The sequence below is a fragment of the Nuphar pumila genome, chromosome 1 (assembly GCF_984573655.1).
Source record: "Nuphar pumila chromosome 1, dmNupPumi1.hap1.1, whole genome shotgun sequence".
NCBI lineage: Eukaryota > Viridiplantae > Streptophyta > Magnoliopsida > Nymphaeales > Nymphaeaceae > Nuphar > Nuphar pumila.
In genome coordinates, this window is record NC_143249.1 from 171,802,302 (window position 1) to 171,874,390 (window position 72,089).

General features: G+C 37.3%; 2 protein-coding genes across 2 annotated transcripts; one reads left to right on the forward strand and one right to left on the reverse strand.

Annotated features, from left to right (window-relative positions):
- Positions 1-16,419: 16,419 nt before the first annotated feature.
- LOC149851279 (protein VAPYRIN-LIKE-like) lies at positions 16,420-18,574 on the forward strand. Its single transcript, XM_089999671.1, has one exon. It carries the CDS (start codon positions 16,986-16,988, stop codon positions 18,414-18,416), a length of 1,431 nt encoding a protein of 476 aa, XP_089855797.1. The 5' UTR covers positions 16,420-16,985; the 3' UTR covers positions 18,417-18,574.
- Positions 18,575-20,465: 1,891 nt separating this feature from the next.
- LOC149851280 (squamosa promoter-binding-like protein 9) lies at positions 20,466-36,720 on the reverse strand. Its single transcript, XM_090014465.1, has 10 exons — positions 36,126-36,720; positions 34,328-34,518; positions 29,635-29,906; positions 28,360-28,434; positions 28,159-28,266; positions 26,350-26,467; positions 26,100-26,235; positions 22,709-22,889; positions 21,428-22,018; positions 20,466-21,084 (listed from the first exon to the last, which is right to left on the reverse strand). Exons 1-10 carry the CDS (start codon positions 36,623-36,625, stop codon positions 20,743-20,745), a joined length of 2,514 nt encoding a protein of 837 aa, XP_089870591.1. The 5' UTR covers positions 36,626-36,720; the 3' UTR covers positions 20,466-20,742.
- Between the last annotated feature and the right edge of the window lie 35,369 nt (positions 36,721-72,089).

The window sequence follows — 72,089 nt, forward strand, 5'->3', positions numbered from 1 at the left end:
CATTTATTATTAATTTTATAAAAAAATTAACGAGCCAAACAGAGACGAATATTGATTGTTCATGTTTGACCGTGCCAAGCCTATTTCATGGGTTCAAATGAGCTTTTTACGAGCCGAACATGATCCCAGCCAAGCTAAAGTGGTTCAGCTCCTTTTCCAGCCCTAGCCACTTGTACTAAGGACATGTTTGGAAGTGAGAAAGATGTAGGAAAAGTGATGCAAAATGAAAAATCTATACGGATTTTCTGACTCTTCCAAATGAGAGAGACTTTTTTGCTGATAGAGTTTTTCTAAAAAGTACAATTTTTGATAGGAAACATTCCATGAGAAGGTGGAGGAATGTTTCCTACCAAGTGAAAATTTATTTTTATACGCCCCACCACCCATCTCACCACTACGTACCACCACCACCCTCCTTCTCCTCTCTCATTTTTTCACATTTTTCCACTGTTTTTCTCATACTTCAGAAACAAGCAAAAAAAAACTTTCATTTGAAAAACTTCTCATCTCAGAAACTCTCATAGGCAAAACTTTTTTTTCCTATGAGAGTTTTTCTCTCTTCCAAACGTGCCCTAAATCAGAGGCATTTTTCCATTTAGCATTAAGGGTTACTTATTCGCCAAGCTCACATTCTACTACTGCACATGATTTGCTAAACAATTTATGCCCATCAAAATAAGATGGAGGCTGACGTGTATATCTCCCACGAGAGAGATATGCTAACCTGGTCTAAGTATATAATTTTGCATATGATCTAAATACATATTTTTGCATATCTTCTAACCACCCACTAATTCGTAGAATCCCACGCTTATGCTTTGCCTTTTCTTTATTTTTTTGCTTTCTTTAGTTGTTATCATCACCAAGGTGAATATTCAGCATCTTTATCAAAAAGTGAAGTCCTCATTTATTAATTGTATTCGACTTGCAAAATCTTAAATAGTTGATTCATACGTCTTTATTGAATTATCAAAATGCCTTGATAGTGATATAGTAAGCTAAAATATGCAATTTATCGATGATTTTTTCTGGAGGTTTTCAAATTGTGTTTCATATTTAATTTTAAAAATCTCAACAAAGTGGACAAATATTATAATTGAAAATTGAGTAGAAATTTTCAAATTTTCAAATTTGAATTGGATCTTTAAAAAACGCAAACAGGTCTTGTTTGACCACCATAGTCGCTATTGATAAAAAGTTTCAAAATTTTGAATTTTCTTTGGAATATTTCTGAGATAAAGTATATTTGTCATCTTGCCCCCGTAGCTGCCTCCTTTTTCTGAAAGTGGACCGGGGATAAAGGGCATGAAACGGGGATGAAGGTTAAAATCTATCCCCTTGGGGGGATGGACTTATGCTTTCCCCTGTCGCCCCATCCCCGTCCCAATCCCAGCCTTGCCCTACCCCGCCCGCCCCGTCTCGTCCCCAATCCTTCAAGGGATGAATATAGACCGAGGAGAAATGGGGCCCCACCCCCACCTCGCCCCCGTTTGGACCGAGGATAGAAGACTTGAAACGGGGATGAAGGCAGGGGTGGAGGTTAAAATCCATCCTCGTGTGGGGATGTAGGTGGGATGGAGGTTCGGATTTTGAGACGAGGCGGGGGTGGAGACCTTGTCCCTCGCCCCCGCCCCGGTCCACTGCCGTCCCTAAGCTAAGGACGCAAATACAGAATCCCTAAAATTTGTGTTTTTAGCAAATCCACATGGTTGTTTGGGATAACTGGAATGGTTCAGCTGGAGATTCACTTGTGAGAATATTTGGGATGCAATTGAAAAGCTGATATTATAACTGGAAGAGCATCGGGAAAGTCATCGGAGCAGTCACCGGTGTGGAAACTGGTGTAGTACTTGGTAACTACCACCTCATTCAGGTGAGAAGTGAAATGTGGAATTGGAGTCACCAAATATCACTTCAATTATATTATTTCCTATAACTGCATCCATCCCAAACGGCTTTGGTGCCGGGTATTCTCCACTTTCCACTCCGGCTACCTCTGGCAGCTAGTTTCCGAACAAGGCCTAATGGTGTATGGTATTTCTTGTCTTCTTTTTTGACCCTTCCCTTGTGAGCGTGTACGACTCGAACCCAAGTAGAGCGAATTCAATATAAGGTGTTCGGCCCCAACTAGGTGTCACCACCTAGTGGCTGGCCCCATCCATTAAGAGGGGGGTCATACGCCAACCCCCTATTCAGAAGATAAGGTGTTCGGCCCGATCACTCAACCACCTATCGAACCCAAACCCTTGGTTAAGATGATGCAACCCTACCAACTCATCTATCATATAAGAGAGGCTACACTGGTTGGGTACCAGCATCTTGGATGGTTTCTTTTCTTCTCTCTCCTATTGAAGTAACTGAAATTTGAAACCCACTCTTCTAAGCCTTGGAACAATCAAAAGCAATAAGTCAATAGCAAGTTAGTATGAAAAATCATTTAAGCAGCGCTATGTGAAATACTAATATTTTAAAGATTAAAAAACTTAAATATTTTAAAAGCAGAGGTAAGGGTAATAGGTGTCAAAAATTAGATTCTTCATTAATTTTTCCAAATTAACATCCTTACCATATTTTTCTGGCAATGTCATTACAAATTTGTTTAGTCATTCTTCGTATAATTTTCAAAATAAAGTGTTTTGTGACATCTTGTAATGTTTTAAACAACTCTTGAGTTATCGTATATAACTCTTTCTCTGTAATGACCCCAAACTGAGTCTCAAAAATTTTGCAGATTTTTTTTTATTCAGAGCATATTACAAATTTAATATATACAACCCAACCATCATTCTAAATATAGAACAAATCAAAATCATGAATTTATATTGAATTAAATTTAATAAATAATTTCTCATTTAGGCTTCACATATCCCCTCAAAGCAAATCTTTTCAATACAGTCAAAATCTGAGTCACTGTATCATAACTCTCACTCCTTTCAGCCAGTTAATCCCTCCATTACTATGCCTCAGTACATGAAAAAGTTTTTAAAAACAGGGTAAAAACTGAAGTTCTTGTACGAGACCCTCTCAAAATCTAATAGTAAGAGAAATTAACATAGATCAAATCAAATATAAGTTTAAGAAGGCTCAACAAATATCACATATTCAGAACAAACTTTCAGTACAAACATTTCAATCTAAGCAATCACCACTCTCATGCTAAATTAATCATTTACGGATGCATGAATCAATGCAACATGCATGAATGACTTTAAATTTAATTATCAGTATTGCTTTTGGATGCATGTTCTTACTTAATGTACACAATTAACTTTTTATTTATATAAAACCAGCAGATACTCAAAACATGTCAAATTCTCGAGGTTCAAGGCAGTTCTCAATAGTATCTTAACACATAATTTATATTTTATTAACTAGGTTATACAAATATTCGTCAACCAACATCAGAAATCAACACCATCAATCGAAATATTAAAAAACAATACTTAATGTCAGAACTACAAGAAAATCAACATTTATTGATGTCACTTTTTCGATATACCAATAACTGTAGCTGAGTATAACATTACCACCCTCAAGTAAAGTGGCGGGAGTTTCCTACAATAGTGGTCGAGAACACAAACCACACATCAGGTTCTTAGAAAGAATAATGAACATGATATTTAGTATCCTCACGGTCTCACATAATCGCCATTCGAGGTTCTCACCCCTTTCAAAGAGCCACCAAGAAAGAAAAATTATTATACAATTTGGTCTCTTTTATCATTCTTAATCAATTAAGGGTTCTTTGTACAAGAACAATTATGCAAATCAACATGCAATAACAATTTTGAGTCATTGCCATATCAAATTCAAAACTGTGATTAATTCAAAAGCAATACAACAAAATTGTGCAATACATTTACAACTTACTATTTCATGAACAACACATACTCCTGGCCTCTAAAGGCCCATATATGATTCACACATAACCACTATAAAATTTAATAAAATTAAATGACATTGCAAATCTTTAGTGAACAACAATCGCCTATAGATGAACATATATAGTATTCATAGTTTACAAGACATAACACCAAAGCCTATTCATGGCTAGTGAACGAATGTCAACTTTATCAAGCACATCAGATTTAATCATATTGGCATAAAATCCAAACTTTTTGTGTTTGACCAATTTCATCCTTATTAGGTTTGAATTCAATTAAATATCTATGACCGACCAACTTTCATCGTTTCAATAGAAATCATATTTTTGGATAGTATATGATAAATTTCAGTATTCCAAATAAATTTTTAAATCAGATTTTCAAGTCATTTAACAAAACAATTTTAAACTATATGAATGAAAAACCCCAATTCCTACCAATTGAAATATATTTACATAACTAATTTAAAAAAATAGATTTTATCAGGCTTCATGCTTGAACACATTAAAAAGAATATTCAAGTTTAAAGAAGAAGTTCTCATATATAAAATCAATCACATATGCAAGGTCTAAAATACCACAATCAAATTTCTTTAAGGCATGTCAAGCTACATTTTAACATCATATTTAATGCATAATAAGCACATAACTAAATATGTATGAGAACATAAGCTAAATCATTTCATGTATAGGAAAATAGCAAAGTATACATGATCAAATCATTGGATAAAGAACCAAATTTATATAAAAAAAAATTCTAAATGCATTGACGGAAGCACTTGATATATATATGTTGCTTGACCCACCATAACATGATATAGGGTTGGGATAGGTCAGTGGACTTATTCAGGTGCCCCCTTCAGCATACCAGTCAAACCTGAAATCCAAACTCACAGCTCCTTTGGATTTTGATCGAACCCTTGGGCTCGATCATACCCAACAAGATCTTGGTTCAACCAATTCTTGTGCTCGGTTGGACATGTACCATACCGAAGAACACCAAATTATGTACAGGTACATGAACTACATAAATGGTCAATTTAAATCCATGTTCAAACGTTAACCCAAAGAAATCAATACATTCTATACCTAAATATGCTGAAAAGAAAATATACATGTGTAAGTAGGTCGGAGCCTGTTCACAAACCTAAGCATGTTAAAAAAGAAATCTATTTTTGTGATGAATATAAATAGACTGTTAACGTAGAACACATCATCCGTTAAACATGTTGTCCACAATCTTAGCATTTAAATTCACAGAACAACAAACTATACAAGCCATCAAATATGGAATCATGAGGTTATGTTTATACCTCCAACAACATAATTTATCAAATAAAAAAGAAAATCCTAGCTGGGGCACACAAAACTCAGATCTCTTTTTTTTAACATGATTTGGGACTGTGATATATTCACTCAAACACAAATAACAAGATAAAAATCCAAATAAATAGATCTGCCCCGTGATGCACAATCCAACAGAAATCAAACCGGGTAATATACCTGTTTGTAAATACCTATAGACTGATTTAGCAAAACCAACATAAAATAAATTTAGAGTTGTTGTACCTGATAACTACACACACACACACACACACACACACACACACACACACACACATATATATATATATATATATATATATATATATATATATATATATATATATATATATATATGTGTGTGTGTGTGTGTGTGTGTGTGAGAGAGAGAGAGAGAGAGAGAGAACCTTCAAAATACACGTTAAATTAAACCAAGACATGCGACAATTCAAGAAAATTCGCTTCCATTGGCTCTCGGTCTCATCCATAACCCAACGTGAAATCAATTAGAGAAAAACGTAGATTATAATTCAAATCTAACTCAAACCATCACAACTACCATGTTGAATCTTGAAACTACCATAGGTTGACTATTCAGACCCATCAAAGCCCAAATCAAAATCGATGATTGAAACAACCAAAAAAATCTAGATAAAAAATCTGTGTATGGAAGTACAAATTTAATCTTTCTCTAACCTATGCTTGATTCAACCTAAACTAAATGACCGAGTCAGAGCCCACTAGGAGTAGTCCACGATCGAGACAAGCTCTCTCAGTGGCAAAAACAAACAAAATCGATCGTACAACTCTACAGAGTCCTAGAACATACCACCTAGGACACATAGTAGCTCAGACCCTTAACTCTAAGGACTAGGGACTAAGTAAGATGTGTTGCTCTAAAAAACATAATAAGGTCCAACAAAGTTTTGTACCACCTACAATCTCTAATGTAGACCAAAGATCACTAATAACATATATCATTTTCAAGGTATACCCACGTCCAAGATATTTGGTAACATACGCTCAACAAGTGTACCTAGAATCCACAGATTCATCCGGTAACAAATACTCTTACACCAAATAGGGTTATCTTTACTATGGTCATAGGTCAATGCAGCTTATTCACAATTTGGTACACTTTCAACACCTTGCTCACATTTGAACAATCATGTGTGCAAGCATGCTTTTTATGCCTTATAGCACAATAATATCATATACATTTGTGCACACATGGCACCATATTTTTTTCCTAAAATGATAAATTAATTCATCAACATATGCATGCATATCTCTCAATGTCTTAGAAAATATCATATATAAGCATATACAACATATCAAATTCATGTTCTTACAATACTAAAGTAGTTCTTTGAACCATAAGCTCATTCATGAGCATCCACTTCTGCAAGCATGCATAACATGTCTTATAGCATAAAACAATAGCATATATCTTCATGATGTATACCATAACATCATATTGCACATCATAACCTCATGTTGCATGTCATATCATCATGCTACATATCATGTCATCATTCAAGCATAGTGACAAAATATGTAATTCATTTTAGCATTGTAACAAAAATTACAACATATGAATCAACAATGTTCACAATTGAATGCACCAACATATAGCATCATTAGCACCACATATTGTACTCTAACAAGTAGTATGCCCATCTGTTTTAGTTCTGGAATCAACCATATCCAACTGGTTTACTTTATGAATCATGACATGTATACAAACAAGAGTTCCAAATTAGGAAATGTATGAACATAATTTCACAGTTAGTATAAATTTTGCCATACCTTATATATAATTAATTTAAATCTAGGATTTTTACTGTAGATGCACATGTGTGTTAACTATTTGTAGGTAGGTTTAAACTCATTATAGATCAGAGAATAATAATTCTCTAACTAAAACTAGTTTTCTATTCACAGAACAAACCTATTTGGTTCAGCATTTTTAAAGATCCATCAGCCAACGAATTTACCAAATGAAATGAATTCATTAAATTTTATTATAGTGGAGTGTTTGACACAAGCTCCAAAAAAATAGGTATAAACTCTATGTCAGTAGAGAATTAAAATTCATACACCATAATCTGTTCCTGTTCTTGAACAGACTGTGTTTCAGAAATTTTAGGTTTTAGAACAAACTTTCATGATTTTTAATTCTTAAATCGTGATGAATCATTACACAAGATTTTTATCATGTATTTTTTGATATAAAAACTAACACATAAAAATATTGTCCATAAACCTTAAGTAGTTTGGGAGCAGTAAAATCAATAAAGACCCTCACAGAATTTTTGTTAGGATAAAAAATTTATACTGACTTGCAGAAGTTGTATCTCTCAAACTAGAGTCAAACGAACCCAAATTATTTTTTGAGACTACATGTCTGAAACATTCCTCTAAAATTTAAGATTTTTTTAATTCACCATTTTTTAGAACCGTGAATTTCTTTTAGATTGATTGGAATCTAAAATAACAAGACATAATGCATTTTCAAGAAACACATAAATAATTCTATATTTTTCATAAATAAAACACAATAATCATGTATTTCATGATTTTGATTTAATATAAATACAATCATGCATGCTGAAATCATAGAGATCAAATTCATAATACAAATCAAATATAAGATCCAATGTGTTTACATGAGAAAATCTATTTTTCTTCAAAAGAATCAGATCCTATTCTTGGATTTTGAAATAAGTCATGAATCAATTATTATTATATCTAACATAAAACTAACTTAATACATGATGTTCATGAATAAATCTAACACAACATAATTCAAGAATCATACCAAACTATTTTCTTTTCAAAGAAACACTTGAATTAAGCCACACACCAAAAATAATTTTTGCTAAAAATATTTTTAGACATTTTATTGCTCCATGGACTATATAACATCAATTCTTACCTCATTCATGACTGATATATAACTTAATATGCATATGATAATCATATCTCAACATTCTCATGCTCTTTAACATCTTACATACACTAATAGTTAGAGTGCATTGACCTCGAAAGCCAAAAACCAAAAACCAAAACCATAAAACTAATAGACCTTTTTTTATGATCACCTTTCTCCTCTTAGCTATATCACCAATAAAGGAACAATCACTCCAACACCAAACTCCTTCAAGTAGGAAGTGTGATAGGGAGGAAGAAGACAAAATTAGGAAGAGAGAGAGGGAGTGTTTAATGTAAAGAGATAGGGGGTGTGAATGGGTCTTCTCTTTTTAAAATCTCCTTATGCCAATCCCATAAGGTAACTCTCCTCAAGCCTATCACTAAGTTATCATTTGCATATTCCTTAAAATCCTAGGCTAAATTGGATTTCCTAAGCCATTAGAAAACTTTTGAGATCTCTTAACCCATAGACTTGTTTTTTAATTAGGAAACTAACTAGATGTTTGTTTGTTGATAAAGTGGTATTTTCTCGATAATTAGAAGTTAAGAAGTAAAGAACTTTAGATAAGTAGGATGGGCTCACTTGGGGGGGGGGGGGGTCCCACCCTCTTGAATTAGATTTCATAATTGATTTAGTTAATTACCTAATTAATTTCTAATTTAAATCTAAATCTAATTTAGATCCAAGTTTTTATTTAAGTTAAATCCATATCAAATCCAAATTAGCTTCTAAATCAAATCTAAAAACAAAGCAAACATCTAAATCAAATCCAAATCTAAATTCAAATTCACATTTAATTAAAATTAAATTGAAACTCAAATTGAAAATAAATCTCAAATAAAATTCACTTAAAAATTGAAATTAAATTTTAAATGAAATTCAAATCATATTGAGATTCAAACTCAAATAATTATTCAAATTAAATTTTAATTCAAATAAAAAATAAATCTCAAATTTGAAACATAAAATTTTGTATTTATTTATTTAATAATTATAAAAAAATTATGAGTATTATACAAACGTGTCCTTTACCCACGAATCTAATATCTCCTGGCTGACAACTTTGGTGTGAGGTGGATAACTCTTGTGGAAAATTCGTTTCTATGGTGCCACAGTTTTCACATGGCTTACAAAAACAACTCGGATCCACAAAAAGACTCTTGGCAAGCATAGTAGAAACACCAACAATGTATACAACAATTGTACATCACAGGTGGCACACTAACTCCCACATCTGACCAGAGTTCAGTAAAAGGGAGAAAAATTAGAAAAAAGATAGACCATCGGCCATATATATATATATATATATATATATATATATATATATATATAGAGAGAGAGAGAGAGAGAGAGAGGTCCTTTGCTGTGTTTTTTTCTTATTTGATTTTCATTATTGCACCATCCTCTCAACGTGTGAATTTCTATAGTTGTTGTTTGCATGCTTTTCTTTTTGTCCATCCGACAATCTTGTTACTTCCATTACACTTAGTAACATTCGTGTCATATTTAGATCGATATAATTTAATGGATAATAAAGCTGGAAGCACCATCAGATGTGCTAACAAAGGTATGTTGGAGGCACATCTGGTCCCATTGAACGCGTTGCATGTACATATGAAGAGTTGCACGATCAAGTGTGGTGTTCTGTATAAATCACCCGTCATCTGTTACAAGAATGGCCCATAGGAAAGGAACATCATGAAACTGGTATTGGTCGATGGAGAGGTATGTCCTCCCAACTGTCGTTTCACACTGAAATGACCCCAAAAAAATGCATGAAGAAGAAATAGATGTCTCGCAAATAATTTCAAATGACTCGCAAAGTATGCAGAACACACGACAATGTTCAGTAACTGTTAACATCTCACATTTTTGCTTCATTGCTTGCAGGTAAGAAGGATGGAAGCCATAGTATTCGATCATTTGGTCAAAGCATTTGATCGTTTATTACAAGAGTTGAAAACCTACTACATATCAAACTTTTGTGTAAAAAAATCAACTGCAAAGTTTGCCCACCTTCTCTCACTGTGCGAGATTGTCTTACAGAAAACACCGTAGCTATAGAATCCCCCTAGAAGGCATGGACCTGAGCCAGCATAACGATATTGTTCAGTTACATAATATCACAAATCCGGATACGACAAGTCACTTGGTAATATAACTGAATGGTTCTTGCTCGGCGTCAATTGTTATTACAAGATTACTGTCTTGTTGCGTTGGCTGTGTGAGATTATTATTCTCGTTTGAAATTCATATATCATGGTGGTTTCGCTCGATATTCACCCGTCGACCGACTACATAAATCCTACATATGTCAACAAGTTAACCAGGCAACGAGTTGTGCAAATCACTGTTTCCAGGTCTGACATAAATACTCACATAGTAATGTAGGATTACTATCAGATTCTCTATGAAATGCTTCACGTTGTCATGTTTATATGCAACACAGTGGATTGCAACTTTCTTTGTACCTGTGGGGGGGTTGTTGCTGACAATGGAGCATTTTCAGCCTTGCAAGAAGGTGATGGCATGCATGTAATGGCAATCACACAAATCAAAGTCATCAATCATCTGGTAAGGATCCTATCACCTTGACTAAATTTATATGTCTCTTGAGGATTGCATCAAAGATTCTAATGCAAAGTGTGTACGTCCACCCATTCAGCCATCTCATTGAAGACGACTTCGTACTAAAAAATCAATGTGGATCAACCAACAGAAGAGGGTTCTAACTTTTGAAAAAATGGTTACTACAGTAATAACACCAACTCTTAACTATTTTTTGAACTTTCACTATGTCCTACAATGCGCAGGGCATCAGCAAATAACATAGCTACGACATTTGTCGTGCCCGCTACTAACCTGGACTGAATCCTCTGAATCCTACAAGAATTTCTTTTTTGATGCTCCTGGACTGAATCGTCTGAATGAACAGTTAATGATCATGATGCATCAGGCATTATGCTAATGATTACATCGTGTTACAGCCCATTTCTTCTCCACCATATTGTCCCATCCACTGAATAGAGAAGGAATGATGCATCAGCCATTATGCTATACATCTTATCGCTCATTTCCTCTCCAACCTGTACTCCAATGGACACTGCGTAGTAGAAAGCAAGAAATTCCTACTAAATATATAACATGGTACCTTAGAAAACATAAACAACCTTGGCCTCGCCGTGAGTTTCCTTATGTGTCTATTCATCTTATTTGTCATAAAAATTGACATAATCTAGGCCCCTCCATATGGATGGGCCGTTATATTTTAATTTAGATATATATTAAGCCATATAAAGGGGTATTTATTTCTTTTAGTTATTTAGTTTTATATTTTAAAAATAAATTATGCACATACATATTTGTATGTCTTTATTTATTTATCATAAAAATTTAATATAAACATGAATTATGTAGGCACGATTATATGGACGGTCCATTAAATATCTACTAGAAATAAAGATCACAACCATTAAACTACTAGCATTATATTAGAAAATATAGGTCACTTAAGAAAATGTAGGTCACTTAAGAAAATGATATACAAGTACCTTCAACAGAAGTATAAAATATGTAAAAGCAACACCTTAACAAGCTTACTTTAGAAACAAACATTGAAATAACAAAGTTTTTGTGCAGAACTTATGCATACTGTCACTTATATTACAAATCTATGAAACTTCAACTAAACATAACAACATAAGTTAATTATTATGTAATTTTTTAAAAATAAAAAGATATATTAAGAGTAAAAAGTGTTTTAAAAATCTATACTATGAAATGTTTTCCAATGCCAATATAAAGTAGAAAATTCTTGATTTCTTTTGTCAAAAGGACAAACTTATGAAGTAATAACAAAATATATTGATATTATCTCAAAATTTATAAAAGTAATTCTAATATCCAAATAGTATCATGCTTACATCATTATAATTCAATAAAAGAATCTAACATCCAAATAGTGTCACAATTGAAACTTGGGATTCTCATGACTAGGAATCGGGATTTTTTATCACTTCCACTTTTCACTTTTTTTGGAGTAGGAGTTCATACTCAGTCCAAGCTTGTAAGCAACGGGGTTCCTCTTGTATGGTAGGAGCAGCTAGTGCACGTCACCTTGTGTTGGGACGTTGCATGTTCAAAACCCAATGGTATAGTTGTATAACTGGTAGGGGTCAGCCTAACCCCAGCTTGCCTTTAAAAAAAAAAGAACTTGAAAAGTACTCGTTTGCAACTCGCTTCCAAGACACAATCATGCCCACACCTATTTGGACCTTAGTTGATGAACCACCCACCACGACACTGAAGACCTTGTGTGGGTTTACAGGAGAAGAAAAGATCATTAAGGAGATGAAAGACACTGCTTTTTTTCATAATAAATAAATATATATATATATATATATATCCACATAAGCCTTAGCAAAAAATGAGCTAGCAATTTGGCTGGTTGGCAAAGTAAAAAGTGGTCAAGAACGACCATTGATTGGGTTAGTCAAGGTCCAACCCTTAGTCTTGCAAGCTAAAAATGCGGGTTCTTAATAGGAGGTCAAAAGTCGAACGAAATTACATAGAAGCAAGACCAAGGCAAGAAAAGCTGAACCCAACCTAAGCCAATTGGACCAATACTAGGCCGAAGCAAAGTTAAATTCAAGTAAAAAGTCCAAGTCCAAATTTCAAAGTTCAATTAACAAACCTTAAAAAGGCCTTGCACCTCAAAGTAGTAGTTATAGTCAATACAAATCCTTAAAGATTATCTTTCATGATCAGTAGGATAGAATAATTTTAATAAAATTGAATTTTTCCTCTAAAACTGATTTTGAAAAAAATTAGGCGGATTGGTGGTTCATGAGGCCAAGTAATTTTGAAACAAATAACAATACCGGTAACTATGATCATTCTAATACAACTCAAAAGGTTGTCCTATGAAAAGAAAGGTTTGATGGCAATCCAAGTAACAAGACTCAGCCATAAAACTCCCATGAAGTTTTCAAAATTTTTTAAGACTACGTTTGGCCTCACTGAACGGACATTTGTTTCATGCCCTTTTCTATGAAAGAAACTCTCTTTCATAGGAAATAGAGTCTCTTTCTTATAAAGGGTGAAACGAACATCTCTATGAGAAATATGTGATGGGACCTAAATAATATATGCAAAAAACAGTTTTTCTGTCAAAATGAGTTCATACCTCCCTCATGAGGAAGGACTTTCCCTCTAAAGTGACCCTTTCAAATGAAAGAGGCTCCCAAGGGTAACAAACAGGGCCGGGTGGCCTCTTTGTGATTTTAGGCCACCACCTAGGGCCTCCTATTTTAGAATCCAGTGATAAGATGCAAACAGAGAACCTTCAGACGTTATTCAGCCAAAGTCACCAAAACTTGATCAGAACTTGATAATAGCAGGCGTTCACAAATTTCTACACAGTAGTGAGTGGTTTGGACCAACATTTGCACCAAAACAACCAACAATGAAGCACAAAAGAATGTGAAGAAACAAAATAATATATTGTACTAGGAAGAACAACACCATGATCCCTTCCCTAAAGGTTCATTCTTGTTTCCATGTAAGACCACAGTCTTCCCATTTCCCCGCCTGTTATCTAGCTTCTTCAGCTCTTAAAGACGGGAAAACTTTCCTATTCAATATACTATAGATCTCTTTGACAACAGTCCGGATTTGCAGCATCGACTTTGGATGAATCAAGTGCCGATCTTTTCATAAAGAACAGACCTTGAGACTCCGCTACAGCCCTACCTTCCTCTGTACTTTACCTCTCTCATTTCCTTGAGATCAGACTTGTTCCCAACAAGTATGGTAACAACATTCATATCTGAATGAGCTGTTCAAATTATAAAAGAAATAATGAGTGCATTTCTTGCTACAACAGAAGAGAGAGACTCACTTTGAAGTTCGTTGAGTCATCTACCAATGCTGTCGAAAGTCTGCAGTCTACTAATCTCATATACAACTAAAGCACCAACAGCACCCCGATAGGAGGTGACTGCCCTGAAACGTTCTTGGCCTGCAGTGTCCCATATATTAAGAATTTAAGGAAAAAAAGGTGCAATCCTTTAAATAAATAATAGAATTTTTATGTACAATGAAAAAAAAACTAAGGCCTCACAAGGGACTTAAACAGAGGCTTCATGTCTTTGCAAGATGAAATTCATACAGATATCAAACCTTTTCAATCGAACTTCAGTGAGAGAAGTAACTGATGAGCTTCTCCCCGGAGGGCTCCTTTTCAACCAAGCAGCAAAGATGAGGCAGCACCCGCGTCCTCAATGCATCAAGACTCATGGAATTGGCTGGCCACAGTAAATAATTTTTTGAAGACGAGGAACCTTTCTAGAGATGCAGATCACTTAATAAGCCTACCTTTCTATGAAGTAAACCCGGGTAATCAACAAAACCCCATGCCTTACGGGATCTGACCAGCGACAGTACATAATGTCAAAGTTGATTGATCTTAAAAAAGATGATCATCAACAGGGAACTGTAAGTACAGAAGTACCTCTGTTTGGGAGCCGGTGTTGGAGAGGAGATGAGAGGGATGATGGGAGTGGAGAAGAAAATTGGGAGATAGAGTTGTCAATTATATTGTGAAGATGTGGTTGAAAATGACTCATCCCCACCCCGTTCTCCACTGTCAACACTATTAATCTCACCTCTGTGGTGGTATTAATTAAACTCTCATTAAATACCGTCTCCCCTCCCACTCCCAACAAAGCCCAAGTTGCCGGATAAATCAAATACTGACTCTGAACTGGCAACTTTCTTCATTTTCTGCACCATGTTACCACTTACTACCGGTTAGGCAGGAATGTCTAGAACACATTAATTCAGCAAGTTGGGATACAATCTTGAAATTGAAGATTACTGGCAAAATGTTCACGTAAGACATTGGATATGTGTCCCCAAAAAAGTAAGACATGAGAACGCAGAATTTTTTTTATTTTTTAATCAATAAAAATTAATTTTTATTTTTAATTCTAAAAAATGTATGTTACTGAATAATATTTAAAAATAATAAATTATTTTAAAATGCTAAAATTATGGTTGTACATGTCAGTGTCAAGTCACCAAGGACACGCACACACAAGTCCCTTAGGTTCATTATAAGGCCTTTGATCTGAATCTGATACATTTTCCGGATATGTATCCTAAAGTATCAGAATGTGTTTTCAGTTTGGTTTTACTTATATGAACAAAGACTCAGATGGCATTGGGGTCTGCATTGGGATCCAGATCGAATCTGAACCATTTATACTCTTTATATGTAAAATACATGTTTTCAACATAGTATTACCAGACCAAGCTACCACCATAAATAATTCTGATTTTAATTGGTCTTATTTCAGATAAGGATACGGACCAAACTTATTGCATAAAATTAAAATCCATATCCGATCAATCATGGTCCAGCCTCTACTTCGTCCATTTGCGCCAGTAATCGCAAACGCCAAACACCAACAGGTGCACATAGATCTGGTTTGAATGTGTTGTTACAGAGCAGCATATGGATCCAGACTTAGTTACAGAGATCCTTTTCCATACCCAAATCCAATTAGCTTCTCACACTAAGCTTAGATTTTGGGTATAATCACACCCAAATTTTGTTAGTAAACTGATGTTGTTTGTAACTGCATCCTGTGTTTCATGGCTGAGCATATTACACTTAGCTCAAGTACTGAGTCGTAGTTTCGTACAGAGAGTTTGCTGTAGTTCTAAGACCCATGCTCAGGATCTTGCTATATTCAAATTTGATGACAACGTGATTAGGGTAATAACCAGAAAAAACATATACCCATAAAAATAACAAAGAGATTTACTTGGTTCAGCAATACCATGCATACATCCAAATGAAAATTTTGAGAGCTTTTTATTAATTTACAAGTATTAAAAGAGAGAACAAACAGAATATATAGAATAATGTATAAGTTTCAGACCATTTATCTTTTAGACTGTTTCAGACTCCTTTAAAAAACATATTTGCATATATTTTTTACTTAATCTAAACTCATAGATGTGATCTGTATGTCTTTTTTAGAAAAACTTGTAATTTTTTTATGACAAAGAACCCTCGCCAAAGCGAGAACCCCCCCCCCCCCCCCCAATGGGTCTCATGACCACCTTGCCTTACGTAGCCCCACCTTTGAAAACTAAGGACACACGTGCTCCAGCAGGGTTTGGTTCTGCATTGTCAAGTCAAGGCCTTCACAATGTATTTAGCACTATAAAAGAAATCAACGGTTCATATCACAAAAAAAATGATTAAATAAAAATCAAGAATTTTTATTAAATTGGTTCAATCTAAAGCATCATTCTTAATGAACAAGTAATGATAAACACATTTGTAGATTTAAATTAAGCATTCAAGTATGTTTTATTTTTTAAAGATTTAAGTAGAAAGATATCTAAATCGATATCAATCTTTTGTACAGCTCCTTCCTAGATCCCCTCTCAGCTCAAAAAAGGGCTGCAATAATAGAACATCGCTCGTCAAGATACTCACGACCACGATTCTTCTTAAGAGGAAAAAAGCAAAAAAAGGGGAACAAGACCTTTAGATCAGAACAAAAGCTAGGTTTGTTGCTTGGAGACTTCTTTAGGTGGGTGACGAATTTGTTTCTATCCCAATGGGCGGCATGTTCCGGTGGGGTGCGTAGCGTAGAAATTTGTCCTCCCTTTTTGTCACCTTGTTTTTATTGCCAGTCGCGGCACACAGATACTCTGTCACCATCGTTGAACACCTCGTCCTCTAAGCGGAGAAAAAGGAAGAAAGATGGGTGGGTCAATTGTTTAAGGACAGGAGATGAGGAGGTGAGAGGGAGGCGAGAGGGAGCATGGATCGGCTGGTCCGCACGGACGTGAAGGAATTGGAGTTGCTGTTCAAGAGGGGGCAGCAGCGATGCTCCGCGAGATTCAGGGTGGAGAATCTGATGCACACCATGTCGGTAGCCATTAACATATCGACCACCAACCCGTCCGCCTTCACCATCAAGCCCTCCTCCCTCGCCATCATCCCTCCCCTCTCCCCCGCCCACTTTTACATCTCCACCACCACCAACAACCGCTATGACGACCGCCCTCCACTGGCCTTCCCTCAGGACAATCTTTCCATAAGGAGCTCCATGCTCCCCACCGGCAAGGCCGAAGTGGAGCAGCTCCACTCCATCTTCTCAGAGCCTGGCACCCACGTCTACAAAGATGCCACCCTCCCCATCTCCTTCACAGGCGAAGACACCGCCCGTGCCATCATCTCCAGCGGCGCCGGCGCCACCTCCGTCCTACTCGCCAAGGCCGTCTCCGTCTGCACCCCTTCTCAGATGTCCGACCTCCTGCTCTCCACCGCTCGAATCGGGAAGCCGGAATTCGTATCCGCCCTCGTCGACGCCGGCGCCGACGTCAATTGCACGGACGGCCATGGGTTCTCCCCTCTCTACGTAGCCGTGGACTCCGGCAACGCTGCGTCCGTCAGGGCTCTGCTCTCCGCCGGCGCGGCCGTCGATCCTGCCGTCGATCGTTTCCTCCACTCGGAGGTCTCGTTCACCCGGCTGGACGTGCTCGCCGCGTTCGTTGATTCCGGCCGCTTCGACGTCGACGGCTCCGTCGACTCCCTGGGGCGGACGCCGCTTCACCTGTGCGCCGTCCACGGCAACGTCGACGCCCTCCGGTTCTGCATCTCCGCCGGCGGCGACGTTGACCGGGTCGACTTGAACGGGTGGAGCCCCCTCCACTGCGCGGCGGCGGATGGGCAGCTCGGGGCAGTGGAGTTCCTGCTGGGGGTCTGCAGCACCAAGTACGCGGTCACCCGCGACGGGAAGACGCCCCACATGCTGGCGATGGAGTCGGGGCACTACCGCCTGATGGACGCCCTCTGCCTCGGGGACAAGCTGCACAGGGCGGCAGGGCAGGAGGGGAACGTGCACGGGATGAAGGAGTACGTGTTGCAGGGGGCGTCGGTGGACGGGAGGGATCAGAACGGGTGGACGCCCCTGCACAGGGCGGCCTTCAAAGGTAGGGTGGAGAACGTCGAGTTCTTGCTGGATCGGGGAGCTGGGATCGACGCCGTCGACGACGCCGGCTACACGCCGCTGGACCTCGCGGCGGAGGCCGGCCACGACCGCGTCGCGAAACTTCTGATCGGCCGCGGCGCTCGTTGGAACAACAACAAGGGTCTGAAAGGTGCGCGTTGCCCGTTTGGTTTCTCTTGTTCCTTGGATCATGCTCCTCTTGTTTCCCTACTAAGAGAGAAGGAAGAGCAGCAACTGTAACTGTAAGCCCGATCAATTTCCCCTCTTGGGAATGTAATCATCATTTTCCTCCTACTCTCGTGGTAGTTGGAGGAAGAGAAAAAAGAAGGGATTCCCATCTTGGCTCTCCCTTCACCGTGCATTCTCCTAGTAAGATTTTCAAAGAAAGATGAAAAGTACTCGTTTGGGGATGATGATGATTTGTCATTTGATCTGCCGGAGCCACTACCGACTCCCAAATGAACCGATTGCAATGAACCACTACCATCCAAGCGACTCTTGTTTCCGTTGTCATTTTGCTTGGCTTCCAACAGAGCTAACCACAGGATCTCTTACTGTAGAGCTCTTATCGTTGTGATTATTATGACAAGCTATCTGCAAACCTATACATCTTTTAAAGAGAAGGAACAAAAAAGGAAACTAAAGCCAAGTGCTTCTTGTGTCAAATCTTAAATCCCAGGCTTTTTTATCCTCTCTTTGCTGCAATCAGTTTGGGTTTCTCTCAACAGGACAGAGCCTCTCTTTTTTCGATGAGTAATGCTGGGGTAATTAAACAAAACAAATCTGTGTACACAAAAAACAAACCAAAAATAGATGGCCCATAAACAAAAAGGCCCAAAACATGTATAAGGGATTCCTGTCCCACTGCCCAATCTTTAGGCATATCCCCTGGCCAGTGAGAGTAATAACAAAAAACCCACATAATTGGCCGGCCCATCTGTTAACATTGTTAAGGTGTGAATACAGTGTTCTTTTAAATTCTTATAAAAAATTATTAACCTGCTTTCTCCCTTCATCAGCCACAGGCACCAATTTTGATTAGAAGCAACCACCCATACCTCATTGTCAGCTCTATGCAATCCCCTCTAGCAACCCGTCAAAAGTAGTAGGGTCCCTGGAAAGAGTAAAGACGCTCTATGTTTGGAGGTTCCGGCTACCAAGGAGGACCCATCCAACTCTGCGAACTGTATATGCAATGTGTGTGTCACCTCTGCTCTGGACCACTCCAATCAGAATGTGGGTTCGCTTTCTCCCCGCTGGCGCGGTATCTTGATGAAACATGCCAGCAGGGATCGAACGTGGTATCTTGAAGAAACATGCCAAATGAATCTGCCTCAGTTAACAGGAGACAAGGACACCTTGGATATAAGTGAATTTAAGTTAAACCAGGATCTTCTAGCCAGTGTAACCTACCTCAGTTATGTGGAAGGCTGTAACTCCTCACATAGACATCCGCTGTTCTACATCTACATCTGCTTTCTCCATACCTTAAACTATAAAAAAAAAATGAAGGCCTTCACTTTCACAAGGTGAAAACTACGTGGCACACATGATCATGTGCACACAGGCAACTGAATGTGGTGCCGATGTTTCGATCATGTTGGTTTCCCTCAAGTACTTATTTCATATGGATTTTCAGTTCAAGAACAAGCACCTGAGGATGCTGCTGAACCAGCCTTTGGATGAAGCACAGCTTCTGCCCTCCATTCATCATTTAAGGACATCAAAGGATGATAAACGTACCATAACAGACCTGCAATCTTCTAACAAGCAAAATCTTTTGGATTAGAACCCAAGCTGCTTTGAAGTCATCTTAGCAAAGAGAAGGAAGTTCATGATAGCCGTCAGCGCTATCCAACGGCTTGACTTGACCTCCTACGTACGCCAAGCGTAAAAGGCCAGATTGCATGAGTCCAGGATTTTCGGGAATATACGCAGGTGATCACGGTTTCGACTAAAATTTTGCAAGACGAGTTTTCTGTTAATGCTTGGATATGAGTAGCTTTGGTTCTTCATTTCTTTCTTTCCCTTTTTTTCTTTGAAGTTATTGTGCTTAGATAAAACGGTTTCTGCCCCAATGAGTGGCGCCCATGAATTCCTTTTCCTTTCACACATCAACCATCTCATCAGCATCATGAACCAAATTACCACCTTCAAATGACAGTATTTCAACCCACAAGGACGTGGAGCGTAAGGGGGACTTCGAGTTTTTACACCAATGAGTTCGAGTGAGTGAGAATTGGTGTGGAATTCAAAAACCAGGGATACAGGCTCTTCTGGAGTTTGCTGGAAAGCAAATTCCATGACAATTCGGGATTTCTGAATAGGGGCTTGGAATTCAATTCATAAACAGTGTACTTTTAGAAATACCAAGCTAAGAAATGATTGACGAATAACCATTAACAAAAGATAGACAGTGAAAGACACAACACCATAACGTGAAAAGTTACCTACACAACCGTTGCTTCCCATCAGCACAGAACAAAAATGCACCGAAGGCAAGGCACGTTAGTGCTACAATGGCCCTGAACACGCTATATGTGGCAGACTGTCATCAGGTAGCTTGTCAATGCCTTCCGCGCCCATGGATGCCTAACAAACACTTCCGTACTGAATGAGAAAACTCCCAAGCCTTATGTGGATGCTTTAAGAGGATGCACAGCCCACAGCAGAAAACAATTGCACCAACAGCAATAACCAAAAGGCGCCTGCTCATGAAACCGCCTGTAAAGAGCCCATCCCGTGCATGTCTAGGCCATCCAATTCCTCCTGTTTTATGTTCATAACCATTAGCCTTCATGAAACAATCCTTCACAAGCAGTGAGGATTTTTCGTCTCCTGTTTGTACCAATGAGGATGATGTATTTGGTCTTGTGTAGCCGATATCATCCTTGTGCATCTGCATTTTCTGCAATGTACACTGATGTCAGTATGTATTTTCGCTCAAACTTTAATATGAATATTTGTCATAACAATATCACTTCTATCCTTGGTCTCCACATATGGCAAGAGATACAAACTAGTCAGTATCCCTTCCTAAATCATATGAAAAAGATTTATGTATGTACCAGCAACATTAATCGGCCTTTCAGATTTCAAACTACAAAAGTGCAAAGCATGTCTGATGAGGACATTATTGCAAACCTAAATTATTAAATATGCTAAAATGGCTACGGGAACTCAAAATTACATTATCGAGTTGCAATGTTACAATTGGATACACTAAATATTGCTTGAAATTTATAACTTACTTGGTTGATATTCTGCCCTCTATTGTCTATACCATTCCCAAAACCATACTGTGGAAGGGCAAACCCTTGTGTTGCAACGTTTTTATTGTGCAAATCCAGTGGAAGACTGCCCTCGTGAGCATGCCCAGCTCCTTCAGCAATGATTTGCCTTGCCTTTCTAATACAGTCTTGAAACGTAATCAAGTCGACATTGAATTCCCCATCTGACAAGGTATGCAATTCCTCTACAACCATCACAAACTTTGGCAACTGCAGTATCTTCTTCAAAATATTGACAAAGTTATTCTTTATTAGGAAGCTAATCAGGCAATTCAACCTCTGAACATGAATTGTCCTTATGCACATTTCATCTTTATTTGGTTCCTCAATCAACCAAGCTATATCTAGAAGAAGCTCAGAGATCATCTTCCGTTTTTCTTCAGAAAATGTACATGAATCATAAAAGACACCAGCATGTGCAGAATGGGATCCACAACCACAACGGGAAGCAGACCCACCAAGCACCTGTTCAACTATCTCAAATTCAGTACATATCTGCTGATCCCCCAAGAGAACAGGAATGAAGTTGGACAGCCCAGAGTCGTTTTCAACCTACAAAGGAAGAAGTGGTCAGAATACACCACCAAAACCTACATAACATTAAATGAAAGGTTATTCACAGACATGAAAATTAAAATGGCTGCTGCATAAGATACATAATGCAGATGCCACAAAAACAGACAAAAAGTGTCAGTCCCTCTTTCATTGCATGGATATCCTTAAGATTACTTGCATGCATGAATACAGCCACAAAATGTAAATGGTTCCACCGGCATGGACATTAATAATATGAATGCCAGATGATATCTGCCAGTCAAACCATTAAGCAACTAATAATAACCAGAAGGAAACCAGCAAATTTCAGTAAAGTAGGACCAGAAGCATGGAAGGTGACAACCCCAAATAACAACAGCTAGGAAGTCCATATGAAGGAAATTTTATGAAGCAAGAAAATTCACTTGAGAGGAAATACCATTTGTTGAGGAACCAACAATATTCAGAAACATCAATAAATAAAAAGTCACAGGAAGCCAACAAAATAGAAAGCATAAATAGGATATCTTTATTCTGCACAAAAGTTATAGAGGACACAAATAATGCCCTAAGATATAAACTAGTATGCCTGTAAATAGAAGGATTTAAGTTGCATTTTTTCTTTTATTTTCTCAATAGAAAACTAGGAACTGGTGAAAATGTATATGATAGAGTCATGCAGGAGTACAACTCCCCATAAATTCCTACCTCAATGAATGCAGGCCCATATAGCTCTGAATCAGTGTGTGGGATACATATTTTAAATATCTCACAGTTGTGTTCTTGACCATGATCCCCATTGATTTCAGATTCACATGCACCTTTTACAACTGAAACAGCATGACAATATTCATTTTTAAGGTACCTTCCACCGAAAGACACAAGAAGCCTGCAAAGAGAGAAAATAGAACACAGTATAAATGTACGGCATTTGTAATGGATTTAGTTGCACATCTATGCAGCAACCTTGCTTATCAATAATTTATATACACTATGGAAGATCAAACCATATGCAGATATAGACATTGCAGAGCATCACATCAACAAAATTAAAAATCGATATAGGGACCTTTGCATTTGTAAACACAGAATACTTACATTAGCAACAGAGAATACACATAAAGATGTAAAGGATGATCAGGAAGGAACCTGTAAGTAGGGAAGCACAGAAAGCAAAAACTTGGCAAGGAATATAAACAGGAAAGGATGACAAAGTAAAGTCACATCACATTGAACTCAATCAACTAGGATTTAGACGTCCAGCTTGGACAGTTAGAAAATGTCTTCATTGGAAATCAGGATCCATTCATAACATTCTCATACTTGTATAAATAGTTGGAAATCTTGTAGGAGTCTGTAGCCAGAATATCACAAGGAGAACTTCATCAATGAGAACTCAAGGACCTAAGGAAATTAAATTCATCCAGATGTTTGTCAAACATTACTAAAAAATATGATTACCATTCATAAATAATAAAAAAGATAGCCCTTATAAACAAAAAAAAATAGTTTTGGCATTTAGATGACAATATGTTTCAATTTACTTTTAAGTACAAAAATGTTTGGCATAAAACAAAAGGACCAGCGAGGAGAGAGTATCACCAGTCAGGATTGCAATACATGCTATGTCACATGGGTGCAGGTACGGGTACGGGTACGGGTGCAGAGCAATTTCAAAAATTTTGGACACGGGAACACGGCTATATATATGTATATATATATTTTTAAAAATATATATATAACAATAATAAGACTCGGTTAAAGTTGTGCCCATTAGGGGACACGGTTATATATATATATATATATATATATATATATATATATATATATATATATAATTGATTTTTTTTTTGTTTTTATGCGTCTTTTGCCCTAAAATAAACAAAAATAGACTCGGTCAAAGTTAACCGAGTCCAAAATGTGGACGGACTCGGCCCCGGTGCATTGACCGAGTCCGACACTTGGTTGGCCGTGTCTGCCCCGTGTCCGAAGCCACACCCGTGTCAGATACAGGCAACACGGGTGCGTCGACCTTTTAGCTGAGTCTGTGTGACTTAGAATACATGCTATCCATGTTTGATGCATGTCCACATGCCATCATTTTTTTCCTGTAACTCCAAAAGAATGGGATTCTTATTCCTTCTTCCACTCACCTTTGTTTTTCATCAGAACTACAACATCTTTATTGTCAATTTCAAAAGACATGAACCAATCCCTCAATCGTCATCAACTTTATGAACATCAAACCTATTTGATCTGCTACTGGAACCTCATCATCATAAAATTTGACCTCGAGCTAGAGAGAGCATTGCTGCTCAAGTACCTGGAGAAGATTCATGAGGTCATGACTACAGGCTATTCTACTCTTCCTAAGACAAGTGAGCCCAATACACTCTTGTATCCTCCAAGCTTCTCCATGGCCTGCACCCTGGAGATGGCCCCTCATCCATGACAGCCTCTCCTGCATCGCTGACAACCTGCAGTCTTCAGCCTCCAGGGGACAACAAGAGAATGTGCAAGCAGGACCTTGGCAGAAAATAAATAACAAGTAGAAAAATAGTACAAAAAAATAAGGCCTCTTATTTTGAAAACGGAGGCTGCTTCTATTTATTATAAATAGATATAAATATAAATATAAATAAATCACCCAAACAAATTTATAGCTGTTTAAGACCAACATAAATATAAATAATTTATACAAGTGCATCGAAATGCCACCTTAGTTTTTCATATGACTTGCATTTAAGTTAGATTCAATTGGGCCAAATGGGTCCTGCGAATCTAACATGGGTTTGAAGCTTGAACCATTGGGATCCAAGTTGAAACTTGGTGATGTCATGCATTCTCAGTGTAGAGCTCAAATGGATCAGGGCTACATTGGATTCTATTGAACTACTTCAAAATTTCCACATAGGGTCATTTGTGTTGCTTTAGAGCCTTCCCTCACTCCATTAATAAATCTAAATGGCTAGATAATTAGAAATTGTCTCACTCCAAAAACTTAAAAAACCAAAGAAAAGAGAGGGATTTTTTCCTTCAAAGGCTTCAAAAATAGATAAAAGTAGTAAAGCACACCTTCCTTCACCTCAATGGTTGAAAATGAACCCCTTCTCACACAAAATTACTCTCTAGTATGAAAAGCACCAAAAGAGAAACCCAAACTTTTCACTCTTGAAACACCCAAATCTTATACCTAAAGCCTTTGAAACATATTAGGATGTCTTTGGGGGTCAAAACGACCTTATTTGTTTAAAATGCCTGGCAAAAAGTGGTTGAACCTCTCAAAAAAATGCAAAAAAAAGGCGTATAGAAAAAAAAAATCTGACATACACGCCATATCAGACTGTATTGTAAGATACAATATTGTATGGCATAATACTGTTGATACAAGACATACACCCCTGAAACAAGTTTCAAGGGTGTATCAAGTCAGTTTTGGACTCATTAAGTCCTGTATAGTAACCAGCCACCAGAACACTCATATCTCTTAGAGTTGCTCCCATGCCAATATGTTTTTGTGGTCAATCAAAGCTTCAAGATCTATTCAAAGTGCTAACTGGTCAGTACCTGTACACGAATATTCCCATCATAGAAAGCTCAGTAATTTGTTGTGACCTCATGAGTAGGCAATCAAGGATATTCTTAATATGTGTGGCAGCATGTCTTTGAAAAGATGCATTTCTTTTTCTACAAATGCTTTGCTTTTATATGGTTTGATCTTCAAAGTTCACATTTTTTATTGTGGTTTCTAGAGGAAATATAACAAAAATGATTGAAAAAGGAAAGATCAAGGACTCGGACATTAGTTAGCAACCCAACCTGCCAACATGGTTAATGTACAATCAGAGAGTACCATATATTAAGAAACATGAAGAGAAAACCTAAAAACCATTACATGTGAAATAAACAATACATAATAACTTAATAAATCAAAAGACTAGATTACACATGGCATAGATATGACAATAACAGGAAACCATTGCAAAACATATCTAAATACAAGCCCATTAAAGTTCCAAAAAATATTAATTTTTGACAATCGAAAAGTTAGGAAAAAATGAAAAAAATAAACAGGAGAGGTATATGATAAGACGTGTACCCGAACCTAGGTTGGACAAGATTCTCCCCACAAGCAATAAATTCCATTGGCTTTCCAGCCTCAAAGCAAACAGGGTGAACATAATGGAGCCTTGGAGCTTGTACCCTTGCCTTAATGTTGATGAATGAAGTTCCATCTAGAATCAAATCAACAATGTAGGGCATGAGAAAAGTCTTGCAAAGTTTTGGGATGGGATAATATATTTTGATCATCAGAATTGATCAGGCATGATTATATCAAATCAACAAACCTTTTAGTAAGTGAAAAATTGAATCATTCAAATAAATAAGCATGCTTCCTCTTCCTGATAACAAACTTTCAGGTGCATTGACTAGGTCATTCATGAAGGCAGCAGCATCTTCAGATAACTGCTTGACCAAGGAACAAAGATAAAGGGATCAAAATGTGCAAAATGAAAATCATGGGAAAAAATTAACTCAAAGTTATAGAGCTATTACAGGTCACGAACTTTATTCAATTTGCAAGTCATTCCCACAAATTTACAATGCTCGCCTGGAATAATCCATATTCTCAGACATTTGCATTATCACCAAGTGCAAACAACTAGGATATATAAAAAGCAAAAGCAAAAAATTATACACATGATGGCAGAGAAAAAGAGAACAAAACCCAAGAAATATTCAGAACTTTAACCAGTATAGCATATTTATGTTATTAGAAACTTCACATGGAATATAAGAGCTGGTAGATTGTAAAGCTCCCTCTATATCAGGTATAATTGATTTCAATCAGGTGCCTCCTTTGTTCCGCTAGCAAGATTCATTCGTGAAAAGCTTCGGATTGCTCCTTGAATCAATTCGTTATTCTTAGGCTGAATGGAAGACGCAAAAGGAAATGAGATCTTTCACAACATTGTCAAGTGGATTTGGCAAATGGCCTCAAAATCAAAAATTCTGTTCAGATGTGCTGAGATCAATTCTGTAAGATCACCACTGAAGACTCATGTTGTTTCCGAAGGATCTATAACTCATTGAGTTGGTTCTATGAGGTGTTGTATCTGGATTCAGTTTACTCAAGTTCCACATAACTTGTAATTTGGACCTTCAGATCCATCAAATGCCAGAAGGTAGAAAAGAGGTCATGCTCAAGTTGTTTTGCGCAAACAGATGTTCACAACCCATATGAGACAACTTGAATTTAGTTCCACCAGATATATCAAATAACAGTGCATCTTGAAGGGACCTATTACTTGTAAGTTGTTTCTGCCTAACTTCAACATAGCTAGAAGACCAAGGATGAGTAAGTCAAGAACAATCTACATTGTAGACAACAATACAGTACATAAATATATGCACAATATCTCAGCCTTAAAACAGCATGAAAGAAGTGTCGCATGGTAATGATGCCAGAAATATGAAATCAACTATACTGTCCCAGTGACCACTTGCCCACAGAGTGGGGCAAATAAATGACTAGATACCATCATGGCCATGAAAACAAGAATTGGGACTTGTAGAAGGTGGAACATGACTAAACTAGATAATGCAGTCATCATCCAGGATAGCTTTCCTGCCCCATAGTCTATGAATGGCTAATAAGCAAAAGTAATACAGTTATGGGAAGGGGAAGAAAAAAGGATCATGTTATGTAAGAGATATGCATCCAAAGTACAGCTTAGGATGCCTTATTGTCTTGAACCACTACAATTGTAAGCAACAATCTCGTAAAGAACTTTGACTCTATGGATCTATATCAGGACAAAGAGGACAATTTCAATGAAATCATCTAACCATTATTCCAACAAAGAAAGATTCCAAAAGCATCTATCCTATTAAAGTTGAAAGTTCAGGATACTTTTAGGTCATCACATCAGGCAGAAGAAAAGCTAAATTTTAAACCATGTTCTTTCCTTGGACTTGAAGCTTCAAATATTTTTGGCTCAAGTTCAGTGCAGATTAGGAATAGGATCCACTTGCACAAAAATCAGGAGCAAGATCAGACGCAAAACCCTGGTCTGAAATTTCAAATATATGGAAGGAAATACTCAATCACTAAATGTTCTTTGACACATATAAGAGAATAAAAATCACAATCTTACTCTGTTCCACATCAGCTGAGGCATTGCAATGAATGCAGTCAATATGGTACAACCAGGGCGAATATAGCCTTCCAACTCAACCGGCATGCTGGCCAACCACTGTAATATCTGAGATATGCAACAGAGATCCGATAAAGCTACCATTGAACTATTCATTTGAATAAACTAAGGCTTTTCTGAATCAGAAATACAAGGTAGTACTTGATGTCGAAGCCGCCTTGGAAATTCTGCTGGGTTCCAATCATAGAGCTTAAATGATACACGACCTGTTGGACACTACAACCAAACAATGATGGTCAATGTTTCAAGACAGCTTGAAAGATCAATATGGATGCACTAGAATGCAAGATACCAAAATAATAACAAAAGGCACCAGAACAAGAATAAGCAAGAGGAGAACAGTTATTGCTTTGAAAATACCAGTTTGAGGATTATGGTTTACCCTTCAAATTCAGTCTTAAGCTTGACACGAGGCCACCCCTCATTAAATCCCAAATCTTTATTGCTAAAAATTGGCACACTTCTTTTTCTGGTTTTATGAAAAACTGTGGTGATTGGTGTAACTTCACCCATTATCTATGTCACATGGGTGCAGGTGCGGGTGTGGGGGTGCGGCACTTTCAAAAAACTTGGGTGCGGGGTTGCGGCAAAAATATAAAAGATTATATATATATATATATATATATATATATATATATATATATATATATATATATATATATATATATATATATATATATATATATATATATATATATATATAGTCCAAAAGTTGGACATAAATGACCCTGGGTGCATTGACCGCACCGGGTGCCGCACCCATGTCGCGTCAATGCGGGTGCGGCACCTAGTTGGCCGAGTCCCTGTGACATAGCCCATTATCACTGCTCTACTTTAATTGCTAATTCTTCTTTATTTACAATATATATTGTTTCAAAGGTAAGAGTTTTTCATGATTTGATATCTATTTTTATTAGTCTCTTAAATATCTTGTTATCTATTCATGAGCATAGTCACAATTATCGCAGTTGGCTATATCTCGGTGAGGAAAAATCTCGGGATATTATTGTTCTTCTCAGGAATATCTCAGAAAATAAAAAGTTAAAAAAAGAAAAGAAAAATACATGTTAAGCAAAGAACCAACAAAACATGAATATAAATATAAAAAGAAATAAATTATATGTTAACAAACAAGCAATAATCCCAAGATTTTCCTGATATTATCAGGATAAATTGAAATTCCTAGTATTTTCAAAATATTGCGAGATTTTGCCTATAAAATTGTTTTTTTTTACAATGATAATATCGTGATATTTTGAAAATAAGGTTGATATTTGTGACTATGTTCATAAGGCTTATGCCTAAATGTGTATCCCTTCATGGAAACCAAATGCCTCAATTACCTATATACTCTTTTCACAACATTATGTATGATGAATAAGAAAGCAACAAAAAACATGAACAGTGAGCACCTACCATAGACGAGTACCCAGTTTTATTGTCACAAAATGATGAAGAAATAGCAGACCTAGAGTGATCTTTTCCAGCTTCTTTCTGAACACCACCAGAAGTTGTACAAGAAGGCATGCTTTTGCTCAGTACATTCTGAAAACTAGGATTAACCTGTCTAGCAACAGAGCTGAATGGAGAACCAAGTGCATCTTCAGATTCAAGAACGTGGCCTTTATCAATTGACCTCTCATTCGTGTGAAAGCCACCAGCCCCACATGAATCTCCAGAAACCTTTCCTGCAGCCATATTCTAGCACTAGTGGATAAGTAGAACATGAAGAGTTCATCATTCTCTATATACTGCAGCTCCTAAGAACTAAAATTTATTTCCATATTCTTTTTCCTTCATTATTTAATGAAAGGTGAAAAAACATTAATTGGCAAGAAAGTTCAAGAAAAGGTGCTAAAAGTGAAAGTCAAAATGAGACTCAAGAAAGCATACAAGAGAACCAATGAAAAAATCAGTGTTGTAAGTATCGTACAATACATATCCGATGCACATTTGCATTGCGATATGAGTGTATATCGTACTCGTATCGGGTGTATCATATGATATACCTCTGTATTGTGTCATATCTTATAATACAGGATGTATCGTACAATACACCTTCGGCCTACTTTAAAAAGGCCGAAAGTTACTTTTTTCATTTTGGATTTTAAATACCTTTTGAGTGATGACTTCTCCATTTGTCTAGAGGCCATTAGAAATGCATTTTCACTGTTTTTTCACAAAAAGAAATGGGTTGAGGTAAAAAAAGTATTTTCACCATTTTTCCACCCAAAAAAATGGGTTAAGGTAAACAAATCTTTATTATGAATAAAATTATAAAGCTGCCCTCCAACAAAGATTTATATCAAGGTAGAAATTAGGCTCCACACTCCAACAAAGATGGCATAAGATGATCCAGCATGGTAATGGGGCACTCAAGTAATGAGTGAAAACTATTGCCATAATATTTTTGTTTATATAATATGAAAGCATAAGTCTTGCGACATGTTCTTAATTGCATGATATTTTGTAACACCCCAATCTGGGACCTCGAGAGTCCAAGTCCGGTTGGCATTACTTTCGAGAAGGAAACTATACAGAATTCACACAGAAAAAACGTGACTAAATTTTTTTTTACATGGTTCCGTCTAGGTGCGAACCAGACCGCCTGATTCGATTTGGGTTACACCCAGACCGACCCAATCGTTAAATAAAAGGACGGAAGGAGGGCGGCAGCCAGAGCCGGCCCTCTCTCCCCCTCTTTACTGTAGAGGGGCCGACAACCAGAGTCGATCCTCTCTCTCTCCCTCTCTGTTGCATAGGGGTCGGTAGTTGGAGTCGTCTCTCTCTCTCTCTCTCTCTCTCTCTCTCTCTCTCTCTCTCTCTCTCTCTCTCTCTCTCTCTCTCTCCAACAAAGCCAACAGCGATGGTTGTCGGCTTGTTGTCTTGGGATTTTCTGCAATTCGCCGACAGCCATGGTTGTCGGCCCTCTGATCAACCAAAAAAGGAAAAGGAGAAAAAAAAATTGCATACTTGTGTTGTCGTCGACAGCGATTCCGATAAACCTCTCCCCCTCTCTCTGCAACTCTTTCTCGATTTCTTCTCACCCTCTCTTGCTATATATTTGTCGATGGGTGGAGAGCTCACCGTGAGGGCTCTTTATAGGGCCCTTAGGGTGGGTGAGATTGTGGGTGAGGATAAACCTCACCCCACCCATCGATCGTGGGGGTGAGGTTTATCCTCAACTCCATCCCCCCACCCCCCCGAGATAAGGGAGAAGGCGGTTCTTGAAAATGGAGGAATTGTCTTCCCCTGATTTTTCTCTTCTTTTTTTAACTTCCCCCCTCTACCTGACGCTTTTGTCAGGTGATTTTATAATTCTACTCCTCTTAAAAGAAGATTCATCTTAAATCTTACCTGGAAACAAGTGTGAAAATTACGCACGGATGTCTGATTCGCGCTTCATGTGGCTTCATTTTTGTTGTGATGACCCCATCTGACCAATACCAACGATATATCTTTATTTCACAGCTTCTGCACTTTCGCATCTAAGATTTCTATGAGTTTTTCACTCATGCTCAGGTTGTTTTGGATTTTCAATACTGACTCGACTGCATCCAATATGTGGGAGGAATCAAGCACATACGTACGTAACATAGAGACATGAAATACATTATAAATTCTGAACAAGAAATGTGGCAAAGTCAATCGATACGCTATCTGACCAACTCTGGCGAGTATCTTAAAAGATCCAATATATCTTGGACTCAAATTTTTCCTCTGACCAAAGCGCATTACTCTCTTAAAAGGAGATATCTTAAAAAACCTATGTCACACGGACTCGGCTAGGGGGTCGATGCACCCACGTCGACACGCCCCGACACGGGTGCAGCTTCGGACACGGGGCAGACACGGTCAACCAAGTGTCAGACTCGGTCAATGCACTGGGGCTGAGTCCGTCCACATTTTGGACTTGGTTAACTTTGATCGAGACTATTTTTGTCTATTTTTTAGGGCAAAAAACTAAAAAAAATGATTTTTTATATATTTTTTTAAAGAAATATATATATAGTCGGGTCTTATTATTGTTATATATATAGTCGTGTTGTTGTTGTTGTTGTATATATATAGTCGAGTCCCCGTGTCCAAAATTTTTGAAATTGCGCCGCACTGGTGTCGCACCCGTACCCGCACCCATGTGACATAGTAAAAAACACATGATCACCTCGCTCAAATTCTAACTCACAATGTCTTTGGTCGGCATAACTTTTCTGTCAAATTTGTGCTACAAGAAGACGCTCTCGAATAAATCTGTCTTGGTCTGCCATACGCTACACCAATTCAGGCCTCATCCCAACACAAGGATGTTTGGCACCGTCAATCATATAGTGCCTCAAATGGAGTCATGCCTATGCTTGCTTGAAAGCTATTGTTGTAGGCACACTCCATCAGAGGTAGGATGTCATTCCACGAGTCACTGTACTCTAAAGTACATGTTCGCAATATGCCTTTTAGGGTTTGAATGGTTCGCTCTAATTGTCCGTCTGTTTTTTGGTGAAATGTCGTGCTCATTTTTAACTGTGTCTTCATTGCCTCCTAGAAACTCTGCCAGAATCGCGATGTAAACTTGGAGTTTCTATCTAAAACAATTGAATCAGGTACTCTATAAAATCTGACTATCTGTTTGATGAAGAGTTGGGCCAACTGGTCACAAGTATGAGTCGTCTTACAAGCTGATAAGTGAGCTGACTCATTCTTGGTCTTTGAAAGTCCTGAGACAGTCCATAGGAACATCCACCCATTTTCACTCAGGTATGGGAAGTAATTGTAGTAATCCTCCAGGTCTTTGGTGCTCAATCTTCACTTGCTGGCACACCAGATACTTGCTTACAAACTGTGTAATGTCTCTCTTCATTCAGACCCTAGTAATGGGGCACTCAAGTAATCAGTGAAAACTATTGTCATAATATTTTTGTTTATATAATATGAAAGTATAAGTCTTGTGACATGTTCTTAATTGCATGATATTTAATATTTTGCATTGTTCTTGTGAGATAGTTGATATTTAATGATGTCTTATACAACTCATAGAGACATAAATGCTTCACCAACAAAGAACTAAGTGCGACATATTATATTTTTCATATCAGACTTAAATCAATCAGTACCATCAGTGCTCGCCAAGACTCTTCTTGGACTCGCCATAGCCTCTATCTTTTTCATGCCTCTGCAGAAGTTTCTATTGCTTCAAAGGATTCTATTCGCTTAGCTCATTCTAGGACTTGTGGAACAGGCTCCGACAAGAATAGTGTGTGTGTGTGTGTGTGTGTGTGTGTGTGTGTGTGAACCCTGTTCATAAACTGAAAAAGAGCTTAGGGACCTAAGCTACCCAACCATCGTCAGAGAACACCCAAACCAAAGAAAATCTAGGGTCGTGTTGTTTCCTAGAGTGTCCTATAAATTTTTTACACAAAGGAAGATTGGAAGCACACATCCAGTGCACATGTTCCTCTTAGCTTGCAATATCTGAAAGCTGGAGCAAATACATATCTATTACCTCAAAATTTTCCTTTTCTAAGATATTAAAATCCAAGAATCGCCAGCATATATGGAGTCAGCAACCATTACTTCTGCACACAAATGTATTATTGCCTGACATTGCTAAATGGAAATGCACCCAACCTTCACATTATGCAGATGGAGTATTCACCTTTAAATCACAACTTGAAATCCTTGAACTCTTCCCAATCAAGTGCAAATCACAACTTGAAATCCTTGAACTCTTCCCAATCAAGTGCATCCTTTTCCATTTGTTTATTAATTTCCACCATTTGTTTGCAAAGAAAACCCATGACCAATGCCATGATTTTTTTTTTTTTTTTTGGGGGGGGGGGGGGGGGAGCAGAAAACACCATATTACAATCACCATTCTTCTGTTAACCTGTTTGCAGGGTCAAATCAGGTCTAGCAAGAACAACGGCAACTATGAGTAGTGCTTAAAACAGAATGGTATCAAGGGTCGATGTCCTTATAATGAATTAAGCACATCTGATATGAGAACAGCACGATTGTTTTATATGTCAAGATGCAGCAAAGAAAGTAATCATATAGTCAAATATACAGGTCATTGTCAGATGAAACCAAATGACTTGAAATTAAAGAGAGTTACCTTTCCCTGTTTCATCATCACAAGCATTATCAACTGCTAAACTGTTTTGTGTAGTTCCCCTTTCCAAAGGTTGGGAAACTTCAGGTCCACTTCTACAATCAACTGATTTTCCTCTCCTCCTATGATTGTGCCGTTCTAGTTTTCTTCTACAACTACGTTTACCTTCATCAAAATCCGACAATATGTGAAACCTGTAACGAAAAAGTGCATAACAAAATTGCACTCGATTAATAAAATAATGGTAGAAAAATTTGTGTACAGGCATACTTATCCCCTTTAACTTTTTTAAGAGCATTATCGGTTTTGATTCTAAAAACTTTCATGCATTCTAAAAGTTGTAGGCATGAAACAATGCATCTTCACCAAAGTGACCTTATCACAGAAGATAAACATGCCAAAACAACTTCTAATGAGCTTTAACATTTAAGCCAATAAGCCTTTGCATATACTCTCTCTTCTTAAATGCATGTTTTTGGCTTGTCTATTTCTTTCTTCTACATGTATATACTAATGGTGTTTTATGAATTTCATTGTTGTAGCACATTATGGTAATGCTTCCTTTCATTAATAACGAATGTTCATGCTTCTCACTAGAATTTTGCATACAGCTGAGCAAATCCTTGAAGTCGGTATTTTATGCCCATAATTCAGTCACTGTTGATTTACATATTTCATATCTCATCAACATTTACCATGGCCAGTTCTTGATACTGTATGGCATACAATTGTTTCTTAACCATTAGCAATGAGAATAGCAACGAATCAAATGCATTTGAGGCTTTTTAGGGATTTGTTATGAATTTTATATTAGGTTTTAGTTACTAGGGACTACGCAGTTTTGCTCAGTCTAACAGCAATCACTTCTAAGTTCTAACAAATAAAACATATTCGCATCCATTGGAGTCTTAATCAAGACAATGTTTGTAATGGGGCACACGCTATGGCTGTACATCTTAGTTCAAAGGCATGAAACCGATTTGGAACCTAAAGCGGTACTGGTTCTAGTCAAAGTTTTGCTCATAAGAGTCATGTATTGACTCATTGGCTCATAATGATCTTAGATAATCAGTCTACATAGAACTAGATTCAACCCGCATAGAAGACCTGGCCGACTCAACCAACTCCTGAGCAAGCCCATACAGAGCTAACCAGGAGATTCAGATGCCATGGTAAGGTTTCAGATCTTTCTATACTTACAATTCACATGGGGGTTGGTTACCATAGGGGAGGGAATCACAATTAAACCTGTGAAGGGATTAGCGAAAATACAACTAGAAACATGTTTTTCAGTTTTGTTGCCTTTCTTCAGCAGGTTACATCCATAAGACTTACGATTGAGGGGATTCACTTTAACTCCGGCAGGGGGCCGTTGTTGAAGCTAAATTGAAAGGTCTCATCAACAGAAACTTCTTCCCATTGCAGGGTTTGCTTGAGAGAGAAGAATTGGGTAACTGGTGAGATTTCGTTTTTCTCTCATTTATCCTCCTACATATTGTCGATGTTGATGTCCCACTGCGATTCTCCTTCACATATATCACTACTATTCTTGTATGGTTATCACTGCTGCTGATGTCGGTAGAATGATGGAGAAAAAGGGAAAGAAATATCTAATGCCACTTAATTCCTAAAAGCTTCTAGTAGGATTAAGTATCATCCTTCTAATTGATAGAATAAAACCGCGGAATCTAGAGCAATAAACACGCCCCATGAATGTGCACAGATCAGGGTTCTTATACGCGAAAATTGGAAAAAGAAACAGGAGGAGGATGAGGAAAGGCAGGGATGAGGGAGGGCGTACTTGCCACACTGCTGACAGTAGCGATTCATCTGTCCGTCGAGCACGACGGTGGGCGCGTAGGCACACCTCAAGCAAACCCTATGGCGCCGGTGGTACCCTTTGAGCTCCGTGATGTCAGCCTCGCAACCGGGGACCTGGCACTTGACGGTCGTCTTGGCCCGCTTCTTGACCACGGCCTCCTCCTCCTCTCTGCCGTCGATCTCGGGGCAGGCGCAAGGCACCCGCCCCGCCATAAAATTCGGGCAGGTAAGCCGCGGATCCCTCTTCCGGATTCGATTGAACGAAGAAGCCTCGGCGGTCGCCGCCGCCGGAAGATTCTCTAGATCGGAAGCCGAGAGGGAGAGCTCGTTGGGGGAGGGCTGCTCCTGCTCCTGCTCCTGCTGACAGTCCCAGGAGGGAAGGGTGGCATCGTCGTCGATGGGGAAATCCAAGAGGCTGCCCCATTCCCACCCACCCACGTTGCCAGCCGGCGCACCCGCTTCTTCCTGACCGCCATCCATGACAACCAGAAAAATAAGATGAAAAAACAAACAAACCTCCTTTAGTTTCTTTGTACCAGCTTTCAGCCCACAAGTGCAGAAGGAGCTGCCACTCCTGTTGCTCTTCCCTTTCTCTGCTCTCTTTCTATTTGTCCTCCAAGATATTCGCAACAAGAAGACAATCATTATGACAAGAAGTGGGAGAAAATAAATCGGGTCGGGTTGGGGCGTGGGCCCGTGGTTAGTGGCCCGGACGAAGGGGAGCCTCTCTCTCTCTCTCTCTCTCTCTCTCTCCTTCTTGTTTTGCTCGTTGACATAAGCTAAAAAAAACAAATATTATATCTCGAAATCCTTTTTTTTTACTTTTGACACTGCAGCTACCCCTCCTTCAGCTTCTTGCCAAATTACCATAAGAAACAATGGGACTTGCTTGGTGTTTTATCATTTGTAGAGGGTAGTTGGTGACCGAACGAGCTCATCTTGGGAGGTGTGTGGAGGATCATTTATGTCCCTAGAATGCAGGAATCCTACGGTTAAATTGACTTTTAGTGAAGATAGGATTCACTCCAAATATTAAAAAAACAAAACGTACAAAAAATAATAAAAAAAAAAAAGTTTACAAAAGAATAAAAAAGGAAAGATAAAACCAAGTGAGGTGGGCACGAGACTGGGGAAAAAAGATTCCTTGCAATCTACGAGTCGTGAGCCACACGTTAAACGCTGAACCCTGAAATAGGGATGGCAGTGGGGCGGGGCGGGGGACAAGGTCTCCACCCCCGCCCCCGCCTCAAGATTTTATCCTCCACCCCCGCCTCCATCTCCGGCGGGGATGGATTTTATCCTCCACCCCTGCCTTCATCCCCGTTTCATGTCCTCCATCTCCAGTTCAAACAGGGATGAGGCAGGGCGGGGATATTGCGGGGAAAAGTGGTCGGGGTGGGGACGAGGCGGGGAAAAGTGCACGTCCATCCCCGCCTCCACCCCCGGACGGGGATGGATTTTAACCTTCGTCCCCGCCTTCATCCCCGTTTCATACCCTTCATCCCCGGTCCAAACGGGGCGAGGCGGGGCAGGGCCCCGCTTCCCCCGGGTCCACTGCCATACCTACCTGAAAGGGAGAAAAAGAAAAATAATAAATCAAAGTCAGGTAAGTTAGGTGGGGGTTGAGTGGCTTTTTCCGGTTGTGTTTGGTGGAGGGGAGAAAGATGGCGACTGCTTCAACAGTTGGGTGGGTGGACTCAATCTGACCATTTCGGTTCAGGTGTGATAAAGTTTGGGGGTGCTGGATGAAACATTATGTAACGAGATGTTTCGGATGAAGGTTTAGACAATCTAAATGCTCATAAATAAACCAAGTAAATTTGATCCAAAATATATATCTTTTTTCATAATAGATGTCATGCAAGGTTTAGACAATCTAAAGCTTAAGAATATTAATAAGGCCTAGAAGCCCTGGCTCATCGTTCCTAACTTGCACCGTTCAGTAAGTCATTTTTCACATGTGTTTCCATTAAACGATCAAACTCGTGAAATTTTGACAGGTATATATACCAAAAATAAGAGTGGTCAGTGCAACTTAGGAAATCGACTCACTCATCTCAAGAGTTGACCCACACAATCTTAGTGTTGACTCTTGTTCAAAATAATTTATTTATAAAGTACAAGGGTCGACTCTTTCTTTAGAATAGTCTATAATTGATCAAAAAAGTTTATTCACAAACATACAAGGGTCAACTCTCTCCTCAAAAGAGTCAACTAGTGCCATGTCATGGGTTGGCTCTTGATCAAAAGAGTTGACTCATATAAATCCAAGGGTCGGCTCTTTGTTCAAGAGAGTCAACACATATAGTGTTCAATACCGGATCTTTGTTCAGAAGAGTCAACACATGTCTCAAGGTCGGTTCTTTTTTCAAGAGAGTCGACACATGTGTCAGGGGTCGACTCTTTCAGAACATAGGGTCAACCTTGTTTAGAAAAGTCAACTCTTATTTGAGTGGTTTTTTAACATGAAAAATCACAAAACATTGTTCATCAAAAAAATTAGCCAAACATCGAAGAATCCAACATATACTACATAGGAGTTGACACCCCTAGAACCAAGAGTCGACTTACAAAGTTTTGGGATCAACTCTTGCCCAACAAGAGTCGACATACAAAGTTTTGGGATCAACTCTTGCCCAACAAGAGTCGACCCACACTCAAGGATCAACTCTAGACTCAGTAAGAGTCGACCCATACTCAAGAATCAACTCTAGACTCAGAAACAGGCGTCGATCCTCATGTGTCAAGGGTCAATACCTAGCAAGAGATGACTCTCGTAGGTTATAGAAACAATAAAACACAACAAGGGTCAACCCTCATGGGTTTTAAAAAACAATAAAATACAATAGGAATCGACTCTCACTGGTCCAAGTTCACATAGTATAGGGGGTTGACTCTTACTAGTCAAGCTTAAAAGTAGTCAAAATACTCAACATTAATGGTCGATCCTTCAGAAGCAAGGGTCGACCCTTCAGAAGCAGGGGTCAACCCTTATTGGTCAAGGCTTAAAACATAGCCACCCGAGTGTTGACCCTTCAGAATCAAGGATTGACCATCGAGCATGATTAGTGAGTAGACAGGGTCAACTCTTGCTTGCAAGAGTCGGCTCCTATGCTTCACGGAGTTGAGTAACATCTTTCAAATCTAGCCTTCCTGAATTTCTCAAACCGAGATAATTTCACATGATCTATGTGCATAAATATATATTAAAAACATTACAAAGCACCATACAATTCGTGCAATAAAACCTACCTCAAAAATCGGAATATCTCTGCAATGGTAAAGCTAGTGAATCAAGTTATGGCGGAGCAGTACATAGAGGTGCAAGGTACAACAATGAGTAGGGATGGCAGTAGACCGGGGCGGGGACGGGGGATAAGGTCTCCACCCCTGCCCTGTCTTAAAATCTGAACGTCCATCCCCACCTCCATTTTTGCATGGGGATGGATTTTAACCTTTGCCCCTGCCTCCATCCTCGTTTCATGTCCTCCATCCCCGGTCCAAATGGGGGTGGGGCCCTGTTTCTCCTCGGTCTATAATCATCCCTTGAAGGATTGGGGACGGGATGGGGCAGGGCGGGGCAATGCGGGGATTGGGACGGGAACAGGGCCGGGCGGGAGGAAGCATAAGTCCATCCCCGCCTCCATTCCCACACTTAACCTTCATCCCTGCCTCCATCCTCGTTTCATGCCCTTTATCCCCAGTCCAAACGGGGCGAGGCAGAGCAAGGCCCCGTTATCCCCCAGTTCACTGCCATCCCTAGCAGTGAGGAGGAAAAGAATTGAAGGTGGGTAGTGGTTGTGAGGGTGCAGTACCTACAAGGTGGTGGTAGCAAGGGTGAGTGGCCGGGTGGTGAGGGTCTCATCATGACAAGATAGAACGAGAGTGAGAGAGAGGAGGGTGAAGTGGATAACGATAGAGGAAAGAGCGTGTATGAGGGGTATTTATAGGAGAAAATGAGTGAAGTGGGAGTGATAAGTGTTGAGAGACATTCAACACTTGGTTTATTGAAGTCAACCCTTGTAAAGAATGAATTTACAAGTGAAAAGGGGGTAATATGGGTTTGGGGTTTGAAATTTGGGTCTTGGATCTGGGTTGAATCATGACTGGATTCAATCCAAGTCCAACTGGATTTTAGTTTGGTTGGTTTTTTATTGGGGTCTAATTTCACTGACTAGGTTTTAATTTAGTTAATGTAACTAGGTCCAAAACTATCCTTTTATAATTATGAAATTTTCACATAAATCCCTAAAAAAGGAATTTACCAATTGCTATTAAGTCAAAAATTAATGACATGTATATCCTTGAGTCTATTAACACATGTATGGATGATTATGACCCTCAGGTCATAAATGTTCCTAGAACTATTCTTGAAATAACCATTTATTCCAAAATTTATTGAGCACACTTCGAACTCTTTTCAATTCTCTTTTTAAAGAAATAAAAGCTGTTCTTAACATTTTGATATGAATGGAATCACGTGCTCGAAAATCATAAAATAGGCCTCAAAACTTCTATTATCTAGATATTAAGAAAAAAAAACTGAAACATGCCAGATATTACAGTCCATGTCAGTGTAAAACTCCAAGGGCTTACCCCTAGACCCCACTGAGTCGCCAAGCTTTGGCTTGCATAGAGGGTGATGCCCATGAGATTTGAACCTAGACTGCCCGTCAAATGGTCTAGGCCCCATCCCACTATGCCAAATCCCTTGGGTCTTCTCTCTCTAACATTTGGTAATAGTGTCATTGCATACAAACACCTCTGGATTAATATAACATGGGTTGTTTTGATCCAATGTGATCTCATGGATTGTTGCTCTCTCTCTCTCTCTCATCATTGGTAATAGAATTATTACATACAAATGCCTCTGGATTTATATGGCATGGGTTATTTTGATCCAATCCAACCTCATAAACAGTTGTTTTTACTTCATGTCTCTATTACTTAATGTTAGAGAGAAATCGGCAACTGCTTGATCATTACTGGCTTAAACAAAAATGCCCTCCCTGCTACCCGACCCCTTCCCCTACCTCTCTCTGGTCTCTTCCCTTTCCCCTTCCTCTATCTACTTCTTGGGTCCCATAGTCCTGAACGTGTACATTAGTAGTAACTTTTCCCCAACGGGGAGATGGTCTAATATGTTTTTGTAGTTTATATTTCTCTTCTTCTACTATTTCTTGTAACTTCTACCCTTCCTAAGGAAAATGCCAATAGCATGTTGAAATTATTTATGTATGTTTAGTTTCTACAGATTACTGGATACGTGTAAACATTCTGTTATTGTGCAGATAAAGAGGGAGATCCAGATACTCCAAAACCTTTGTAGGGGTCCAATTCATTATGAAGCTACTTGATATTGTTTGAGATCACTACTCAAAAACTCCTAGCCTAAATTTTGAATATGTGAATAGTACAGGTTTCAAGGTCATATATCCAATATTGACATATTATGACATATGTTATTATATATATGAGGTGCTTAAGGTTTATACATATTCATCACTAAGACCATTTTTTTTTCATCTCTTATCTTCCTTTTGTTCTATCTTTCTTGGATGAGTGGACATTTTCTTCCACGGAGACTAAATTTATAAAGAACTAAAAACTATTTTGACTATTAAAAAATTATTTTTTTTAAATCTCTTATAACGACCCACCCAAACCAGGGCCTCTCGAGCCCGAGTTCGTAGACATTAGTTTCCAGAGAGAAAACACCAAAATAACCTAAAAAACCAAGCTAATTTTTTTTATAACAAGGTCCATATAACTACCATTAATGCTAACCATCCATGTTTATCAAGACTACAATATACAGATTACATGTTCAAATATTTGATCCACAAGTCATGTCTTCATCATCGCAATGCTTCTCAGTCCTATAGTTGTAACCAAGCGAGGGTGACTCTAAAACTCAATGAGATTTAATTTCAAATATATGATACAACTGTTACAATTGCAGTGAACGCTAGGCTTCTACTCTAAGTTTAGTTCTCTAACTAAGCACATATGTTCACATATTTTATTTTCCCTTTACCGTCTTCTAACGCTTCCTAAAACTATTTCTCATCTCAAGAGTAGATATTTTTAATGGCGTACTCTATATTATTCGATTATTTTGAAAATAGGCTCTCCGGGCATAGCAACCCATGTAAATAACTATAGAGTCTACGATTGTTGGCCAGACATATGAACCACCCACAAGCAATATAGTCCAAATCGGTTCAGACTATGGACTTTCAATCGTTGCGGCTTTGCTCACCGGTTGTAAGCTAGAGAGCCCAATATGCTCACTGGTTGCAAACTTTAAGTAGGTTATAGGCAAGTTCCTAATTACAATAATTCATTATAAAAAAACCACATCATTCGCAAACCATTCATTCATTTTAAAAAATAAATCATTCAAAATATTCAAAGGGTTTTCAACCCAGCCATAAAATAGACATTGAATATAAAAAAGAGTTATAAACTTCTTAGTCACTATTCTAAGACAATCTTTCAAGACTCAAAAAGAAAAAGATAGAAATTGGTTCATGCTGCTGTCCTATCCATCTATCGCATCCACTGCTACTTATCACCTAAAAATATTAGATATAAGGGATCAGACTACATCTATTATGCTAGGTACAAAAACATCATATATTTCCAAAGAATTATATTATATATGATAGATAAACAACATAACATTCATTTAATAGTGTAATCAAGGTATATCAACTAGGCATTCGTAAACTTGTAGGGTAATACAAACCCATACCCGAATGTTTACCTTTTCGAACCACGGTGTCACAAGTGGTTTACTAGAGATATTATAAAGTTAATGTCATTAAACATAAAAATTTTCAAATCAATGATTTACATTAACATGGCATGTTTTTTCATAACTGTGTGAGCATAAAGTCTTTGTTTCGATATTATCCTACCTACAGGTACTCACATTGAATCTGCTCAAGAGAGGATGGTGTATTGACCAAGAGAGAACTTACTAGAGGCCGAGATAAACAAGGATGCACTATAAACTTATTGCAAAAATAGTGAGATCTACCACCTAGGATAAATATTGGTAGCCTTGTCCCTTAACTCCGATGACTGAGACTTCAAGTTTTTGCAATGGGAAAGGACTAGTGTGTTTTTCCGACCTAGTAAATCATGTAGTTATGAGAAGCAAAAAAATCTCAAAAATACTTGTAGGGATTTTTCCTTCTAAAATGTATGATATAGATCATGTTTCTTACAGTCCAAACATGTGCGAGGACTAGTGTGTGCCTCAGGTTTCATGTCACAAGTATGGAGATATGTGCAGGTGTAGTATTTGCATTGTTATGCGGGTTTGATGACCAAGAAGTGGAGAAGGGTCTTGCCAGCGGCGACGAGGGGATGATGAACTGCACCACCACATAGGGTGCAGCAATCGGAGGTGAACCACGTGGGGTGCTTGGTTGGGCCAAGCGCTAGGTTCCAACAATCTAGAGGGAAGAGGCGGGTGTGACAAGGAGGCATCGACAAGGCTGACCTGCTTGATGTCCGATGGGAAGAGTGGCTAGAGGCAATAGGAAGTGTGGCCCTCCTGTTTATTGGAAATGCAAAGAGAGGAAAGGAGAGGTGGTGCCCTTATGTCTGCCGAAAATGTAGAGAGAGGAGAGGAGGGGTCGTGGAGGCTCAAGGTGGCATCTAGGTCACCAGTCCTGGCGGGTGATGGTGAATGAAGGAAGGAGATGGGGAAACCAGCTAGGTGTTGGTGGCTTTCACAAGGGAGAAGCAAACGAGAGAGGGGGGAGTGATACTCAATGAGAGAGAGAGGTTTACAAGAGATGAGAGAAATGAAGAGAGGGGTGGTATTTATAGTCAATGGGAAGGTACCCATGGAACATTGAGGCAAAGGGGAGAGAAGGTGGCTGAGGTGAGGTGTGTGGGTAATGGGGAGGAGAATGTCAAGAAGCGGGCTAAGGTGAGATGTGGAAGTGAATGGTTTGGGTTGGGTCCATTTGGATCCAATCCCAACCCATGTGTGTTATGGGGACGGTGTTTAGTGATCCATTAGTGGACCCAAACCCAACCCGTACCCATGTTCAAATCCCAAGCCACATTAAATCTCCATATGGATTCAACCGTATCCAAATCTATTTGGGTCAGTCCATTCAAATCAAATCATTTGAAGATCCATACAGAGCGGGTCTGAAGTCTCAATAACCATGATGTATCAATTTAAGTTTGGATCTCCTCCTAGGTCTAAACTCAATAGTTCTAATTTGGATTGGGTCCACAAACTGGATCCAATCCTAATTACATGGGTTGATCAATTTGGATCTCTCCCAAGATTCAAACTGAAATTAAATTCTAATTTGGATTGGATCCACCAAATAGATCCAAATCTCGAACATGTGGGTTTTGAACAATTTGGATCTCCACTGAATCCAAACTTGAATAGTTTTAAGATTCAATGGATCTTGTGTGTTCCAAATAGATATTTGAACAAGTTTGTGAGGGTTAATCCTCTTGGATTCTCCATCGAGATCCAAACCCAAATAATGCCTTTAAACTTTATAAACCAAATTTATTTATTAAATAAACACAAATAACAATAACTTGCTAAATGTTTGAAATTCACCAGTGTAGACCAATTTTTGAACCGATAAATTCCTCAACATTTCATTAAAATACTTAAATTTTTGCAAATATTATATCTAGTCCCATAAGAACCAATCCATTCACCTCTTATCCAAGCCCAAACTCCAACCGTACCCACTTCACCTAAACCAAGCCTGCCCCAGAATTTGAGCCTACTTAGGGTCCAACATCAGCAGCATGTGGAACATGAGATGATGGAGCTAGATATTCAAATTGTTTGTTCATGGACTACTTCAGATTGGATCAAATTAGTTTAAGATCCATTTGATCCAGTTCAAAAAGTTACAGTCCAAGACTATGTATGGTTCATGAAGAATGTTTCAAGTTTTCAGATACATATTTCAGTTTCTACTTGATCTACTTAGTTTGTAGTGTGATATAAGGTTCCAGTTCTGAATTATGGACTCATAACACACAAGGTGGAACGAGATTGGAAAAAGCGTAAGCGGGATAAACACTTGGGGACAAGTCTTCTCTAACCCGGGAAGAATGATGCAGGAGTGGAGCAGAAGACCTAGGTCCATAAAGATCCATTTGGATCTAATTTTATTAGTTTTTTTATTTGAATTTCTTATATAGGATTGAACCTTTATGTAATGGATCCATCTCATATTCAAAGTAGACCTAAGGTTTATCGTGTTTTCCTATAAATACTCAGTATAGGGTTTCTGTAGAGAAGGAGAGAGTTGATGAATAAAATTCTTATTTTAGTTGAGTTTATGCGATTCCTTTCAATATTTTCTGTTTTCTTGGTTTTCATGCATAGGCGTAGGGTAACGTAGTTTAATCGTAAATCGGTCCCTCTCGATAATGATACAGGAGCAGAACAAAAGATATGGGTTTATAAAGATCCATTTGGATCTAATTTCATTAGAGTTTTTTTATTTGGATTTTTTTATGTAGGATTGAATCTTTATGTAATGAATTCATCTCGTATCCAAAGTAGACTTAGGGTTTATAGTGTCTCTCTATAAATACACAGTATAAAGTTTTTGTAGAGGAAGGAGAGTTATAGAAAAGCTCCTTATCGTAAATCAGGCCCTCCCGGTTTACATCAGTACTTCGTGTGCCCTTAACTATTGGCTGACCTACAATATTATGACTATTCTTTGGACATGTGGAGCCTTGGAATGGTTGGTATCATTGTTGTGATGTTCTTCTTGCTGTTTTTATGCTATTTTTTCTTAGTATCGTAACATCTTGTAGCCTCTTGGTTTTAATTAAAGCTTCATCTTTTTTTTTTTTTGTCAAAATGAAGGGCACGGTCTTGTTTCAATAGAGACTCCTACATTCTTGTTGGATAATAATGAGTTTTTCTATAACTTGCAGATCTTCAGCAAGGAGCCTTGTGTGAGTGGTGGGACCCCCCATAATGCATAAACAGTGATACAAACACACCTTCCTATGGGGGCATAAAAAGCATCAAGCTGACTGTGCCTATGAGCTTTGATTTTCAATGTAAACATTGAACTCATATAATAATATAATGTTGGCTAAGGCAGACATTGCATGTGTTCTTTTTCGATTGCAGAAATTTGGTTTGAAGTTATTTTTAAGCAACAACAGAACTTTGTCCAAGCCTGACAGATTATTTAATGTGGGAAAAGTTATTCGCACTTGAAGCTTCTAAAACTGCGCTATTCATCGTGTATATTTGGAACAAGATCGAGTCATCCCCAAAATCATCCCTGTCGTCACGTTTTTGATCAATTTGTAGTGTTTTTTGATGAAACAACATGACCTTTTAAAATATAAAATGAAACAATTAAGAGAACCAGCTCAAACGTTGGATGGACAAAGGTAAACTCCTACTTTCTTTTTATGGAAGATGGTAGTGTTGGACATTTGGGTTTAGGTCCAACCTATAGTGTGACCCGGTTTGACACTAATGAGAGGGTTAGTGGGCTGTTAGTGAGCCCATAAATCAAATGTTGACGTATTCGTAAAATCAAAACTGATGTAAAAATATGCATGTACCGGTAGACGCCATGGTCGATGCGACGTGCAGGTGCTCGGCGTTCTCTTTATCCTATCGATGCCTAATTATCCTGCATTTTAAAATGGAGGCGAGTTATTTTTAAAACTTTTTCAAAATGTCAGTTTGACTTGCAAAAGTAAAATTTTGCTATGATAACACTTGTGTTACAAAACATTCCCGGGTTCGTTCCTACCTCGTGGAGATAACTATAAATCGATCGACTGGTTCGATCATTGGTGGGCATCATAGTGGCATTTGTCGGCCATCTCTTTTTACAGTCTTCTCTTCTTTTTCATTTTCATTAGGCAGTATGGAAAAAAGCAATGACACACAAATATTTCAACAAGTGCCATTAAGGTATCGTGAGTACCTTTTCATGTCATCATGCTATTGTTAAAGAACGTATGTCGTCGTGAGTGTCATTAAGGCATTGTTTTGTTATTATAGGTGGATCTTGTCTTTTTGACGGTTGGAAAATTAAAGATATTTGTAAGACGCTAGGACCTGTTGACAAGAATGCTTGGTTACAGATGCGAGGAAGGGCCTCTACCCCATCCGGTATCGTCCATTCACTGAGTATATGTAATGTATCACAAATCGCAGTTGTAGTAACATACTACCGATTTGTGAGATTTTGTTTGTTTATTAATATCGATTTGTAAGCTATTATGCTGAATTTTCATATCGCTTTGTAATATATTTTGCGATATGTATATCGATTTGTAAGATATTATGTGTTTTGTAGTGTCAATTTGTAAGTTATTATGCTGAATTGCCGTATCGATTTGTAATATATTATGCAATATGTATATCGATTTGTAAGATATATGTTTTCTAGTATCGATTTGTAAGATATTTGTAGAAAGAATTTTAAAACTTATGCATGCGAAAATACATTGTTGCACGCTTGCGGTGGTAATTTTTGTATTCAAAACGCTGCTTATTTAGCGATTTTTATTGAAATCGCTTCACAGCGTCGTAGATATAATTAAATCACAGTCATGTGAATCACTATTCTCAACACACATATACGACAAATCATTTCTTTTATTGGCATGGTAAATAACAACTTGATGCATAGTATAAGCAAATAACAAATCGTTGTTGCTTTTATACTGTGATTCATTCAATCGTTTCTTTGACTTACTTAACCTTATCGGTATCCGTTGTTATATGCATCTTGAATAAATCGTAGTAAACGTATATGCTGGCTAATGCAAATTGATATCTTGCTTATGACAGTGGTGAGTTTATCATCTGGTTGCAGTGAAGATGATCTATCTCAATCATTGAAAAGTTATGGAGAAGTGAACATATGTACTAATGACGCACCTAAAGAAGTGAACATGTGCATTAATGGTGCACATGATAAGAAGGGTGCAGGCATTGGATTCACTCTTGACTTGAATGTTCCAGCAGAAGAAATGCAATTCAATAATGAGGTAGACGATCATGACAGTGCACTTGACAAAGGTGCAGGCACCTCAAGTCTACATGATAATACACTTGACTCTGTTCCCGTAGAGGGAATACAGTTTAATAATGAGGAAGCTGCATACAAATTTAACAATGATTATGCCTTAAAACTTGGCTTCAGTGTTATAAGGTATTCTTGGGCAAAAAATGCACAAGGTGTCATGGTGAGAAAGGCATATGTTTATTCTAAGCAAGGTTGGAAGAAGTTAAGTGGAAATTCAACAAAGAGCAAGCCAGATTCAAGATGTGGTTGTCCAGCGAGAATGGTGTTAAGAAGACTTCCGAATGAGAAATATGTAGTCTATACTTTAATCAATGATCATAATCATGAATTAGCCGCTTTATTTATGACTCCTATGTTAAGGTCGCATCGTAAAGTAACTGAAGTGCATGCTGCAATTGCTGAAATAGCTAATAGCACCAGTATTGCACCAAGAAAGACATACAATTTATGTGCGCACATAGATGGTGGTCGCGAGAATGTACCATTCACACCTATGGATCTAAGAAACCACTTGAGAAGGAAGAGGTCAGACAACATGAAGAATGGAGCAATATGTTCTTTGGTTGATTACCTACAGAAGAATTCAAGCATTGACCCTGGTTTCTTTAGTGCAATGCAACTGGATGAAGATGGGTATGCTGTGAATATGTTTTGGGCAGATTCAAAAACAAGAGTAGATTATGAATGCTTCAATGATGTGCTTGTTTTTTATACAACAATGAAGATTAATACTAAACAGTGGTCATTTGCGCAGTTTGTCGGAGTGAACCATCACTCACAGAGTTGTATATTAGGTGACACTTTTTTGTATGACCAGACCAAGGAAAGCTTTGAGTGGTTATTCAGAGTATTTACACAGGCAATGAATGAGAAGCAACCTGAAGCTATACTTACAGATGGTGATCACGCAATTGCGGCTATAGTGTCTCATGTATGGTCAGATGTACATCATCACCTATGTTTGTGGCATATCTTTCAAAATGCAACAAAGAACATAGGACACATATTTGATCAGAAGACAAGGTTTGACAAAAAGTTTACAAGGTGTATACTTGAGAGTGTAGACGAGGTCACCTTTATGTCTGATTGAGAGAAAATGATTCAGATGTATGACCTTGAAGACTGTGTGTGGTTACAAAATTTATATGCAGAAAAAGAGAAGTGGGCATTGGCATATGAAAGACAATACTTTTGTGCAAGTATGATAAGCACACAAAGAGCTAAATCTATGCATGCCACACTGAAGAAAACTTTGTATTCATGTTTAACAATGTTTTGCTTCATAGAACAATATGAATTATTTTTAGACGATCTTAGACAAAATGAGCTTGAACAAGATATGAAATGCTTCAATACACGCCCTATAACTTGGGCATGAAAAATATTGATGCACCCTGCAGATCTGTATACACTAACTGTATTTGAATGGATTAAGAAAGAGGTTATAAAGGTCATGAATTACAACATAGAAGGATGCACGCAAATCAAGAATATGCACAAATATCATATTGTGTAGGATAGCGAAGAGCATCCAAAAAGGCAAGAAACACATGTTACGTACAATGTTGACAACAAAACAGTTAAATATACATGCAAAATGTATGAATTCAAAGGTATTTTATGTCGTCATGCATTAAAGGCACTTAATCAAGAGAAGATACAAGAAATACTTGAGTCATATTTAATGCGAAGATGGATGGGACAAGGAAAGATTGAACTGCTGGATATAGATAATGTAGTCAATCTGGTGTTGATGAGAAGTGTCACATAGCCTCCCGTTACCAACAACTATGTAGGTCACTTATGCATGTTGCAGATTTGGTATCGAAAAGTGAAGAAGCCTACGTATGCATGAGAAAAGTGTCAAGGGAATAACTTGAAAACGTGCAGTTAATTCACCATCAGTCTGTTACAGCTCATGAAGACCGGTCCAAGAAAATGGGAGCGAACAGTGGAGGTGAAAATCATGCTTTCCTTGACACTCATGAGAAGTTGCGCCGAAGCGTAAACATCATCTTCAACAAGTTAGGAGTCAACGTTGTAGATTATGATGAAAAAATTCACCTAGCAAAGGATATCAAAAGGAAAACTGCCTCTGATCGCAGTCGTCGAAGGACAAAGGGTGCATTAGAATTGTTGGCAAGAAAAGGTCTAAGAAACAACCAACCTCTAAGCAAAAGTAATCAAACCCTTCGCATGAACAGGTATGTAATACATTATATTGCTTCTCATGTAAATTGCATTACATGCAGCTTATCAATATCTAACTTGTATAATTTCCAACATGCAGCAATACCCTACAGATGTGCACTACAACGTTGGAACCTTCAATCCTCCCGACCAGTTATTCCAGAATGATAACTTCAGTTTTACAAGTCTTTTGGTATGTAATCAATGTTGGAAGGATTTTTGCATTTCTTGTGGAACTTAATATAGTGTCTTATATTGTTTTGTTTCATGACAGACTCAGATCAATTCGAAAGTGAGCTATGGAACACATGAATAGCATGTGAATTCTATTTAATAATATATCCTTCACATATATAAATCGTTGTAATATGTATCCTTCACATGTATAAATCATGGTAATATGTATCCTTTATATGTATAAATCATTGTCTCATCTAGCCTACAGAGCTACAATTTTGATACCGTAGGTAAATTGCCGTTGTTCAGTGCTTATACCATTAGTGAAAATTGTTGTCTTATTTAGCCTTTACATATACAAATCATTATACATATATTGTAGTTAAATTGTTGCGTAAAAAGTTCTGTAAATAAACTGTCTTAAAAGTAAAAAGTTGTTACATTTACTACCTGTGCATGATCATTGTTAAATCATTGTAGCTTAATTTTTACATCATTAGTAAATCGCCTCTATGATGATTTATTTGGTATATAAATCATTATACCATGTAGTGTCCTATCACGATTTACAGAATGATGTCTATGTCGGCCACAACTGGATGAAAATTGCACTGTGCATGAGTATAAATCGCGATAAAAATGCATGGACAAATCGTTGTCTCATCTAGCCTTCACATATACATATCGTTGTACATATACTGTAGTTGAATCATTATGCAAAAAGTTGTTCTGTAAATAAATACTATTAAAAGTACTAAATAAATTTAATTAAATTATATATATGTCTCACAAACAACCCAATCCAATCACTCCCCCACCTAAACCCATAAATATAAATCGATGTGAAATTCAATGATAAAATTGAGGTAAATTCAACGATACATATCGATTTACAGCATGATACCGATTTACGTTTTATACAGAAACAATATTTTAGTAACAGTTGCAAATCGATATGAGTAAATCGTGATATTACATATCGATATCGTTCACAAAGACAAACAAAGATATATCGTTATCGTGGTAGCTTCTTAAATACAAATCGACGTTATTTACAACCACATTCATTTTCCAAAAATATGAGTATCTAGTTACAATACATCATGACCAATGGTTTGGCAATGAAACGATTTACACAATGACTGGTTCATAAATGACCAAAAAGAAAAACAATAAACAAAGCGACACAATGATTAGACTTAATAAAATACAAATCGAGAATAATTCAACAATACAAATCGAGGTAACTTTATAAATACAAAGCAATTTCGTTCACAAAGACATATCATTGAGAAAAAAGTTGTTTTGTAAATAAATATTATTAAAAGTACCAAATAAATTTAATTAAATTATATATATATGTCTCACAACCAACCTAATCCAATCACTCCCCCACCTAAACCCATAAATACAAATCGATGTGAAATTCAACGATAAAAATTAAGGTAAATTCAATGATACTTATCGATTTATAGCATGATACCGATTTACGTTTTATACAAAAATAATATTTTAGTAACTGCGACAACGATATATCTTTGTTTGTCTCTGTGAACGATATCGATATGTAATATCGCAATTTACTCATATCGGTTTGCAACTGTTACTTAAATTGATTTGTAAATCGCTATAGAACATATAGTTGACATAGACAAAGCCCATAAAAGCAAATCGTGATAGGACAAATCGCTTTCGGTTTATGTCTGTGGTTGTACATGTCATGATCGGACACTTCCTCTATGAAAAAGAATTCACGATCTGTTATAAAAAAAATTTATATAATCATAGAATGTTATGTTACATAATGAATTATAATTGGTTGCAAGCCAATCCGTGTCAAGCAAATCGCGATAGCACGTGCTATACACAACGCTAATCACTTTTATGCTTTTCATTAACGAAGGCCAAATATTACAATGATTTGTTTATAAGAGAACCGATATACGATGAAATAAGGGGTGATGACACGTATAGTATTGGTTGTTGTGTTGCTTTGAATATACGCTATAAAAGACACAAATTTTGAAGAAACTCATCACAAGGTTTAGTCAAAGCCCATAAAAGCAAATCGCGATAGGATAAATCTTTTCTGCTTTATGTTTGTGGCTATACATGTCGTGATCGGACACTTCGTCTATAAAAAATAATTCTCGATCTGTTATAGAAAGAATTATATAATCATAGAATGTTACATTACATAATGAATTATAATTGGTTGCAAGCCAATCGGAATCAAGCAAATCGTGATAGCACGTAGCTTTCATACGTACAAATCATTTCAACCTTGTATCAATCATTGTGTAAATCATGATAGCTAGACCGTAAAAGCAAATTATGATTTCCACTATACATAACGCTAATCTCTTTTACTATAAAGGCCAAACATTACAACAATTTATTCAGTGGCACTAGTATTTTACGCTTGTTAAAAAAAATGCATTGTCCAGGCCTAAAACCTGTTGTCCATCATCATCGACCCGACCCATTTTCCAAGTCTAAAACCCTAATATATTTAACCTCTCTTCCTCTTTTCTTTGATATACTTTATGAGAAATATACTACAGTCGTGCGGGCTCCATCTTCTCTGTTCATTGCAATCCATACCTTATGCAGCTTCGTCAGCTCTGCCTCCAAGCTTTCTGCACTAGACCGTAGGCATGAACGCATGCGAAGGCTTATATGTGTTCAATCTAAAACAAACAAGGGGACCACGACTGTGGCATATTTGTCATGAAGTATATCGAAGTTTACACAAAATACAACAATGTCAAATATATTACAATCGTGCGGTTCCATCTTCTTTGCCTGTAGAAACATATCAATGATGATGGGATCCCATACATTTTGCAGCTTCGTCAACTCTGCCTCAAAGCTTTCTGCACTATCAGTGTTTCCTTCTGCAAATTCATCTTATAATCGCTTGATGTTATCTTGGAGCTCTTTGTTGAGTTTTCGGGTACTTTTTTTGTGTGGATGTTTCACTGACATTAGCAAAATATTTAATAAATGATTTGTCGCATTATATTATAATTCTTTTCTACAGTACACAAAACAAATCAAATATACCACATAAAAGAGACAAATTTTAAAGAAACTCATAACGCAATTTAGAAAATATACGCCTGATTCGCCGTTGCTGACCGTGTAGTTGTCAAAGTCTCCTTCCTCGCCATCGATACCCCCTTTGCGACAAAGCAAGTTATATGTTCAACCCACGAACACATCATTTATAAAGGAAATGTCGGTTCGTCTGTTCCTTACTCACAAAGCAAAGCCAACTGTCTCCTGAACTTGTGTGATGTGTCATTCATTTATAAAGAAAATATTGTTTCACATACTACTACTTTTCAAAAATCGTGCGCAAAGTATATAATTGTATAAACAAATAAATTACATTGCGCATTAATTAAAAAACGTCGTTTCATTTGCAAATCGCTATAGAAAATAAATTAAAAAATGTCATGTTGATTTGTTTATTGTTTTTCTTTGCCGCCTTTTATGAATCAGTCATTGTGTAAATCGCTTTAGGACATATCGTTCATAAAGACAAATCTCGTAAAGTAAAATCGCGATAAGATAAATCATTTTCACTTTATGTCCATGGCTTTAGGGTTTTAGGGTTTAGTCCTAAATCCTAAAACCCTAAACCCTAAACACCGAAACCTATAACCCGTAAAAGCCAAAAACCTAAACCCTAAACTAGTACTTCACTAATTCTAAATGTGACGTCGATTTGTACTGTTGAAGCAATCATTATATAAATTGTGCTAGGACATATCATTGACATAGACAAATCTCGTAAAAGCAAATCACGATTGGACAAATCGAACACTTTCTCTATGAAAAACAATTCACTATCTGTTATAGAAAAAATTATATAATCATAGAATGTTACGTTACATAATGAATTATAATTGGTTGCAAGCCAATCAGTGTCAAGCAAATCGCGATAGCACGTAACCTTCATACATACAAATCATTTCAACCTTTAATCAATCATTGTGCAAATCGCGTACACAAAATATAACGACCATAATCATGTTGTTTTGCCCTCAATCATTGTGCAAATCGCTTACATAGAAAAGGAAACTAATAGCTGAAATTATCAATATGTGCTGCAAAAAAAACTTGCAATCGTTGTCATCATTATTTATGAAGTTACCTCGATTTGTATTGTTGAAGTTACATTGATTAGTACTTAACTAAGTCTAAACATCGTGTTGATTTGTTTATTGTTTTTCTTTTTCGCCTTTTCTGAATCAGTCATTGTGTAAATTGAAGCGAAGCGACATCCTCATGAACTTTTGCGATATGTCATTCATTTATGAATCAGAATTATGTAAATCGCTATAGAACATATCGTTCACATAGACAGAGTTTGTAAAAGCAAATCATGATAGGACAAATATAGTGTCTGTATAGATCATGATGGAACACCTTCTATAAAAAACAAATCGTGATCTCTTATACAACTGGTTGCAAGGCAATCAGAATCAAGCAAATCGTGATAGTACGTAGTCTTTATACGTACAAATCGTTTCAGCCTTTTATCAATATTTGTGCAAATCATTTCAGCCTTTTATCAATCAATGTGTAAATCGCGATAGGAACACAACTCGTAAAAGCAAATCATAATTTTCACAGTACACAACGCTAAATGTTTGTTTGATTTTTATTTACAAATGTCGATCATTACAACAATTTGTTCAGTGGCATTTGTTTGCTACACTTATTAAAATAAATTTATACACTTATAGAATGTCACATTACAGAAAAGAATTTTAGAATTACAACAAAGAATTATACAATCCCAACAAAGAATTATCAGGACATCGATTTATATTTATGAAGTTACTGCGACAACAATATCGATATGTTTGTAAAACCCTAATATAGATCTGTGTAAAACCTTATTCTATGTAAAACCCTACCCGACCCGACCCGACCTATTGTCCAGATCTAGAACCCTAATCTATTTAACCTCTCTTCTTCTTTTCTGTGACAGTGCAACTTCTTTTTCTTTTTTCTCCTCCGCCTTCTTCTTCTTCCTTGTATTTTTCTTTCTTGTTTTGTTCTTTTGTGTTCTTTCTACTTGTGTTTGATAGATGGGGTTTGAAGCTTATACAGAATATAATGACCATAATCATCCTCAATCGTTGCCGCCATACCAGAGCAAGCACATTCTGCCTAATCTTCGATATACTTCAAGACAAGTCTGCTTCAGTGGTGAGGGATCCATACTTCTCTCTAAAGTAGTGCACAACAGTTCGCATTTGGAAAAATATCTGTCAAATGGTGCAGTGGACTACCATTACTAATGGGCTCGTTTGCTTGGAGTGAATGTATCCTCAGCTGCACATAGAATCACTTTGCAGCAGGAAATGAACTCGATGATGAACGATATAGATGTTTTGGCGATCTCTTATGTAAAAATGGGAGTCGCTAAAAGATAGATATGTGTTTGATGGAAATGTCCTCCTGTAAATAGCTTTCGACACCTGGATTGCATTAGAAGTACATCACTATTTGGACGTGGGTTTCATACTGGTGATAATATATGTCTTCTTTGATGATGATGGTCATGTATTGTATCTAAGCCAAACCATTGGTCATGATGTATTATAACTAAATACTAATATTTTTTGTAAATGAATGTGGTTGTAAATCATATAGATTTGTAGTTATGAAGTTATTGCGATAACAATGTCTTTGTTTGTCTTTGTGAACAAAATCGATTTGTATTTAAGAAGTTAACTCGATTTGTATCGTTGAAGTTATCTTGATTTATACTTTACTAATTCTAAACGGGACGTCGATTTGTACCGTTGAATCAGTTATTGTGTAAATCGCTATAGAACATATCGTACAAATTGCTATAGCACGTAACCTTCATACGTACAAATCGTTTCAGCCTTTTATCATTTTTTATGCAAATCGCGATAGGAAGACTGTAAAAGCAAATCATAATTTTCACTGTACACAAACCTAATCGCTTTTACAATTTTCATTTACGAAGGACAAACATAACAACGATTTGTTTACATAGACAAAGCTCGTAAAAGCAAATCGCAATAGGATAAATACTGTTATTCTTTGAAACTTAAAGAATATTGGTTGTAAGTCAATTTATATTTATCAAGTTACCTAGATTTGTAGTTCATAAATAAACATTGTATCGATTAGTTTTTCTTTATCTTTTTTGCCTTTTATCAGTCATTGTGTAAATCATGATAAGACAAATCCTTGTACATATACTGTATTTGAATCGTTATAGAAGACAGTGTCCTATAGTGATTTACAAAATGATGTCTATGTCAGAGAAAACAATTTGCCTTTGCTGCAAATAACAATCCAACTTATTGGCATGTTTAGTAAAATTGAAATTTTATTTCAACCCGAAGAGATTTACATAATTTGTATACACGGTCTTACAAAATTTATATACAAAATTTATATACAAAATTTGTATATACAGTCTACAAAATTTGTTAGAAATCTCTGTACATCATATTACTCCTGGGGGGTCGCGTCGTTCATTGCCTTCTAGGTATTCTTGTTGGCTAAGTTTTTTTCCCTTCCGTAATTAGAAACTCTGTCAATTTTTTGTGTAGAATCCAGGTATATCATCCTGCAACAAAAAGGTAATGTGACACCAATATATAAATTGAGTCCTCAATAATAGAGGATAATAAAACATGTTTAAGTGTAGAGCATACAACGTCGAAATCAGGTTCTCGTCCATTGTATATTGCTTCAATATACTTTATTACAAATATGCCATAATCGATGCCATTATTTTGTAAAGGAGCATCGTGCGCTGAGTGAAACCTCCACTGGCCAATGTCAACACCCGAAACGTCTTTGATGAATCCCTCCTGTGGATAATGTAGAAGCAAGTAAATTCTGGGTCACCGTACAAGATACAATATACTTATAGATAGAAACTTACCAAATGCATAATGTCATGTTGTACACCAGTGTGAAAGTCCAATGAGTTGTAGCACCATAGTTGTTTTTTCTATAAATTCATCACGTATAAGACCCAATGCTTAGAAGTTTTCCAGAGTATAAGAATCAATATTTGCAAATCAATACAATATCTTACAAATCGATAGTACAAATCGTGTTAGGACTGTTATGCCTAAACCTTGGACAAGAGGTTTCTTCACTTACCTTTTCACTTGACCAAAAGTCTCTGCAATGATCATTGTTACCCCAACATGGTAGTCCATTTTGAAATCCAATGTAGTATGGCATTCGACGGACGAAACTTTGTTGAACGAAACAGTGATAATAGTAAGGTTAAAACACGAAGCAACAAGAGTAAATCAAAAAAGAAAATAAACATATAAGAGAACCGATATACCATGAAATAAGGGGTGACAACGCGTCTAGTATTAGTTGTTGCATTGCTTTGAATATACATGACGAAATCGGATATAGTCTATTTGCAACAAATATGCGCGTGTTAACATACATACCCATGGCCTACGTAAATATATAACTGATAGTGGTTTCATACGTACAAAATTACTGATAGTGTTTCCTTCTGCAAATTCATCTTGCAGTTGATTGATGTTATCTTGGAGCTCTTTGTTGAGTTTTTGGGCATCGCTTTTTATTTTTTCTTTCTTTTTTTCGTCTTTTAGCAGTTATTGTGTAAATCGCAATAGGACAAATCGTTCACATAGACAAAGCTCATCAATGCAAATTGTGATAGGATAAATCGTTACAGTGAGATGGATTTAAAAATGTTACTTAAATCGGTATCAAGTTGTAAATCGATTTATATTTATGAAGTTACCTTGATTTTTTATTTATCTAGTCTAAACATCGTCTCGATTTGTTTATTGTTTTTCTTTTTCGCCTTTTGTGAATCAGTCTTTGTGTAAATCGCGATAAGATATATTGTTCACATAGACAAAGCTCATCAACGTAAATCCCGATTGTGTGATGGGTTTAGGTGGGGGGTGATTGGATTGGGTTGGTTGTGAGACCCATTTAGCTCTCATGAAATCCAAACCCAATCTATTCTAAACCCTAAAACCCTAAACACCACAACCTACATCCTAAACCCTAAAACCCTAAACCCTAAACCCTAAACCCTACAACATAAAACCCTAAACACTAAATCCTAAACCCTAAACACATAAAACCTTAAACCCTAAACACCAAACCCCAAAACCTAAACCCTAAAACGTAAACCGTAAACCGTAAACCGTAAACCTTAAACCCTAAAACATAAAACCCTAAACACCAAAACCTAAACCCTAAACCCTAAACACCAAAACCTACATCCTAAAATCCTAAACCCCAAACCCTACAACATAAAACCCTAAACACTAAATTCTAACACCACAATAAAGCTGTAGATTAGCGACGACCACATTCCGTCGCTAACAGGCGTAGCGACGGATTAGCGACGACGAGACGACGGTATGCTTACGTTGCGAATTTTTCGATGCTAACTGGCGACATAATAAATCTGTCGCCAGATCCGTCGCTAATTGCGATGGACTAACGAGCGCTTTATTCCGTCGCCAATCCGCCGGTACTAAACGGCAACCTCGGCTTGGTGACAGATTTACGTCCGTCGCTAAGACATCTCTATATTTATATACATACCGACGGATGTTTCCGTCGCAAAAACGAAAAAAAATAAAAAAAAAAATATTTGAAAATTAAATACCGAGAATGGTACAATTTATATTTCCTGTGCAATTTATATTTCCTGTAAATAAAAAACAAACTACACAAAAAAATTCCATATAAAAGGAATCTACAATAATTAATCATTTCACCTTAAAATTAACAAGTTTAATTATTTTCAATTCAACAATTACAATTAGGAAACATAAAAAAATAGAACTTCTTCAACACAGTTCTCTAATCATCGCCAAGATTTTGTGCATCTTCTTGTTCATTGTCTTTATCTGTCCCTTCAGCTCCGCTACACTGATTATCGCTAGCAGCCTACACAAGAAAAGAACAGTTAGTATTGATAAACAAAATATAATGAAATAAATTACACACTATATGTGATTCTATCATGTGCTCATGTGTGTTCTAAGGCAACAAAAAAACTCTATATGTGATTCTATCATGCTCATCTGTGCTCTAAGGCAGGCAAAAAGTTATATATGTGATTCTATCATGCTCATATGTGTGCTAAGGCAGTCAAAAAATTGAATATGTGATTATAGCATGTTCATATGTGTTTTAAGGCAGCTAGAAAAACTCTATATGTGATTCTACCATGCTCATATGTGCTTTAAGGCAAGCAAAAAGCTATATGTGTGATTTGATCATGCTCGTATGTGTGCTAAGGCAGTCAAAAAATTGAATATGTGATTATAGCATGCTCATATATGCTCTAAGGCAGGCAAAGCAAAAAAAATTATATGTGATTCTATCATAAATGATATATGTTCTAAGGCAGTAAAAAAACTCTATATGTGATTTTGGCATGCTCATATGTGTTTTAAGGTAGTCAAAAAACTGAATATGTGATTATAACATGCTCATATGTGTTCTTAGGCAGTCAAAAAACTGAATATGTGATTATAGCATGCTCATATGTGTTCTAAGGCAGTCAAAAAAACTTTATATGTGATTCTATCATGCTCATGTGTGTTCTTAGGCAGTCAAAAAACTGAATATGTGATTATAGCATGCTCATATGTGCTCTAAGGCAGGAAAAAAACTTTATATGTGATTATAGCATGCTCATATGTGCTCTAAGGCAGGAAAAAAACTTTATATGTGATTATAGTATGCTCATGTGTGCTCTAAGGCAATAAAAAAACTCTATATGTGATTATAGCATGCTCATATGTGCTCTAAGGCAATAAAAAAACTCTATATGTGATTCTATCATGCTCATATGTGCTCTAAGGCAGGCAAAAAGTTATATATGTGATTCTATCATGCTCATATGTGTGCTAAGGCAGTCAAAAAACTGAATATGTGATTATACCTGAGAGGGACCTGCAATCGAAGATCCTCTATTCAGCACAATACTGGTGATCTCATCTCGAAGAAAGGGAGCGACGGTGTCATAGAAGTAGTCATTCATTGTGTCCTTAATGATCTGGCGTAGATCATCACCGGAAAGAATAGGCTGCTGCTTGGAGCTTATGTCAGCGAAAGTAGCCTGTGAGCCGTAACTGAAAGAAGCAATAACTGGTGAAGTGTTCAGATTACTCCCAAACCCGAACACGCAACCTTTTTTGGGTTCACCTGCTGCAGTCACCCATGCTGCAGGATCAAATAATGGATGTTGAGTCACCACGAAAAAATCTGCACAAAAAAACACTGTTTTAAAATGAAGTCACCACGAAAAAAAAAAGTTGTTCTGTCAAGGGGTCGACTCCCCTGCTGTTCCGGCAAGGGGTCGACCCCCTTACAAAACATAGGGAGTTAACCCCCTTACGGAACGTAGGGAGTTAACTGACCCCCTGTTCGGGCAGGGGGTCGACCCCCAGCCTTTCCGCTAGTGAGTCGACCCCCTGCCTGAACAGCAGGGGGTCGCCCCCCTGCCTGAGCAGGAAAGGCTTGACCCCCTGCCTGTTACGGCAGGTGGTTAAACCCCCTGCCAAAAATGGGAGGGGGTTAACCCCCTGCCGGAAAGGCAGGGGGCAGGGGTCCCATGCCGGAAACGGCAGGGGGTTAACCCCCCCCCCCCCCCCCCCCCGTTTTTCGACAGGGGGCAGGGGTCCCCTGTCGGAAACGGCAGGGGGTTAACCCCCCCTCCCCCCCCCCCCCCCCCCGCGTGTTCCAGCAGGGGGTTAACCCCCTGCGTGAAATCCTGCGGCCGTATCGGCGGACGGTGGGAGTGGGACCGGAGAATGGCGGGAGCGACGAACGGTGGGAGCAGCGAAAGAAGAAAAGGAAAAGTTGTCTGGGATTAGGGTTATTCGAAATTTAGCGATGAATTTAATCCGTCGCGAAGCCCACGTAAATCAAATTTACGAAACCCGCGATGGACGATACGTCGTCGCCAAGTCCATCGCTACTTAGCGACGGACTAACGTTTGTCGCAAGAGTCGTTGGTAAATCGTGTAGCCGTAACGACAAAATAGTATGTCGCAAAATCCATCGCTAAATAGCGACGGACTGGGCGACAGACTATATTTTGTCGCTAGTTTCGTATGTTTCATGGAGTATAGCGACGGATGTGTTTCGCTCGTTAATCCGTCGCTAACTAGCGACGGAAATATTCCGTCGCTACCGTCCGTCGCTAACAATGTGTTTTCTTGTAGTGTAAACCCTAAACTCCTAAAACCTTAAACCTTAAACCCTAAACCCTAAACACCAAAACCTACAACCTAAACCCTAAACCCTAAACCCTAGACCCTAAATCCGTAAAAACCAAAAACCTTAAACCTAAAACCTAAAACCTAAACCTCAAACCCCAAAACCTAAACCCTAAACCCTAAAACATAAAACCCTAAACACCAAAACCTATATCCTAAACCCTAAAACCTAACCCCTAAACCCTAAATTCTAAATCCCTAAACCCGTAAAACCTAAACCCTAAACCCTAAATTCTAAATCCCTAAACCCAAATATCTTAAACCTAAAACCTAAACCCCAAACCCCAAAACCTAAACCCTAAAACCCTAAATCCTATAACATAAAACCCTAAATCCTAAACCCTAAACCCTAAACACCAAAACCTACATCCTAAACCTTAAAACCCTAAACCCTAAACACCCAAACCTATATCCTAAACCCTAAAACCCTAAACCCTAAATTCTAAATCCCTAAACCCTAAACCCTAAACTCGTAAAACCCAAAAACCTTAAACCTAAAACCTAAACCCCAAAACCTAAACCCTAAAACCCGAAACCTTAATCCCTAAAACATAAAACACTAAAACCTAAACCCTAAACCCTAAACCCTAAACTCTAAACCCTAAACCCTAAATTCTATAAAAAATGGGTGTAGAGATCGTGATAGAACACATTCTATAAAAAACAAATCGAGATCTCTTATAGAACTTATTGCAAGCCAAACTGTATCAAGCAAATCGCGATAGCACGTAGCCTTTATACGTACAAATCATTTTAGCATTTTATCAATGTTTGTGCAAATCATTTCAGACTTTTATCAATCAATGTGTAAATCGCGATAGAAACACAACTCGTAAAAGCAAATCATAATTTTCATAGTACACAATGCTAAATGCTTGTTCGATTTTTATTTACGAAGGCCAGTAACTACAATGATTTGTTCAGTGACATTTGTGTGCTACACTTATTAAAATAGATTTATACACTTATAGAATGTCACATTACAGAAAAGAATTATAGAATTACAACAAAAAATTATAGAATCCCAACAAATAATTATCAAGACGTCGATTTGTATTTATGAAGTTATCGCGACAACGATATGACTTTGTTTGTCTTTGTGAATGATATTGATATGTTTGTAAAACCCAAATATAGTCTGTGTAAAACCCTATTCTATGCAAAACCCGACCCGACCCGACCCGTTGTCCAGGTCTAAAACCCTAATCTATTTAACCTCTCTTTCTCTTTTCTGCGGCAACGCAACTTCTTCTTCTTTCTCCTCTGCCTTCTTCTTCTTCTTCTTCCTTGTATTTTTTTTTTCTTCTTTTTTGTTCTTCTGTGTTTCTTCTACCTATGCTTGATAGATGGGGTTTGATGCTGATAACATAGTTGTTTCACGCTGTGATAAAAGATCTGTATAATCTTCGATGATGATTATGGTGGTTATCTTTTGTGTATACATTGATATATTCATGACACATACGACTATAGCGTATTTATCATGGAGTATATTGAAGCTTACACAAAATATAACGACCATAATCATCCTCAATCGTTGCTGTCATACCGGAGCAAGCACAGATATTCTGCATCGATATATTCATGCTTGTTGGAATCCATACCATATGCAACTTCGTCAGCTCTGCCTCGATTTATCAAGTTACCTAGATTTATACTTCACCAATAAATATTGTTTTGATTTGTTTTTTCTTTCTACTTTTTGCCTTTTATCAGTCATTGGGTAAATCGCGATAAGACAAATCGGTGTACATATATTGTATCTAAATCGTTATACCAGATATTGTCTCAGAGCGATTTACACAATGACGCCTATATTACTTAAGTTAACTCAATTTGTTCTTTACTAAGTCTAATCATCGTGTCAATTTGTTTATTTTTCTTTTCTGCCATTTATGAATCAGTCATTGTGTAAATCGTGATGGAATGTATCGTTTGCTTAGACAAAGCTCGTAAAGGCAAATCGCAATAGGATATTCAAACGGATTTGGTTCGATTATTTGATGGGTTTTGGTGGGATGGCTGTACAGATTGTGATGGAACACCTTCTATAAAAAATAAATCATGATCTCTTATAGAACTGGTTGCAAAGCAATCAGATCAAGCAAATCGCAATAGTACGTAGTCTTTATACATACAAATTATTTCAGCATTTTATCAATGTTTGTGTAAATCGCGATATAAAGATAGCTCGTAAAAGCAATTCATAATTTGCGCAGTACACAATGCTAAATGATTCTTTGATTTTTTTTTATGAAGGCCAAACATTACAACGATTTGTTCAGTGGCACTTGTGTGTTATGCTTATTAAAAAAAGAATTATACATTTATAGAATGTCAGGTTACAAAAAAGAATTATAGAATTATAATAAATAAATATCGGGATAAAAAAATCATACAATGTTTATTCAGTGGCACTTGACAACTCAGATGGACTACGAGATACAAATCGCCTGTTTCTTTTTCTTGGTAGACTCTCTTTCCTCGGTGGTCGCTTGGTTCCCTTGATCTTATTATAAACACTGGTCATCATTTCTACTAGTGTATCATATTGTGACCGCATTTGTCTTCCTAAATTCCTGACCTGTTTTTGTAACTCCTTATTCTCCCTTTCCAACATCTCTAACCTTGTGGCGGAGACTACCTTTTTTTTGTGAGTTGTGTTCGCTCATCATCGTGTACTGCAACTGAGAAAATCATTGTTGTAGCCGAAGGGACACGATGGATGTGTTTTCTATGCTAGGATACGACATGATGGGGGATAGAAGGGACGCATGGGTTCCCAACATTTCCACGTTGCTTATTCTCAATGTCCAGATTTCGACGCATGGGTTCCCAATATTTTTTGAAATAGTTGGGGTCATATTGTCGTTCTTTATAATCATATGCTATGGCACGAACACCTTCTTTGTTTCAGCTATCCAATTATTCCCTGAAGCGTTCGTGCCAATTCACATTCCTGGCCCCACCATTTTTCATCTTCCTTCTCACTTCCACATGCTGCTTTGGGGTAGACTATCCCAAGCCAGCTTGTAGGAAAACTTGACTACCATGTTGCAACTCAGCTTCATAATTGCTAAATAGCCAAATATCGCAGTTTGAGCAACAACCTTTTAGTTCTCGTCCTCTCCATCTCCATACGGTTTCCACACAACCTGTACAATGGAGATTATGGTTTAGGTATAGACATAATTATTCATGCTAATGAATGCTAAATATTAAAATAATTTATAATAATGAGTGTTAAATATATTACAACGACTGTTACTAATGAGAGTTTTGTATTAAAATGATTTACACTAATGAATGCTACATATTACAATAATTTATAATAATTAATGTTAAATGCTAAAACGATAATGCTTTGTACTAACGAAAAAAAAATCCTGCAATGATCATTACTTAAGAATGCTAACGATTACAATGATTTACAAGCGATAACGATTTGTACTAAGGAATACAAAATACAGCAACGATTATTACTTAAGAATGCTAACAATTACAATGATTTACACTAATGAAAGTTAAATTCTAAAGTGATTACAATTTGTACTAAGGAATACAAAATCCTGTAATGATCATTACTTAAGAATGCTAACGATTACAACAATTTACACTAATGAAGTTAAATGCTAAAGCAATAATGATGTGTACTAAGGAATACAAAATCCTGCAATGATGATTACCTAAGAATGTCAAACATTAGAACGATTTGTACTAACGAAGACAAAATCATGCAGCAATGATTACTTAAGAATGCTAAATATTTCAATGATTTATACTAATGAATGATAAATGCTGAAATGATTGTAAACAATTTTAAACCATTTACCTCATTTAATTGCAGACTATCTAAAATGAACTTAGCAGCGCACCGGCCGATCTTTGGAAAACCACAAATCCCCTCCCTCCATCCTCTGCCTTTCTTCGTCCTTCCTTAGATCCTTCGCGTCCCTCATCTGCTTTTCAATTTCTTCCTTCCTTTCCATTTTCTTCTCTTCCTCCTCCTGTTTTTTCCTTTCCCTTTTCTTCTCTTTCTCCTCCTGCTTCTTCCTTTCCCTTTCCTTCTCTTCCTCCTGCTTTTTTCTTTCCCTTTCCTTATCTTCCTCGTCCTGCTTCTTTCTTTCTCTTACCTTATCTTTCTCATCCTCCTTCTCCTTCCTTTGCCTTTCCTTCTCTTCCTCGTCCTTCTTCTCATTCCTTTGCCTTTCATTCTCTTCCTCGTTCTCCTTCTCTTTCTTTTGCCTTTCCTTCTCTTCATCATCCTGATGCTTCTTCCTTTGCCTTTTCTATTTCATCTTCATCATTTGCCTTTTCTTCTCTTCCTCCTCCTTCTTCTTCAATTGCCTTTTCTTCTCTTCCTCCTCCTCCTTATTCTTTCTTTGCCTTTCTCTCTCCTCCTCCTCCTTCTTCTTTTACATTTCATTCTCCTCCTCCTTCTTCCTTTGCCTTTCCCTCTCCTCCGCCTTCTTCCTTTGCCTTTCTCTCTCCTCCTCCTTCTTCATTTGCCTTTTCTTTCTTTGCTTTTCATTCTCTTCCTCCTTCTTCCTTTGATTTGTCTTCTCTTTATCATCCTTCTTCTTCTTCTTCTTCATCTTTAGTTCTTCCTCATGCTTCCTTTGATCTTCAGCCTCAATATCTGATGGATAGTGCTCTGCATTATACAATTCCAATGCTTTGTTCCTGTCTTTATCATTCTCAATCTTTATTATATTTTGGTACCTTTCATAATGCTCATATAGATGGGACTGTCAGATAATTCATCGAACGGCGGGAGATTTTTTGTCTGACAAGCTTTAGACATTGCTAACCTGCACAACACATAAATTTAACCGCATCATTATATGTTACAACCGCCTCCCCAAGTATATAATAATACAAATTATTTCATTCGTTAAACAATCACCAACATTACAAATCATCGCAATATTTAGCTTCATAAGTAAACATTGTTGTAAGATTTAGCAAACTTAAGTACAAATCGAGGTAACTTCATAAATACACATCACTACTGCTTTAAATATATAATTCGTTGTTGCTTCAAACTTATAAATCGTTGTAGAAATCACAACCTTCAAAAGTACATATCGTTGTAACATTTGGGCTTCATACGTAAATATTGTTATACGATTTATCAAACTTACGTACAAATTATGGTAATTTCATTAAATCGTTACTGCTTCAAACATATAAATCATTGCTGCTTCATAAGAACAAATCGTGTTAACTATTTTTCGATGCCTAGAAGGTAGATAGGTACAAATTGATTTGTTTCAGTATGAAAATAGGTGTTATTTAGCATGAATAGTGCAACCAGTTGTAAGATTTAACATTCAGATTTATAAATCGATTTGTTTATATAGCGAAACTCACTGAAACGATACGAGTTTTGGTAATCCGATAGTGGAGGAGAAACACCCAAAAGGTAGACGCAGTCGATGGTGGCAACGATGCTACCACTGTGCAGATGATGTCAAAGAATGCTCCGGCGGCAGCAGACGACGATGCTCCGGCTGCAGCAGACGACGATAAAGGTTGCTCTGTCGGCAGCAGACGATGGCAAAGGTTGCTCTGGCGGCAGCAGACGACGGCAAAGGGTGCTCTAGCGACAACAGACGACAACAAAGGGTGCTCCGGTGGCAGCAGACAACGGCAAAGGGTGCTCTGGTGGCAACAGACGATAGCAAAGGGTGCATCGTCAAAGGGACCTCCTGTTACAGCAGATGGTGCAAAAGTTTACTGCTTAGGGCAAAAACAGAATATTTGAAATTTGAAGAGTTAACATCATCTTCGACTTTCTGGATGGAGGACATTTTTGTCCTTTTCTTGAACCATCGTTTTCCATTTTTGGATGGAGGACATTTTTGTCCTTTTCTCGAACCATCATTTCATGGCGAGAATGGCAGGAAAGGGTACTTAAGTCTTTGCAATCACACCGAACTCCGATGCTAAGTGATGTTGACACACGCGGGGATACGAGCCCCACGTGCTTATATACGTGGTGCTCATTCGGACCCCCGAACATGCATTGTTTGCTACAGTGCGTCTTCGGGAGGGGGGGACATATAACCTGCTTCGCAAAAGGGTCAATAATGAACCCCAGGAGGGAACTTTTATTCAGATCTAGTAAATTATTTACCTATTGCTTTTTCAAATATCATTGAAATCAATAGGATAGAAATGAGTTGTTCACCTAAAGGTGAAAATGATTGGGAACAAGTCTCATAGGATTAACACGAAATTATTTAACCTAATCATCCAAGAAATAGGATGAAAAAGTAACGAAACAATTTAAAGATAAAAAACAAGTGACCCTCCAATGGAAAGAAATAGTTGAGGAAAGCGGAGAGAGGAAGGGGAAAGGGGAAGAGACGAGAGAGGGAGGGGAAGGGGTCGGGCAACAGGGAGGGCATGGGAAGTAGAGAAAGGAAGTGTAAAGGAGAAGAGAGAGAGTGTGTGTGTGAGAGAAGGAGCCGTCAACAAGGAAACACACGTTTACATACGGACGTTGCTGGCCATCAACTTTCACTTAAAATCGGATGGCCAGAACGAGTGCATTTTTGTTTAAGCGATCAAGTAGCTATTGATATATATATATATATATATATATATAGAGAGAGAGAGAGAGAGAGAGAGAGACTAGACATATGCTTGGGATCTAGATAAATGAAGATTGAATTCAAATTTTGATCTTTAAAAAATAAATGATAACATAAACTATTATTTTCTAACATGCATATAAAAAAAATAATTACCTAAACCTTAGTCACCCAAGAAAAAGGAAAAAAAATATGATTACTATATTAAATTATTTTCTTTTTTCTTTTTACAGAAAAAGCTGGGGTTAGGCAAACCCCTATCAGTTATACAACCATACCATTTGGGGTTTGAAGTTGCAACGTCCCAACACAAGGTGACGTGCACTAACTGCTCCTGCCAGACAAGCGGAGCCCCCTGTTGGTTATTAAATGTTTTTCTTGTATACTTAAAAAGGCAACTTGTTAATCAAAAGTATATATCCACTATTTTTTGCTATATTATCTAATTCAACAAATTTCAAGAATGGGTTGTTAAACCTTTCAATAGATTCCCACATTGCACTTGGATCATATACAAATTTCTTCAATCTTTGAATCAGTTTGGGTTGTTAATTTGGGATATGTGAGCATGATATAAATCAGTTTAGGTATGTTTATGATTAGCTCAGTTTAGTTCATATTTTAAAGAATCTACTGGGTTGGATAATTTTGCAATATTTTATGAGGATGATATTATAACAAGAAAATGGTAATATTTATGAAATATCACTTGTTTTGAAAATATACATTTAACTTAATAATAACATGATGAGAAGACTTTTTGAGTTTTTTATATTATTTATACTTTAATTTTATTTATATATTATAATACATATACATAAAACATTATTTTCCTACACACGTGTGTATATATATATATGAGAAAATATTGACTACGAGTATGGTACTCACTAGCTAAATCTTATAGGTGTGACCCTTATTTGGCCAATTTGACCCCTTGAACACATTCAAGATGATCTATTTACTATCATATGTACTTTAGATTGGGCGGTTTACACGTAAAAGTATGATTTTCTTAATATTGAAAATTCGAGGCATCGTACAATATTCGATTTTGTAGCCCTTAGAAAATCTGCTTATACATGATTGAATGATCTAAAACATGTTTTTGACTGAGTAAGCCATATAGATCATGTCTGTAGCATTGTGACAAATATCGTGAGAAATACGAATTTCTCACCCAAAAAAATCATGAGAATTCATAAAACGATAAAAACTTTGTTTTGCGAGAAATTGAAAATATCATAGTATTTTGAAAATCTCGTGAAAATAACTTATGTTTTTTGCTTTTACTTATTTTTTTCAATAAAAGTCCCCCAACACTCACCCCTGTTGGTCTTTCCCCTTCTCATTTCTATGTCACTGTCAATGACAGAACCCTAGTCCCATTGAAGCTGAAAAGGAAATGCATTAACGGTGATGCTTTTACTGGCGCAACTGCTGACGCATTCTTGCGCCAGAAAAGGTTTTTGCTGGCGCTATTGTGCTCTAGCAAAAACCTTTTTCTTGTAGTGCCAGATTGCCCGTAAAGAGGATTCGGTAGTGGTGCGATGAGTCGGTGACTAAGGCATCGGCAGCAGCTCTCTCTCTCTCTCTCTCTCTCTCTCTCTCTCTCTCTCTCTCTCTCTCTCTCTCTATATATATATATATATATATATATATATATATATATATATATATATATATATATATATGTGTGGCAGAACCCTAACCCCTTTGTATAATATGTGGCCAGAAAAATGGAATGATAATTTGGGTGATAGCATTATATAGAAAAATGTCCTTTTGATGCACCCACTTGTCCACAAGAACAAGATTTGTGAAAATTCACATGAACATGAAGAGTAATTATAACACAGGGAGTCGATAATCAGGTTTTGTTGTTTAAGAGTATTGTTTTTCCAACCATTTTTATCTTGTAGGAACATTGCTTTCCGGTCATGATCTTCTTGTTGATTGTTGGACTTGGATTGTCCTTTTGAGTTAAGGCATTAAGTAAGTGCAGTCTGTTGTGTTAAAGATTCTTTTTGTAGATGACAGTTCATTGTTGATATGAACAGTTGTACTAAACAATATGTTCATAAATAATCTTAGGTGTGCCATTTTTCATGAGCCATGCACGGCACCATTTTGTCTCTGGTGTTGATGCTAGAAATTTCCCATTATATGTTCTTAGCAATATTCATAATTTCCAAAATTTGATTATCCTTTATAGTGTTGTTGATTTCAGTAGTCGGTTGGACTAATACATCTTTTGCATCATGGTGAAATCTGTATTTCATGCAAGAATGGATTTGTTATGTGGTCTGATTTTCTTTTCCGGAATGTAGGTTTACCACTTTTTATTGCTTAATATCATGTTTGAATTTTGACAGACCTTGAAGCCTTCATGATGCGCAAAAAATTTGTTACTAATTATTTTTTTATGGTATTTCACTTATTTTAAATTTGTTTGTAGATATTATTATCCCATTCATGAGGTAAATATTCTTTTAATTCGTGTTATCAACTCTCTTAGTAAGAGACGCACATATTATTATACCATATCAAAGGATACCGGTTGGTTAGAAGACGGTGGAACTTATATCATGTTTATCAACATTATGTTATTCTTCATATTTTTAAGCTTTGACATGTCAAGTTTTAGTGGTGAAAGAAAGACCATGCATTTGGATTTATTGTTGAGCTGGGATTTTTTTCCTTTCTTTTATATGACTTTTTTTTAGACTATATGGTTTGCTATTTTGGGTTTAAAAGAAGTAATGAATTGTGATTTTAGGATTTGGTTGGTTTATAATGACTCTTTTTTATTCTCTTTGTGTTGAGGATGGAGGAAAGATGAAACCTCAAGATGCATTATAGAGTCATGCTAGCAAATTATCAAATTGTTGATTACATTGTCACTGTTGCACAATTGCTTTTAATGATAGAATAACACAGTTTAAGTAACATCTTGTGGGTATATCAAACAAAGATGTTAGTGCATGTCCTCATGTTAAGTTAGATGTGAAACATCTACCATTAGTTGCAATTCATGAATTGGAGTTCAAGCCAGCAGGAAAGAAATCAAAGCCTACAAGTTACTTGTCTTCTACTAAAAGTGGCTCATGTTCCATAAAATGGTAAATATGTCAAGTTCATGTTCATTACATCAACAACATACTATGAATGCTCTAATTAAGAAGAATGAGAAAGAAAAAACATGTGTGTGTTGTGAAATGTATTATCATTAACAATTTATCGTTTAAGTTTGCTAGACATCATGCAATTAAAGAGATGGTTAGTATCATTGCAAATTATTGATGTAGTTATACCTCTCCTAATAATGAAACAATTAGAATAAAACGGCATCAAGACTTAAAAGGGTAAGTTGTAAAATTTGTTGATGATGAAAAGGAGTTTTGGTTAATATTAGGATGCACTTTAATGTCTGATATATGAAATGACAAGAAGAATTGTTCACCCATAAATATTTTAAAAAATGATCATATTGTCTTTGTAAAATGACATGTTCCCCAAAATGCCTACCAATTTGCCAAATCCCTCCCATATCAAAACTCTTCTATTCTTGAAAATT

What these genes read in the sequence shown, in the direction of transcription:
- LOC149851280 (XM_090014465.1), bottom strand. Translation starts at nt 36,625, where the DNA reads ATGGATGGCGGTCAGGAAGAAGCGGGTGCGCCGGCTGGCAACGTGGGT. An exon ending in AAACTGGGTACTCGTCTATG is followed by an intron (nt 28,435 to 29,634) that starts GTAGGTGCTCAC and finishes GTTTGGTTGTAG; the next exon opens with TGTCCAACAGGTCGTGTATC. An exon ending in CAAGGCGGCTTCGACATCAA is followed by an intron (nt 28,267 to 28,359) that starts GTACTACCTTGT and finishes TGCATATCTCAG; the next exon opens with ATATTACAGTGGTTGGCCAG.
- LOC149851279 (XM_089999671.1), top strand. Translation starts at nt 16,986, where the DNA reads ATGGATCGGCTGGTCCGCACGGACGTGAAGGAATTGGAGTTGCTGTTC.